The sequence below is a fragment of the Lygodium microphyllum genome, chromosome 23 (assembly GCF_053477565.2).
Source record: "Lygodium microphyllum isolate KBCC chromosome 23, Lygodium_microphyllum_v1.1.10, whole genome shotgun sequence".
NCBI classification, from domain to species: domain Eukaryota; kingdom Viridiplantae; phylum Streptophyta; class Polypodiopsida; order Schizaeales; family Lygodiaceae; genus Lygodium; species Lygodium microphyllum.
The window spans coordinates 73,715,853-73,787,941 of NC_141157.1; the positions used below are offsets into that span (position 1 = coordinate 73,715,853).

Consider the following 72,089-nt stretch of genomic DNA (forward strand, 5'->3'; position numbering starts at 1 on the left):
ACATAGTCATTTCCCCAATCCTGCTTGAGTTTAGCCAGTCTAGAACCATGGTCTTATCGAAAGCATTGTATAGGAATCCCCTATTTTTGACATTCTCAAGACTACAAAACTGACCCTAAACTTCAAGCCAACTACTCAAATTTGTTGATTTCTAAGAATACCCAAAGGCTTTAACCTCCTTTGGTCTGCCATTCGGACTTCAAATGGGGCTGGTAATAGCTCCTCTTGCTTAGTTGCCAAATATGTATGTTCACGAAGTATGTTAACTCCTGAACCTCCATCCAACAGAACATCATCATACTTACTACTTACATACTCAACTTGAATGGTAAGTACTTGATAATCCACCACTTCTTGTTGGGTTGGTATCAGTGCTTGACAATCAAGAACTGTGTGATCCTAAACTACTATACTTTCAAGAACTTCTTGTTGCTTCTGTCTGATCTTCAGGAGTAGCTTCTCCTTAAATCCCGGTATTAGATCCAAAATTTGCTCCAAGATTAAATGCAAAGAACACTTTGCTAAAGCCCGGAATAGCTCTTCTGAGCCTCCTTGTTGTAATTTTTTAGCAACTGTGCTATCAGGAAACTGCTCCTGATTCATCAGGAGACTGATTCTGTTGTTCAGGAACATACTCTTGATATTCAAGAAACTACTCCAGTAGTTTAGGATTCTGCAGACCTGAATCCCCTATATCATCAATTTGATCAGCTTCGCATTTTTCAAAAAGTTGTTGCATCTTTCTCGCGTGCTTTGTTGCCTTTTTCCTTATCTTCTCTTGTTCCTACCAATCAAGCTTCGTACTAGCTTGACTTCTAGTTACTGCTAAAACCATTGGTTCCTCTTGACATTCCTCTATTTCAAGACAATTAGAACAATCACAATGAACATGCATACTTGCAGCATTAATGTTACCTGTCACCTCCTTTGCCTCTTCTTGAACCTTCTCTTGCTGAATTTTCCTACAACTAGCAATTCCTGTACCATTAGGGACTTGCATTTTCTCATCTTGATCAGGTAACTCTATAAGGACAGCGGCAACTGAGGTAGGTGGATGTTCTTGATGAGATGCTCTTGTAGGTCTTCCGTCATTGTCGGACATCGCTATTGTCATTCCTCTCTCAGTCCTATGCCTTGCCCAAAGTTCAAAATTTGGTCCAATAAAGTGTCCTTAACCTCCACAATAGTGGCATGCTCCTGTTTGGGTAGTTTGCTGTTGTGCCTAAAAATTTTCCCAAGGCTGTCTAGCCTGCATTCTTCTAGGTCCTCTGAAGGGTCTATGTGATATGGTGTCATGAATAATCTAATTTACTTCAGCTAGTTGAATAGGTCTAGCTTGCATCATTGGCATCTACTGTGCCATCCTGACATTAGGATTATATTAGCAAGTCCTAGTTTCATGGCCCTTTCTCTGACATATCTCACAATGCTTTTCCTTCTTCTTACTTTCAAAAATACCCAAATCTTTTAGCTTTTGTTTTATCATTTTATCTAACTTGCTATCCTCTAACTTCTTCTTATCTTTATCCTTTGCTTTCTTCTTTTTGGTCTTAGATGATCCTGATTTCTCATTAGAGTCACTGGAATCATCGTCTGAATCTGAGCTATAATCACTATCCTCATCATCACTATTTGTGTCTAAATCTGATTCTGAATCTGCATCAGAATCTGAGTCCGAAGAATCCTCATCTTTATTATTCTTAGATCTAGAGGTACCAAGTCTTTTTTCCACTCTCATAGCTACCCTAATCAATGTATCCAATGTATCATTCTGACCCATCTCAGCATTGGCAATGGGATTCTGAATCTTACCTCTCAAGTCCTTCATAAAGCAGGTGATCTGCATTTCCACTTAAGGTGTATCATCAACATCCAGCCTGTTCAATAGGTTTCTAAATTTTTGGGAATAGTCCTCCACTAACATAGTATTTTGTTTGATCTTCTTGATCTTCCTTAAAATATCTCCTGGAGTTTTGTCCTTACAAAACTTGCCTAAAAATGTTGTTTTTAAAGCATCATATGAATTGAAGGCTACCATACTATAACTGGCAAACCAATCCATAGCCTTTCCCTAGAAGGTGGCAGCAAGCTATTGCTTTTTTACCTGATTCTTCCCGTACATTTGGTTGAATCCACTTGCTGTCCACCTAGTCTCAAACTGGGCCACATGACAATCAGGTTCTTATTCTTTTTTTTCCTAAAAACTTAGAGACTCCAACCTTTGGGTTAACAATCTGATTTAGATTCATTATGTTCGGCTTATGAGGCCTTCACAATTGTGGTAATGGATTAAATTTTAAGGACTTCTTAGATTGAAGGGTTGTACCTCTCAGTAAAACTGATCTCCCAAGCACTATATGTTGCAGTCTTTCGAGTGCCTGCTTAGGAGGAGTTTCTTGATCTTTAGATGGTAATGATGGTTCCTCATCTTCTAAAACATTAGGTGAAACTTCAGGAGTTGGAGGAGTTGGAAAAGATTCTTCAAAACCAGCAAGAGAATTATAAATGGTTGTTATACCCCCAGAGGGACCCACATCTTGACCACCCTAACTATCAGGTACATCCTGCTCTTCATCTAGCTTGCCTAATGCTGTAACAACCTCTGCATCATTAAGAAAAAATTCTTGATATTGTTGCCTTGCTAATGCCTCCCTTAATTCTTGTAATTTGCTCCTAGTAAGAATAGGGTCGGAATGATAAGGGTAATTGCTTGACGTAAATGCTACCCATAAAAGGTGCCTGATACAATCAACATTCTTGTCTCCTAAATCTCTAGGAATTGATTCCAGATCTACACCTAAATCAAGAAATTATTTTCTTGAGACTGGCAGGGATCGCCAAAGTGTTATCGCTTCTTAGAATGCCATAGCAATCAAGACACATTAGTCTACTTGAAAACACCACAATATTGCATAAAACTTCCTGAAAGAATTTGTAGCTATTAATACCATATAACATTCAGGAAATATATCCAAACATGAAGCACATATATTCTGCAACATACAACTGTTGTCCATCAAATATTACACTGTTTACTATAACCCTAGTCATCATTAGTTGAATAACTTGAAAGAGAACAACATTAATACTCAGGGAACAACCAAAGAACAATAGGATCAAAACATCAGCAGCCATCTCAAGGCGATGTCTCCCATTGTATTTCATTCTTGATCATACAACAACTACTCCAATACAACTGCCTGATGTTTTAGACGTGCGCCCTGACTTTCAGGTAAAACATCATATGAAAGATAAAGTCTACTTCATACATGTTGATCCAAAAGACTACATGCACACTAATTCTAAGGTATAAAATAGTGCTAAATATATGGTGGAATTCAAGTCCTAACAGTGATGTTTGTGTCAAATCTGAGTACGCCTGCTATCATTTTTGTGGCAGCTGTGCTTTGGGATTACGCATAGCAACCACGATTATTGTTCCTCTTGCATGATGACCTGAATGCATATGTGTTTGCACTATCCACCTAAGGTAGTTCCACCATTAAGGCCATTCATGGTGGTCCCCATCCAAACAACACCAAACAATACCATAGGCTATTCTGTTCCTCAGTGAGGGCATATCCAAAGCATAGAAGGCTTCTCCAAAATTTCAAAAGCGTCATTCGCATTCCACTCCTCTGACTGGGAGCACACCTGGGGAGAGTACACCTAGCATTTCTTTCTTTCCACCCATTACACCATTAAACTTAGCCAATCCTTTCCTAGATTCACTCAAACCAATAGGTGTTCCATCAATAGTCACAACTCCACCCCTCCCTATGATCCCAATGGCACACCAACCTAGAGTATCCCTCCCAAAGTCCTTTAAATCTTCCAATGAAGATCCATATGCTTTTATCAAAGAGTTTGATGTGGCATACAAAGTCAATTACCCTAGTCAAGTCAATGAAGCCCACAAAGTCACCATATTCAAATCCTCAATGCGGAAGAAGGTTGCAACCTAGCTAGTGGTAGAACATGGCTGGCCATCATGGAATGAAGCCCTAGATGCCTTCCGTATCCAATTCCAACCAGACCAAATGGATGTGCAAAAACTTGAAAGACTCCACCATCTAAAGCAAGGTGACAGATCAGTCCAAACATACACTACCAAGTTCACAATACTCAATAGTCACATTGATCCGAATGCATAGACAAAATATGAAATGTCGAATACCCTATATGTTCAAGGATTCAATAAACCTATTCAGAAAGCATTCGCTTCTAATGATCTCTATGGTAACAGCATTGACTTGTTTTATAAGAAAGATATCAGGCTAGAGTAGTTCTTATCGAAAGAAAAGTCAAGAAAAGGGAAGAAATCCAACAAGTCTGTCGTAAAACATCAAAATGATGATAGCAATAAATCGACTTCTGGTTCTGATCTGGAAGCAAAATCCAGCAATACAGAGTTTGATTCTGAGTAGGAGTACAAAAGAAAGAAACATAAGAGTAAAAAGAAAGAAAAAGTAAAGAAAATGGTGGAAAACACTAAGAAGAATGCATTTAAAAACCTTTGGTACACACGGTGTAACAATCCCAAACATTTGTAGGTTGAATGCGGCCTAAACCAAAGATGGTGCCACATTTGCAACATGGCCATGCACAACATTGAGTACTATTGATACAATGGCATGTACTAGATGGCCCATCTCGAGGGATGGCAAGGGACAGAAGTAGACAACTCCAGAAAATGAACGACTCTCCATGCCAATTTGTTTCCTACCCTAGCCATGGTGTATACCAATTAGGACCGATGATGGCTATAGTGGGTGCAATAGAGGTGGAAGAGGCCAAGGAAATTTCCAACCCTTTGCTAGACATTACTTCTTTTGCATGCAAGATGGACACTAACGAGCTAAGTATCCAGATGTAGAAGCATACAATGCTCAGAAAATACAAGCACAAGGCCTAGCACATATGCCAAAAGCCAATACAATGGAGATCAAAGAATTGTCTGAACCAGAGGTGCTTGTGATTACCCAAGATGGCAAGACCTGTAAGGATACCATGTTGCACTCCACATGCCCTTCATGGGCCAAGTAGGAGAAAGTTCGCCACCAAGTGGTAGGATGGACTATAGGCGACGAATCAACAGCCATGAAACATTTAGTCCTAAGGTGGAGTTTGAAGGTTAAACTCGGCAATTAGCCTGGCAACTCCAAGCAGTCATAGTCTATTCATCCCATCCCACCCATTTAGGGATTACAACAATCTACAACAACTCACTTCCACCTAGCATGGACAAACCCAAGCCCCAACTTAATCATCAATCCTCCAGAGTTTGCAAAGTTCAAAGCGCAGTTGGATTTGGCACAAAGAATAACATACCCACCATAGGAGAAAAACAAACAAGTTGCGTGAGCAGACCTACAACAACCCAGTGGAGAGAAGAACCTGGGTAGTAGCCCTAGAGGTCAAAAAGGGAAGATGCCAAAAGCTCATCTTGGCAAGCAAACAAGTTAGATTTTGGATACCCACTCTAGCAAAGCCCACGAGAAGAATCCGAAGGATCGGCCCCCTGGACAAAGGCAAAGTACAACCCTAGATGTTAATCCTAGAGGTAGTGGAAGCTAGAAGAAGGGGGTTAAACCCACAATAGTAGAAGGGAATATACCAAGCATTTCAATTGTTCTAGACTCATCCGAAGCATCAACTGGAAGGGGACCTATCAATATCAATGTTCCACCATGTGATTTACTATAAACCTAGTCCTATCTTTCAAAGATAATCTCTTGAAGATTATTCAACCTGAATGCCAAGACTAGAAGTAGTGACCATGATGACCCATGCCTTAAAGGAAACAATCCACAAGATTCTAGCAAGCCCCCTGTCTGATCCAACCATTCTGTTGATTCCCGTTCAGTGCAAGGACCAGATCATCCAAAATGTCTTGCTCAATAATGGATCAAGGGTGAATATCATCACATTGGCAACTTGCCAACAATTGGGATTAATGGAATGGGAACCAATCCCTTTCCTAGTGAGGATGGGCAATCAACAAAGAGTATGACATTTGGGCATAATTAGGTCAGTACTTCTAGAAATTGCCACTATCCAATTTTTTATTTCCTTAGTAGTCTTAAATATAGAGCTTGCTGGCAAAGATTATCACCTACTATCGGGAAGGCCTTGGTTATGTCAAGCAAGAGTAAGTTATAACTAGGATAAGGATAAACTGACTATTCGAAGAAATCAACATAAGGTAATCGTCATCTTGATCAATGTTGCCCCATACACTATTGACTAGCTATAGCTGAAACAATCAACATGGTCAAGGGCCTAAGTGACGATGAAGAGCTCGCAGCACTATGGACTTTTCGGACATCCTTCAAAGTCGCCACACTAGCATGACCCTGTACAAACTAGCATTCGGCTTGGAAACCATTACCCCCCTAGAATTTGTAGTACTGAGTTTTTGACTCATGGTGAAAAACTGACTCATTCTAGAGAAGATGGAATCCGTAGCATGTATATTTTGTCTGAGGTCTAAGCTTGATAGAAACACTAAGTTGACTAGCTATCCAAGAAACCACTGTTCAAGAAGGGCCAACTCGTCTTGAACTTTAAGACCTGAATGGAAAAACTTCCCAACAAGCTTAAATTCCGATGGAGTAGTCCTTTTTGGGTCTTTCATGATTCCAACACTAATGCATTCTATTTGACAGATTTACAAGGCAAGCTACTGTTGAAGCCTATCAACAGATTCCAACTACACCATTATCATGTTGATGGCCTCCAATGTCTATTTTTTATCACACCAGATTTGCTTGTTCCCACTTCACCATCGGATTTCGGAATTCTGTATCCATTGGTCGCCCACATCCACATCAAATGGCTCTTAGAAGTCCCCACCTATGCTAATGTGGTGCTAATTTATGGTGCCCACTCATTTGATGATATCCTTGATATGGCAGCATGGTTCCTCAGAAATCTCATTCTCATCATACTCAGTTATGGCCGGTTCTACTGACATGGTGCACATACATTAGCCACATGAATTTCACATTAATTCCAATTTCTTGAATCTAATATTTAATGTGCATGCTCCCCAAGAGTGATCATGGGCATGATGATGAGAAAGGTAGCAATTTTGATGTGAGGGATCACAAGAGGAAGGGGAAGTTGCGTGCTAGTATACTGCTCCCCTTACCCTATGATCATTTGAGGATTGATCAACTAGATCTCTAATCACATTCATGTCATTCAAATCAGGCTTGGGGGGGGGGGGGGTGGGGTTTATTAAAGACTTTGTATTTCTTTGAGTCGTGTTGGTGTTGATACATTGTATCAATCGATGCTTATCCTCTTGCATAAGAGGGATTTTTCCACTCACTTTGGGTATAGGACATGTACCTTAGGGATTACACCTTTCATACTCTTGTATTAATCAAAGTATGCATTCATACACACGTGTCTACTCTCTATCTCTTTGATTCTCTCTTCTTTGTATGTAATTGCTCTACCTTGAATCCCAATGAGCACCCAAATGTCGCAACCAACACTTGAATTTGGAGGTTGCAACAACATTCGCATATATTTTTGCCTTTTCCCCCACAAGGGCAGAGGAGATATTGACCTTGCAAAAAGAGACTCTTGTTTGGAGAGAATATATTTACTTAAAAATTGCCCCCAACACTTTAACTGTGAGGGTCAATTGCAAACTTTCAAATTTTGTTGAACATTAAGTGGTCTTTACACATAGACTGTAAACTCAATTAATGCTTTCCTCTACACACCTTCACATAGCAAATTGTGGTTTGGTTTTCAAACTTTTCATTGTTTGGAGCATTTATAGATGTAAAACACAACTTCTAATTTCATGCTAAAAAATCCACAAACTTTGCCATGTTGTGCAATACACTTGATAGACTATGTACATGTAGTACGCATAGTTATTGCTCGTGACAATCATGAGTCCAAGTTTGCCATGTTGTGCAATACACTTGATAGACTATGCACATGTAGTACGCATAGTTATTGCTCGTGACAATCATGAGTCCAAGTTTTTCTCGTGCATGACCATTTGGTGCTCATTAGATATGGGTAGACGAGGTTGAATAAATCCACCTAAAAACTATCATTGTTTCTCTAATCACAATTTGACATGAGAGAGAGTTAGAGAGACACTAGACATCACATCGTTAACCTCTCCTTAACAATGGATTTTCCATTTGTTAGCGAGAGATTAAGAGTAGAGTAGGGTCATGCATACACTTGCCAGACCTTCTTGATGTCGAATAAGTTGAGTCTACATGGTGTGGCATTCCCTTTTTCCTTCTTACTTACTAAAATTATAATCACCTTTACTTCGAAGGTGAAGTATAGACTCTATGTGTGGCACGACCCTAAGGAGCTTACCTAAAAGGTACTGCCATATAGATTTAGGGCAGGCTATGCTTGAGTCTTAAGACTTGGGCGTGGTCTCGAGTCATGACACACCTTGTGTGGTCACACCTCTTAGACTTGACCCCAAGAGTTGCGAGACTTGGCACAGTCTAGGATCCTAGTCTATTTTTGGAGTGACCTGGGAGCGCTTAGCCCACTTGACTATCACGTGGGGGTCAAGTGGGCTATTCTGCTTGTTGCTTGTACAAGAAAAGCGGAACGATAGTGTGAGCTTGAGGAAGATGGGTTGTTGTTGGTCAATCCTACCTTTGATGCGAAAAAAAAGACTTGTGTGTGTTCGTATTTCTTACAAAGCAACAACAATGCCAAGTCAAGTGAAAGGCCTACGCATGGTGTGCCTCTTACTTTACTGTTCATAGGTGAGCTTTTGAAAGTCACATCTTTGTGATCTAGAGAGGCTTGTAAGCTTCTAGCTTTAGGAATTGTGGAGTGACTAAAACTCTTCTTGCCCATTAAAATATTCATCGCCATTAGTGCCCAGTAGCACATGCTTTTGTGTTTATCTCCACCTATTGACCATTAAAATATTCATCAAAATATTCATCGCCATTAGTGCCCAATAGCACATGCTTTTGTGTTTATCTCCACCTATTGACCTCATATGAACATTTTGAACGTTTCGTGGGGAATGGTATCTCGCTCTCCCTCTCTCGCTTAAAAAAATTTCTGATTCTGATGATCATCGGGAGAGGAAGACAGGTTTTAAAAATACCCATATTTTTATTTATCCGAATTTCGAAAATAGGATATTGACACCGGCAGTTGAAAGATTCATTGGTCATCAGGAGAGACGAAAATACCCGCCTTTTTTTGCTTATGTGAAATGGGACTTTTACGCGGTATGATGGGAATATTCACTGCTCAGTGCTCTCACTCTACCGGCGTATAGAATTGACTGATTCATGAGGAGAGAGGAAAATGGCAATTCGTAAATTCGAAATAAGATTTTACAGCCCTCTCTCTCTCTCTCTCTCTCTCCAATGTTCATCAGAAATTCAGAGGAAATGCTCTCTCTCTCTCTCTCTCTTCAATGTTCATATTTCAGAAGAAATAGTCTCTCTCGAGAGGAGATATGTCTTTCACGAATGCGACAGATGAAATGGTCAACTTCCCCCCCTTCTCTCTCTCTCTCTCTCTCGACTCGGTGCTTCTTCTCCTCCTACACAAGCCTCAGATTAGCCTTTACATGTGTGCACAATTCCAAAGCGCGTCCCCGCTCCGTCACATTTCATTCATTTTGATTCATTGCCCACCTCATATTTCATCGTCCATTCGTTCATTCATTCAGATATACAATCCCTCCCTCCCCTCCCTCCCCAGCGGCACTATGTCCTTGAGCTAATAATTGTCGTACTGTTCCGTCGAAAGCAAAATCTCTAATTTTTGACCAAGACAGCTAACATCAGTATAACATAAGTTGCCCAGAGTAACTCCCTATTTGCACCAGGCTCTGTATCTCCTCTCGGAAGATCTCTCTGTTTTTTGCCTTCTTCCAAGAAGCGCGCGCGCGCGCACACACACACACAACGGGCACATGAGCGGTAGGCTTCCAATTCGATAGCAGGTTGTCGCTCCTATTGTAAATAGGGTGTCGGGCACATGTTGGGTGGCTGCCTATCGGTGGTCAGCTGATTCCCTTGTTGGGTCCTCTCTCTCTCTCTCTCTCTCTCTGTGCCATACTGCATATTGGGCTTGGTGCAAAACTCATTTTGGCTCAGTTGATTCCCTTGTTGGGTCCTATCAAGTACCAGTGAAAAACAGGGGATTGCCGATCGCATCAGTTGATTCCGTTGTTGGGTCCTATCAAGTAACAACCTTCATATTTTGGGCAACTGCAAATGTAAGAATTTGCATTTGGGCTCATTTCCATACAAGTGAACTGTTCGTTTGAGAGGATTTGCTGTTGGGTTCCTTGAGCAACAGGGGCTATTTCTCGGGACCCTGCAAAGCTTGAGTGTCTGTTACAAACAGACGTAGGTACACTCAAAACATCTCATCTATCAATCGGAAGATTAGATTCCGATCACTGTGATCACTATCTGAATAAGGAGGAGAGGCAGAAGACGCCGTACTATCCAGATGATACAGGATGCAGGCAAGCCTGCAGCAATTTCGTATTCCGTGGTCAATATGAGGTTGCTTCTCCTCATTTTAGGTGCTTTCTTCGTCCTCACAGGGGCTCAGCCCTCCCCGAGTGTGTCTTCGCTACCTCCTGCATGCAACAATTTGTTTACAAGCAACGAGGATCGGCAATCATGTGAAAGAGCACTGTACCAGAGCATTCAATTCACTTTGGATGACTACACACAGAGATTTGCTGGCCTGTTCAGATTTTGTGTGCACGATCCGTAAGCACATCTCTTTAGCTCATCATTCACATGAAGTAATCATACACATATTCAGCAGGTGAATCAAAAATCTGCAACTTTCTGCATGAGTGTCTCTTTGACAAGATTAATTTGGACGTTCTCAGGGTCCGGGAAAGAAATGCCGCTTTCGATTTCAGTTCAGATCTCAGCTTCTTGAGTGTATGCGCAATAGATACAAATGGTCAGTTCTCATTTCCTGCTTTGCTTCCAGGGTTCCTTTAACTACAATCTATCAGTGAAACTTCTATGAACGACTTCAGAGGGTGATTCATTAGGTGCCATTGTTAATGCTGGAAATGTGGGTAGTCCATTGATGGTAGTAAGGGTGGGAATGCACAAGTTTCAAGTGACATAGTCTGGAAGTTCATATACTTTTCTCTCTCTGCTTGGTGGATCCACATAAGATCCTGGAAGAAGGGCATAACACTTGGACAAAGAAAGTAGTAGGAAATTGTAGGAGAGGGGAGTTGACGAAACTTCATCTTGTCTGTGGCAAGATGAAATGAGCTAATACACACAACGATGGAAGTCTTAGTTTTGATGAGATGATGCCTGACCGACTGACTGGATCCTCCCTCTTTTGAATGTGGCATGGTTAAAGAACACAGCGCACAAAAGAAGCTTCAGGGAAAGTGCATATTTATCTACATGAAAAACGGAGTGCACATTAAGAGGCCAGAACTGTGATGCATGCAATGTCTGTAGAATGTTAAACTGTTGCAGCATCCGAATCTCATGTGTAATTAAGAAGCTTAGAAAGCATTTGAAGAATATCAGTTGTGATTAATGCTAATGGCAGTATTTCTTTTGAACGACTTGCAGGGGCCATTTTGGACCGTATGTGCAGTGGGGGTGAAATCAAAGCTTATATAGATTCATTGGTAGATCTCATTCACAGTACTCAAACTGGAACAGCAGCTTCACCTTTGTCAAATATCAATTGCAACCAGACCCACTGGAGTCAAGGTTGTGAGCATGGTTGGTCTAGGGCTTTGCAAGTTAGCACCCCCCAGATGAGTGATCTTTATCAGAATACTAGTCTAATACCTGTGCGCAACGACATTGCTGCCCCTTGCTGTGACGGTTTCTTTTGTCCTCGAGGATTATCATGCATGATTCGTAAGTCTCTTGAGAAATAAGCATGTCTTGGATGTCGTGTCAGGTTTTCAAAGTCATATGTGAGCACATTTATTTGCACTACGCCTCTGACAATATTCAGTTAAACTGTTTACATCTGTTGGAATTTGCAGCTTGCCCTTTAGGAGCACAATGTCGAAAAGCTACTCCTCAAGCAGGCCTATGTTCTCCGTATGTGCTCATTTTATTGGTGTAGATTCCAGGTTTAAGTGTTAAGTGATTTCTTTGAAGCTTTTGAAGGCTTGAACCTTATGTGACAACAATTGAGTACATAATTTGGCAAGATTACTTATGTCATTCACTAGGCAAATTATCCAAGAAAGTAGAGGAGAAGTGGCATGCTTGAAGCTATTTTGTGGGATAACATCTAAATAATAGTCAAGGCATCTTTAATACAGACTGAGTAGGGCCTAATCTTTGCATGCCATCAGCATATATTTATGCATACTGATCACACAAACGTCTGTTGTGTTAGGCTGTACAGATTAAGTATTGTTACGTCCTTGGACATCTGGACGGGAGCTAGTAGGATTGGTCACTTTATGACCACTGTGACCATTGCTTCTAGCACCCATCTGGATGTCCAAGGATGTAACGAATATCCCACAGAACATCTATACATGGGGCTAAGATGTGCTGAGCCATACTGCAGCATCTTATTCCTCCTGACTACAAGAAGAGGAAGTAGTGGGAATCTTTCAAGTGGAAGGACAATGAAGAGTGGACTTCTCTTCACTTGCTTTACCAATTTCTACATCATTTATTTTTTCTTATTGATTAACATAAGTGTAATGGTCACATTTGTGCATAGTTTGTTTGATTTCATTTATGCAAATGTGGGGCACAGTGGAGTGTGTGAAGTTGAGAATGACCTTGAGAAGTGCGGAGCGGTGGGGGGAGGGTGGCAGCATTAGTCAGAAGAGTTGTCAAGGGAGGCCCAGAGCCCAGTGGGGAAGGGTCTCATATGATGTCAAAGAGGAGCACACGAAGCTGCAACCAAATAACACAGGTGTCGTATGCAAGCTAGATGCTCACCATCATCTCGAGTGCCCTCTCAACAGAAGCAGACTGGCAAGGGTTTGGAGGTTTGATGGTCAAAGGGGTGATAGTGACTCGGCAGCATAGAATAGCACCACACAATTTTAGGGACAGTTCAACGTTCAGTATCTGAATCCATGATTGTGGCCTCATCATGGTTTCATGGGTCCTAGAGCTACCTCAATTTGAGAGAACACCCTGTGAATTTTTTCTTGGTTGGTCGTCATATGGCTCACAGAATTAAGAATGTGTGTCAGATCATTGATGTAGAGCTTGATCTCTGTCAGGTATGTGGGCTGTGGATTGCTCTTCAATGTCATGCCCACTGCCTAGCCCTTAGTGACGGAAACAAGTAGGAGTTGGCAGTGGCAGCTATGGTAGAGGATCAATAGAACTATAGAACTAGGTGCGTGCCTATAAGGTAGATCTCCTTGTCCACTTTGTCAAGGGTTACATGTGTCTATCTAGAATGAACCCCAGCAAAGCTTTGTTTTGCATTTCCCGCCAGTAGTTTATGAATTGGTGGTTTTCTAGTGTTTAAGGAGCTATTGCTCACCATCATCTCGAGTGCCCTCTCAACAGAAGCAGACTGGCAAGGGTTTGGAGGTTTGATGGTCAAAGGGGTGATAGTGACTCGGCAGCATAGAATAGCACCACACAATTTTAGGGACAGTTCAAGGTTCAGTATCTGAATCCATGATTGTGGGCTCATCATGGTTTCATGGGTCCTAGAGCTACCTCAATTTGAGAGAACACTCTGTGAATTTTTTCTTGGGTGGTCGTCATATGGCTCACAGAATTAAGAATGTGTGTCAGATCATTGATGTAGAGCTTGATCTCTGTCAGGTATGTGGGCTGTGGATTGCTCTTCAATGTCATGCCCACTGCCTAGCCCTTAGTGACGGAAACAAGTAGGAGTTGGCAGTGGCAGCTATGGTAGAGGATCAATAGAACTATAGAACTAGGTGCGTGCCTATAAGGTAGATCTCCTTGTCCGCTTTGTCAAGGGTTACATGTGTCTATCTAGAATGGACCCCAGCAAAGCTTTGTTTTGCATTTCCCGCCAGTAGTTTATGAATTGGTGGTTTTCTAGTGTTTAAGGAGCTATTGCTGTTTCAATCAAAGGCTTTGTTGGGACATTTTGCTGATGGTGTTTTGATTATCTCAATTGCTTTGACAAGTGTTGTCACAGGATGTGGTATCTTGGAGTATCGAGAGGGTATTCTTGCCATGTATTTGTTGGCGTTCACCTTTCACAAATTTCGGAGATAAGAATATTTGTGGTGGTTCTATCTGGGTTATTCTTTCTAGCATTAAGGATGGATGTTCTTTAGGCTTCTCTGCAGGAGTGTACCTATGCTACATTGCTGTTCCAGCCACCCAGACTGCTGCATTTTCAGCTTCTAGCCTCACTTGTGCTGTAGTTCTGCTGTCCACTTTCATTGCTTTGCAGCCAAACATCTTCACATTGCTCTGTTTGGCCTCAACATCCTTCATCCTCTTCAGCACAGCTAGAATTTGGTCTTCTCCAACTGCTGCGATGCTGGTCTACTCATTTCACATCAGATTCTGTATCATTGAGCATCAATCACAAGTGTTTTGCTGCAGTTGGGATCTGGAGGATGACATTCTCCCTTAGCCCGTTCCATGAGAGATGATGGCTGTTGGACAGCCCTCCACTCCTTGAGCATCCACCATATCACACCTCTTATACTTGGTTTGTTAATTGAGATTACATTCAGCATTCTTCTTTCATCTCCTTCTTCATTTGTGTTTCATTTGAATTCATTGTGTTAGTTGTGTTCATACACTGTTTTCTTTGAGAACCCTAGCATATCACGAGTCCTCACATGGTATTAAAGCTTGTATAGCTCATAGAATAAAAATTTGATTTCCTCACACCTCCTTCATTGTAGGGTCATTGAGGACAAGGATTGCTATGCAATTAAGCTCCATTGTCCATTCAGCTTTTTGCTATCTACCTAGAGGAGCAATGCTAGTGTGGCCATTGCCCACTCTTTCGGCTAATATCCTCCTACCCCACCCTAAACCCTACACACACTCAAGTATGCATTGTGTGTTTTGAATGCTTTCACCAACTCATGCAATGATGGCATTTCTAAAGGAAAGCCCATACTTGTTTGTGGTTATTAGAGAAAGTTGGGACATCTTTGCTTCATGTCATTTCTTTTGAACTTGTATTGTCTTTCCTTCATGGAATACCCAAAAGGTTTTTCTCAACGATACATTTTGGATCCACGAGGGGGACTTGCAGGTATGTGGCTTGACAAATCATCTTTGTGACTTAATGATATCTTTTTTTGTTATTGCAGATACAATTACCAGGTAACCCCAGGTATGAACTACACATGTGGTGGGGCAAACCTTTGGGCAGATCTTGACAATTCCAATGGGACCTTTTGTCCAGCAGGTTCTTTTTGTCCTTCTACAAGTGATGTTCATCATTGTGACAAGGGGTAATCTTTCAAGATACTGTGCTGTCACTCTGCATTATTGTCCTCAGTAACCTTCTGCAGATGATCTCTAATGCTGATTCTGTATTCTTAACAGATATTTTTGTAGGCAAGGATCAACAACAGAAAGCAGTAAGCCATTGCTTCAGTTTGAGCTTGTCAAATCTTGGAATCAAATAATTAAAATACCATGGAGGGATGTAGTGAAAATCAAGTTCTTTGGTTTCTGCAGAGTGTTTTCAGTTGACATCATGCGATTCCCAAGCAACAACTCAGCATATCCAGACATATGGCCTCATGATAATTGTACTGCTACACTCAATCCTTCTATTATCTGTTTGTAAATTAGTGGATATATTGCATTTTTTGTGTTGTGCTTTTGCCTAATAATGCTTGTTGGTGACATTCAGAAGTGATTTGTCTTAAAGCCTTACTAGATGGTGGGATGTTTCTAGGGGATCCAATGGCCTACACTTCAAGCAGGAAAATGTTGGGGTTTTGGTGAGAGGTGCACGTATTACTGTGTGGATGAATCTCCCACCAATTCTCCAAGCATTTTTTATCTTGGAGCTGTTTGTAGGAATCCTGCTGAACCTTCTACTAGTGTGTGCTTAATACTTTTTTTCTCATGGCTCATGACACGATTTCTCATGTGCAGGTGGGATTGGCTACCATTTTGCTACTTGTGTATAACTGCTCGGATCAAGTTATGCATATCCGGGAGAAGCGCAAAATGAAGACCCGAGAGAGAGCAGCACGGCAAGTGAGGGAGCACTTTAATGCTCTTGAGCACTGGAGGTTTGCAGTGGATGCAGCAAAGAGGCTTAGTCGTTCCTTCTCTAGACGACAATCAAGGAGGTATGAGGAAATGCAAGTTTTGGCACCTTCCAATGTTCCACGCTCCAATGAGTCCTTTTCAACATTTGGTACCATTCATGAAGACTCCTCATATAATGGAAGAACTGAACCTTTGACTGAGAGAAGAAGCGAACCTTACTACCGTGACCGGCCTGTTGAGGAAGATCTGTATCAGCCCATTGAAGTGCCCCCTGTGCAAATTCAAGGCTTAAATGGCCAGGCGTCTACTACCAGCAAACCTAAATTCCCTAAAACCACTACCCAAATTCTAAGATATGCATATGGCCAAATAGAGCGAGAGAAAGCCATACAAAATAAACGCATGGATTGGAGTGATGTGCTTATTCAAACAAGCCTAAATCAGGGAGGAATTCACAAGCGTATGAAGATAGAAATAACCTTCACAGATCTTTCTCTTTATCTTAAAGGAAGTGGCAAAAAAATTCTTTGCAATGTGACGGGGAAATTATCACCAGGACGTGTGACAGCTGTAATGGGACCATCAGGTGCTGGTAAGACCACATTTTTAAATGCTTTGGCAGGCAAGGCTCATAGCAGTACCACTACTGGTTCAGTCTTAATCAATGGGAGGCCAGACCCTATTAAGTGTTATAGGAAGATTATTGGATTTGTACCACAAGATGATATAGTTCATGGAGATCTGACAGTGGAGGAGAATCTCTGGTTCAGTGCACGGTACAGGTATCCTTCATTCTATCAAACTGGCCTGATCCTACATGTCTGTACTTGTGTCTGCGTATACTTCTGTTTCCATATATGACCTTACTGCATTCCTGTTATGCATGTGTCTTTACTTTGAGACTTTGCTTGTTTGCAATTTATTTGGGATGTTTCTATCAACTATTAATGAACTAATGATTTTTTAAATATCTTCATTGCATTACATGTAGTTCCACAAAATTGTGACGCAGAAGTTTGAGTAGAGACACTTGCCCTTAAACATCTTGACGATCTTCAGTAAAACCTGGTCAAGAAACTTCAGAGATGGAAATCAACTCTCTAGTAATGACCTTGGTATATGACCTAGTATCTGTATCTAATTTAGTCTGCCAAAAAAACACAAGCCAGTTCTGTTTAGGGATAACATGTAGGATCATTGTATGCATGCCATTCTTTATGGATGGATTTAAATACAATGCACAAGGTTGGCTCCTTACTGAAAACAGCATATGCTTAGTACAAAGGGGAAGAAAGTACATGAAGAAGTTAAGCATTTGTTATTTGTCTTGTTGTCCATTACTTGCAGGGATTTTGTTTCAGCAGTTGTTTATTGTACTTTCTTCAAACAAAATCTCTGCAATAAATGTGAATCAGTAATGATAATCCATGTCAGTGCGTCAGATGATTCTACGGTGAAATATTGATCACAGATGTTCAAACACAGTTTTTTAGTCTAGGGATCTTTTTTGAAAGTTTAAAATAGGCATTTCATACATTACAGAACAAGTTTTCTAATCTTATGAATCGCGTTTCCTAACCTTATGAAACATGTTTCCTAGAAACTATGAAGGAAGAGTCACTCCTGAGTTAAGCCACTAGGGGGTTCGTCCGATACTCACAAGGATATTATAGAGCAATGTGAAGCCTAACAAAAAGCTTTCTGTGGCCTTGTCAAAGAGGGCACTTAAGGATCGCCTTTACCTTGCTTGGTTCCATGTGAACAATACCAAGCCAAAGAATACTCCCAAATTTGTAGATTCCTCAATTGTACGTGTATAGCCACTGCCTCATTGGCAATCCATTGCCAATGATCAACTGCTCTTTATACATCTATTGAGAAAAATAGTACCAACATCTAAATTTCCATAATGGGGCTGGCTCATCACATAGTCGAAGGTCTTTGGGGCATTGTATATAACACCATCACCAGAAACTGGCAATGCAAAAAATACAAGCATTAAGTGTCAATGATCTTGCCAATGACTCTGCTCATGAAAGCATGGAAGCAGGTCATTGAGTGCAAAATTTTCTTCAGTTATAGCTTGTTTGAGGTGCAAGAGACTCATAAAATATACATACCAAAATGATGAAGTCACCTAAGGTAGAATGGCTAACTTGGATTGTTTTCCTTTTTCTACCTCTAGTAGATTCTTTACTTGTCTTTCGAGCTGGTCTAGATGCTTGTGACCAGTACAATTAAGAGCTTGGCAAGCGGCTTGGTGTGCATTTCCACTTTCATCCCCTTGCCCACTCTTTGAGTGCCAGCTCTCCTCTTTTATCATCATCTTCATCATTTTCTCTTCATTGGACTGCTCTCCTACTGTTGGAGGCTGCCACACTCATCTGCTGCATGTGTTTCTTGTCTCTCTGCACCATTGCCAGGCTGCTAGTATCATTGTCAACATCTCTTCTTCATCAGCCATCATCATGTTAGATATGCTCAATGCCCCACCCTCATAAAGTGCCACCAATGATCTATGGTGCTCAAAGTTTTAAGGCCCCCATTATAAGGAGAAGCCATGTGTGAGCATGGACATTGGGTGGGTCCTGACTTGTATGTCAGATGAGGTCTATGTGACCGGATAACAAAAAGGTGACCTTTGTGGATCTAGCCTTTGGGTTAGATAGAGTAGTTGTGCTGGTAGCAACTCGAGTCACAATGCATTGAGTTGCGGGGTATAGGAGTTATCAGGGACCCGTATTTTGGGGTTGGGAGCCGCGAAAGCGGCCTTTGGTTGGGGGGTCTCAGGTGGGCTAGTAGCCCATTGATAGGGGTTCAAGAGCAACGCCCTTAGCCCGATGGTAAAGAGAATATTCCATGGAATATTCGTTGGTGGACTGGGGAAGGTCCATAATATAGTTGGATATGCCGAGCTGACTATCTTCTCGGGCTATAAAAGGAAGACAGGCTATCATCAATCTATCTTTTACCTAGTCAGAGTTCTTCCAGCTACCCTAAGCTCTTCGCCTATCATGTGTTTGGATCGCCATCTAAGCGTCATAGTGGAAGTGTACGGGTAGACAGAACCATCTTTGTATTAGTCCGTTTGAAATTAAAGCAGTCTTTGTTTTTCTCATATTTATTGTGTGTTCTCTACTCCTTGCTTAGATTCTGTCCGCTGTGCCGTGCAATTTCTACATGGTATTAGAGCCTAGGAGGCTTTGAGGAGTGAAGAGTATGCGAGAGGCAAGGGCTTTAACAACGAAGAGAAGAAATATCGTCTATTGCATCAAGTAGCAATGCTGGCATATCAAGTGGTGGTATTACTGTACTGACAATTCAAACGTCCATTAACCTTCAACGAAGGCAAGTTAGATGGTACAAACTATACTTTGTGCAAGTTTAAAATCATAACTATCCTTGATTTTTATGAGCTTTTGGAGATGGTGTTGGAGACTGATCCAAAACGACAACCCACCCCCGACCCATCAAATTCGACTATTATAATTCCTTTAAATGCAGATATTCTACGAGCTTGGAAACAAAGGAACGTAGATGCACTATGCGCCTTAGTTACAAGCTGTTATGACAGTGTTTTGACCTTGATTTAGCATATAGCCAAGGTATCAGAGGCTTGGAACATACTGAGGAGTTAGTACAAAGCGCAAAGTCAAACAATGATTCAAAACTTGGAGAATCAACTAGTAGTAGAGAAGTTTGTTGAAGGAGAGATAGCTAAGGCATTCATTACTTGGATCAAGAATTTGCGTGATCAGATAGCTAGTGTTGAGATACAAAAGACTAGTGAGGAGCTAGCTCGGAGGTGTCTTTGGATTTGTGTATCAAAGTTTAATGGATTGTTTGGTAACTGCCCTAAACACTCAGAAGATCCCGAGCTTTGACGTTTGAGGAATTTTGTGCACTACTAATGGAGGAGTTGAGGCTTAAAGCCCGAGAAGGTAGCAGTAGTGGAGATGCTGCATTCTCTGCCAATGCGAAAGGCAAAGGTGGTTCCTCTACGAACAGTGACAAAAAGAAGAGGGTGGTAAGAAAAAGTTTCAAGGAGAGTGTATCTACTGCAAGAAATCCAATTGCAGATTGCCTTGTCAAGAAGGTAGATGAAAAGAATGGCACCGTCAAGACTAAAGGAAAGGAGACAACCAATATAGTTGAAAGCAGAGTTGGAGTTATTCATGGTGACCATTGAGAAAGTGTGTTCCTCGGTGTAAGAAATATCTAACACTAACTCATGGGTATTGGATAGCGGCGTCTCTTGTCATATGATGAAGAAGAAATGTTTATATAGTTCTATGAAGCCTCTACAAGAATTCATCATTGTGACGGTTGGGAATAATGCTAAATTCCCTGATGAGGGCGCAAGTACTATTTCCTTTGTTACTGCAAATGGTGAACTCAAGAATCTTTTAAATGTGTTGTATGTTCTAGAGATGAATAGAAATCTGCTTTTTGTTGCTTCTATAATTGATCCAGGCCATGAGGTGAGATTCACTAAGATAGGTGCAGAAATTGTCGACAATGTTGGCAAAGTTATCTGCAAAGAAGAAAGGAGGAACAACCTGTATGAGCTAAGTGCTCTTACAGCCATGAGGTGAGATTTACTAACATAGGTGCAGAAATTATCGACAGTATTGGAAAAGTTATTGCCAAAGAAGAAAAGAGGAACAATATGTATGAGCTAAGTGCTCTTACAACCACCACTGGTGTGGGCACAAGTAAACTTTGGCATGAAAGATTTGGTCACATTGGTTTTGCAGTGTTGAAGGAGATACATAAGTAAGGTATGGTTGTTCACCTATACGGAGTTACTAAAACAAAGAAACCATGTGAACTTGTATGATGGACAAGCAATAGAGAAATGCATTTCCATAAGAAAGTCAGAATAGAGCAAAGGCTCCTCTAGAGTTGGTGTATGCTGACTTGTGTGGTAAAATGCCTACAAAAGCCTTGGGAGGATCTTCTTATTGTATATTGATTGTCGATGATTGCAGTAGGAAGATGTGGGTGTACTTTCTTCATGATAAGACTCAAGCTTTTGGTAAGTTTAAAGAATGTCTAAAGCTTGTTAAGAATGAAACAAGGCAAAGTGTGAAGAAGTTTAGAACAGATGGTGGTGGTGAGTTCAACTCAAACGAGTTTGAAGACTTTTGCAAGAGCAAAGGGATTAAGCATCAATTGACAATTCCTCATTCACCTCAGCAGAATGGCGTTGTTAAACTCCAAAATCGCATCATTGTGGAAATGGCAAGGTGCATACTTAAGGGCAAGGGATTGCCTAACCAGTTTTGGGTAGAAGCTGTTAATACTATAGTCTACATTCTTAATTGGAATTACACAAAGGCTCTTAAGGAAAAAACTTCTCATGAAGCCTATTGTGGTAAGAAACCATTTGTCTCACATTTTAGAACTTTGGTTGTGAATGTTATGCACATGTTCCAAAGAATAAGAGAAACAAGTTAAATCCAAAAAGCACAAAATATATATTCTTGGGTTATAGTGATGAGCAAAATGCTTACAAATTGTATGACCAAGAGGCAAAGATCATAGTGAGCCGTGATGTGGTGTTCAAGGAGCAACCGCATACTGCGGAGGAGGAGAATATAAGTTCTTGCACTTTATCATCCGGTGAAGAAGTAGTCCACTATGAACCTATCCCAAGAGCTGTCTACTCTCAAGGAGGAGGAAGCATTGTCTTCGGATGATGATGACAAAGTTTACCAACATGCAACAATCACAACACTGGAAAAGCCATTGCCACGATGGGTGAAGCAACTCTATGATCATAGTAATTCTATGCCTATTACAGTTGAAGAAAAAGTAGATAGACCAAGAAGGTCTCTGAGAATAGAGGAGCAAAGAAAAGCTTTTGCTCACATAGTTAATATGGCCTTGATGGTGGCTGATATTATGAGAAAAGTAAAGGAGCTAGCAGACTTGAAATAAGCACTTGCTGATTCAACATGGAGAGTAGCTATGCAAGTTGAGTGTGACGACATAATGAAAAATGATACTTGGGAGTTAGTGGATCGGCCAGAAAAGAGGAAGATTATTGGCACCAAGTGGATTTGGAAGGTAAAGTACAAAGTTGATGGCAGCTTAGAAAAGTATAAATCTAGATTAGTTGCACATGGATTTTCATAGATTGAAGGATTTGATTTTCAAGAATCATTTGCTTCAACTGCTAAAATGACTACTATTTTCACAGTTTTTGCAATGGCTGCTCATAAGAAGTGGCTAGTTTATCAAATGGATATTAAATTAGCATTCTTAAATGGTGACCTCAAAGAGGAGGTGTACGTGGCTTAGCCACAAGGGTTTGAGGCTCCTCATTCTAAGAACAAAGGTTGTAAGCTGAAGAAGGCATTGTATGGGCTGAAACAAGCCCCTAGAACATGGTACCAACGGATAGATAAATTCTTTCTAGGTTTGAAGTTAAAAAGATGTGCCTCAGATGCTAACTTGTATGTTTACAGGAATAGTGAAAAATTTGTAGTGATTATCCTATATGTGGATGACCTTCTTATTACAGGTGAGTGTAAAGATATGATCCATCAGACTTGAAAGGCTTTGAGCTTTGAGTTTGAAATGATAGACTTGGGCTTGTTGTACTATTATTTGGGGATTAAAGTGTGGGATATGTCTAGTAAAATCTTCATCTCTCAAAAGGAATATGCATGGGAGATCTTAAAAGTATTTGGCATGATCGAGTGTAAGGAGATAGCTACACCTATGGAGGTCAATGTGAAGTTATTACAAGTGACTATAAAGATATGATCCATCAGACTTCAAAGGCTTTGAGCTCTGAGTTTGAAATGACAAACTTGGGCTTGTTGCACTATTGTTTGGGGAATGAAGTCTAGAAAGTGCCTGGCAAAATCTTTAACTCTAAAAAAAAATATGTATGGGAGATTTTAAAAGCATTTGGCATGACGGAGTGTAAGGAGGTAGCTACATCTATGGAGGTCAATGTGAAGTTATTCATTGAGGATACACCAGTACTAGTAGATATTGGGAGGTACAGGAGGTTGATTGATAGCCTCATCTACTTGTGTACCACCAGGCCAGATATCAGTTTTGTTGTTGGTGTTTTGAGCAGGTTCTCAAACAAACCAAGAGAAAGTCATTGGAAAGCTGGGATGCAGGTGCTCAGATACTTGAAGGGAACTCTTGACTATGGTATCACATATAGTTCCGGAAGTACTCTTATGGGAAATTATGACTCAGATTGGGTAGGTGATAGTGATTTCAAGAAATCAGTTTCTGGATATTGTCTCTCTTTAGATTTAGGAAATTTCTCTTGGATTAGTAAGAAGCAACCAACTGTAGCATTGTCTTTTACCAAAGTAGAGTACAAGGCAGCTCGCTTTTTTGCATGTGAAGCATTATGGTTAAGGAGGATTCTATGGCATATGTGAGTACAGAATGAAGATTCAACAATGCTAAGATGTGACAATCACAGTCTCATCATCATTGCTAAGAATCTAGTTTTTCATGCACACACCACACGCATTAAGATCCAGTATCACTATGTGCGTGACTTGATTGAGGATAGGATAGTAGAGCTGGTCTACTATCCAATGAAGGAAAATTGAATAGATAACTTTACCAAAGCTCTTACAAAGGATCTCCTTCGAATTCATCTTTAGAGACTCAGCATTGGGCAAAATGTAATTCACTTCGGGTGGATATTGAGGGGGGGTGTTAGATATGCTCAATGCCCCAGCCTCATAAGGTGCCACCAATGATCCATGGTGCTCAAAGTTGTAAGGCCCCCATTATGAGGAGAAGCCATGTGTGAGCACAGACATTGGGTGGGTCCTGACTTGTATGTCAGATGAGGTCTATGCGATCGGATAACAAAAAGATGACCTTTGTGGATCTAGTCTTTAGGTTAGATAGAGTAGTTGTGCTGGTAGCAATTTGAGTCAAAATGCATCGAGTTGCGGGGTGTGGGAGTTATCAGGGATCCCTATTTTGGGGTTTGGGGGTGGCGAAAGCGGCCCCTAGTAGCTGGGGGGTCTTAGGTGGGCTAGCGGCCCCCCTAACGGGGATTCACGAGCAGTACCCCTGGCTCGACGGTAAAGGGAATATTCCCTGGCCGACTAGGGAAGGTTCATAATATGGTTGGACATGCCGACCAGACTACCTTCCCGGGCTATAAAAGGAAGGCCCCTCTAAAGCCATCGTCAATCTATGTTTCACCCAGTCAGAGTTCTTATAGTTACCCTAAGCTCTTTGCCTATCATCTATCTGGATGACCATCTAACGCTTCATAGTGGAAGCACACGGGTGGACAAAGCCATCTTTGTATCAGTTTGTTTGAAATTACAGCAGTCTCTGTGTGTTCTCTACTCCTTGCTCAGATTCTATCTGCTGTGCCGTGTAATTTCTACACATCAGGGCTTGCTGTTGTGTGTATTTTCTGCCGCTTCAGTGCCATATCAGCAGTCACGACTCCCCTCACCTGTAGGGACTGCTCCAGCTTGTCATCTACCTTCCTAGCTGCTGCATTTTGCAGATCAGCCTGCTGCCCTGCTGGTTCAAGAGCTCCCACTGTTGCTTGAACTTTGCACTGCACCTGGACAGCCTCTGTCCACAGTGGACTGCTGTGTTTTGCTATCCTCAGATCTTCCTCAGACCCCTGACATTCTTTGTCATTGAAATTGGTAGTTTGCTGCACTCCGGATCCATTCTTGGAGGATGACACTCTGCAACACTCTCTGTTAGCCTACTCCCATGAGAGAGAGTGGCTTTTGAACAGCCTCCACTCCTTGAGCACTCGCTTGTATTCATAGTTGCCAGGAGTTTTGGAAACAGGGAAATAGAGGTATGTTTTGGAGTTGTGAAATGGAGTTTCAGCCTCAGTTTGAAATGGCAAAATGGGGAAACATGAACCCAAAAATATGAATCTGAGTCAGATAAATATAGAAATACAAATACATATGAACCTGAAACCAACAAAAAAGAAAAAACAACAAAATGGCAACTATGGTTATGTCTCTACCCTCATTCATTCTTCATTCATTTCAGCATTCGTATTCTTCTTCTTCATTTGCGTTCCTGCCTGAATTCGCTATGTGTTAGTTGTGTTCATTCACTCTGTGTTTTCTTTGCAATCCCTAGTGTATCCTCACAAGATCCAAACTAAGGGATTGCCATTCTGGATCTAAAATTAGAATTTATAAACTGCTGCACATAAATGAGAGGAACTAAGTAGTCCTTGTGCATCAACCATTTTACTTGCATTAGAATACAAAGGCAAGCATAATGTAAGCTAGTTGGAGGCTCAACTTTGGAGGTATGTGTAAATTGATTGTGGAGCCTAGGGTTGCCAAGGATGGCATCCACATGCTTCAAAGGGGCTAGATGTGGTTGATACCTCTTGTATCCACCTATAAACAACTCCCCTTGTTGGATCTTCGAAATTTACAAATTTGTAGGGTCCGTCCTCCCTAGAAAGTGTAGCTTGCCTATTGGTCAAAATCTTTCTCTTTTTGGACCAAAGGAGGTGGCCATTTATATTACAATATAAATGACATGGTAGTACAAGGGTTCAACAACCAGCTGAGTTTGAACCCAGAGTAGAAAGGTAACTCAGCAATACTGGAACTACATCACATAGGTACAAGGCCTCCTATGGTGGCTTAGTTTGGATAGGGAGTAGCCAAGGCAAGGAAAGTACAGCTCCATTGGGGGTGCCATACTGTAACATAAAGAATACACTATATTATCCCCAAGTGTGAAGGAACATCTTTTTGAGCTATTGCTAGTGCCACAATTCTCCTTGAAGCCACTCCCAGTGTCCTTGAAGTGATGAATAGTATGATATTAGAGCTCAGAAAGGGTGGTGTATATGGTAGGGCATTTGCCACCGAAGATCCTATGAGAATGGGCCTTGCAGACATGCCATCTTGCAAAGTAGTCTGAACTTCAGTACAAACTTGTAATATGCTAGATTGGGGACATCCAGCAAATAGAATGCTGCAATCTATCATACCCAAGTTCCAAAACATTTACCTTTTTGCCAAGCTGTGGGTGAGGCTACGGGTCAGGATAACTGAAGCGGTTGTGCAGGATGTAGAAGGAGCAGGGGGGTGTTGACAATTTGGGAAGATTGGGATTTTATTTCTTGGGATGATCCTTCTTGTTGTGGCTGTGCTTTCAGTGTTTGGAAGCAGTAAGCTCCTTCAAATGTCACCTTCTCAAGCAAAACACAAAAAACTGCATTCCTAGCTAGAAGTGTGGGGGGCTTTGCTCCTTGTTCAGTGCACGCGTCTTTCTGATTGATTGTCTTCCTTGGACTGAGGCTGGATTTTAAATGGGTTTAGATCTTAATTGGCCTTTTCGTCATTGTTCAAGATGCAGACATCTGCTAAATTTTGTGGCAGAATATGTGAACTGACCACTGAAGGTGAAAATAAGGCAATAGATGAAACACATCATATTGATCTGTAGTACGTCAAACAGATGGAGAATTGCTCTTTGAATCCAGTTTCACTCCAGAGTAATAATACAAGGTCTTTGATGCATTTTTGTAGTGCTCTAAGTACTCTCATTCAATCTCTCTCTACATAGTTGGTGAGTGCAAAATCTTGCAAATTGAGAACCATCAAAACTAGTGTTATTATCAGCGCTTCTCATTAGCAGTTTAGGATGGCCTAAGCAGTGCAGATATGTTGTTGGCACCCAATGTTCAGAAGAGCCACAGAGGTGGAGTCGCCCCAAACTTGAAGGGTTAGAGTGGGTTCCACTAGCCTCTGCTACCAATGGTGGACTTCCTGCTTCTCAAACTTCAGGGAGAAGCTCTTGGGAAGAAAGAATAACATGATGGCAAGAGGAATGGGCAAACAGTGTACACCTGAGTGTGGGAGGCAGACGATAAGGTCCAGAGTCAAGCAGATAATCTGTACACAATGGCTGGTCTTGAAGAGACACACTTCTTTTAGTCTTAATTGCAGACCCATGTGGTGGCGTCTTGCTAAGGTGATGGGCATAGCCATTCATTATCACTTTACTCCAATGAACTATTAGAGGCAACATAAGGCAGAATGGGAGAGTTTTAAGAAATAGGCAATTGAAACCATTGATGCCTGATTCAGTCACTATTTAAGGCACATCTCAGACAGTGCTAATATGTTTTTGGTAAATATGTTTCACTGTTTGGACAGCACACAATCATGTGGGTTCTGGGTCTTCTTCGTTTCAGCCCCGCTCTTTTTTCCAAGGTTCTTGCAAGATTGTGATGTTCATAGCTTTGTGCTCGAGGCTTTCCCAATGATACGTTGTGCTGCTGCCTCCTTCGTAGTGTCACCCCCTTGTAAATTAACTTAGGCAAAACATTCGTATCACAAAAGAAAGAGGGGGGTGGGTGTCTGTGTACACACTCTTTGGTAGTATGACCCCCTTATAAATTAAATCCAAGCAGAACACTGTTTTCAAAAAATAAGAGGTGGGTGTTTTGTGTGTGTGTGTGTGCACGGGAGAACCCGCTTCTTTTTTCAGAGGATTGCAAACAATTGTCTTCTCAATGATATTCATGAGAGCAAACTGAGAGAGAGAGAGAGAGAGAGAGAGAGAGAGCATTGTGTATTTGTTGTTCCCTAGGCTATCAGTGAACATGTCAAAGGTGGAGAAGGTTTTAGTAGTCGAGCGCATCATTGATGCTCTTGGGCTTGGACCTATACGCAATTCAAAAGTGGGGACAGTTGAAAAAAGAGGAATCTCAGGAGGGCAGCGAAAGCGAGTAAATGTTGGGCTTGAAATGGTGATGGAACCATCTCTTCTTATTCTAGACGAGCCAACATCTGGGCTGGATAGTACATCTTCTCAGTTGGTGTTACGAGCTTTGCGAAGGGAAGCATTGGTAGGGGTGAATGTTGGTGTGGTGCTTCATCAGCCAAGGTATTAATTCCGTGAATTTTTTTGAGCATCCATAATATGCAGCATCTTGTGAGACATTGATATTATATGCTTACGGTTCTGGCATGTTTTGATGATTCCTACTCATGTGATGTGAGTTCTTATTATGCTTACATATTTCTGTTTGTTCTTGTATGGCTTTAGCTATGGTTTGTTTCGCATGTTTGATGATGTCATGCTACTAGCAAAAGGTGGAAGAATTGTGTATTTGGGTCCAGTTGATAATGTGGAGGACTATTTTGCAACATTGGGGATTTTTACTCCAGAACGTATAAATCCACCAGATCATTATATGGATGTCCTGGAAGGCATCGTGAAGCCTGAGGGAAACCCACAGTTTGATCCCAAGATTCTTCCTGTCAAATGGATTCAACACATGGGATACACGGTTCCTGAAGACCTGGAGGCCTTAGTCATACAAATGGAAACTCCGAGTTTGGAAGCTGATGTTCGGGAGTCTATGTCATCACTGTCAGCGAGGAGAAAAACATTAACACAGGAGCTTTGGGACGAGTTCAAATCTTTCTGGGAAGTTCGCTGGGATGATATCAAGAGCACCTTCAGCCGTACTCCAGATCTATCACGACGTCAGACTCCAGGGTTTTGGAGGCAATTCAAGCTGATTATTGGCAGGTAAATCAAATGTTTGCTTTAATTATTGAAGTTCTCTTTTCATAGAAGTATGTTGTCTTGAGAATATCTTCATCCTAGTCCAAAACTTGAACATATGTATACAGTTGCTGCTATCAGCATGCTAAATGTATGCATTCAACTTTTGAGTGTACCTCGACGTCATATTCTTTTCACTTTTTCACCTATTTGGTTTGTGGGATGAACTCAAGGATGGTTGAGTCAGGGAACATATAGTTTCGCAATACCTGAAGATTAGGACTTACTGATCATGTCTGAAGAGTGATGGAATCAAATAGGCATATTTTCTCTTTAGAGTGGATGCCACATGTAGTTAGGGATGATGGGCAGACATCATTATTTGAGATGCAATCACATTAATAGGGGAGATATTTTTGCAATGTGTACTTCTATATGGTCCATACTGTTGTTCATCAGTATTCGAGTTTCATGTATGATAATCTCTGTCTTGTTTTTAAACGTGTTAGGCTTGCATTGCAACGCTTCCGGGAAGCAAGATTGCAAACACAGGATTACCTTATCCTGTTATTGTCAGGAGCATGCTTGGGAGTGATCACACCAACTAAAGATTCCAGTTTGGGAGTCAACAATTATACATATGTCATTATAGCTTTATGTAAGCTCTCAGTCATGTTCTAGCTGCGCTTTTGGTGAATTTCTTCCTCTCTGAAGTGTTTCTTTCTTTGAGCACACACATGCCTGCATGTCTGGGCATTTATGCACAGGCTGCTGGATCGTGTGGTGTGGTTGTGTGAATGTGGAGGTTTGTGCTATATTTGATGTCTGGACTCTGTACGTATGCATGTCCCATTTTTACTGGGTAGTTTCAAGGTACTTGTTTGCCTTTTGGATTTTACTAATGAAGTGTGTTTGGTGGTCACAGCCCTTCTTTGTATGATAGCAGCTTTAAGAACATTTTCAAATGACAAGCTCCAATTCTGGCGTGAAAGTGCTTCAAGTATCAACAGGGTAGCCTATTTTCTTGCTAAGGATACTGTGGACCATTTCAATACTATCATCAAGCCGGTGGTTTTCTTGTCGATGTTCTACTTCTTCAACAATCCACGATCTTCTTTTTTGGAGAACTACATTGTCACTTTAGCCTTGGTATACTGTGTTGTTGGGATAGCCTATATTTTTGCAATCACTTCACCAAGTGGAGCGGCTCAACTGGTAGGTCGCCTTATAGCAAAGGAAATGTAAACTTTTGATCAGCCTCATGAAGCAAACTTGTACGCTAAGTCAGAAAAGGCCTCAATGCTGTACTTTTAAGAAAGAGAATGTGCACAAGTGATTATATGTAAACTTGCCAAATTAATGCGCTCAACTGGGGCCACCCAAACAAGCAATTTCAGTGAAAATGTTCTGAAGTCTGACAGGGTGAATGTCTTTTTTGCAGTGGTCTGTCTTCCTTCCAATCATATTTACTCTTATTGCAACAAAAAAAGATGCAACGGGTTTTGTCAATATCATACAGTATTTCACTTATGCTCATTGGGCTCAGGAAGCATACGTAATAGCAAATGCCAGGAAGTAAGTTCCAATACAGCTTGTTTAATTGTCTTGGAATACATCAGTAAAGTTGTTGTTACACTAGCTTTTAACTTATTCAGCTGTAAACTTAGTTTGATCTCATCTTCTAATGATGGGGTCTGTCTTTTAGATGCAAAATTTCCTCATTGTGTCATGGAGTATATGGACTACTTACTGTATGTGAAATGTTTCCATCAAAGTAGACCTGCATTTAGGCAAAATGGCAGGGATATTTTGCTAATAGCTAAGTAGGATTTAATGTATACCATAGTTAAGAAACACTTGCCCCTAGTGAGGACTCAATGAAGCCCTGGGTTCAAATCTTCCCCCTGTTCCTATGGGTAGGGATCCCTATATTTCATGTGTTACTGTGGCTCTTCCTTATTCCAGGAGTGCAGTGCTACACTTGCTAGCTAGGCCACATTCATTGCAGTTGGTTCTTAATATGCTTCCCTTACCCAGGTGTTGCAAAAGAAATAAGTTGATGGGACCTAAAACGGGCCGGCACTGGCTCATGCACTAGCCGGATCTCTATCATGCGCTCAACAACCCCACGGCCTCGCGACCAGGAGCGTTGATGACACATACATTGCCTTCCCAAACATCTTGCGTTTGTATTACGTCGTTTGTAGTCCACTTTTCTCTCACCCACTACTCCTCAGAGGGAGTCCCTTACACATTGCCTAATGGCACGAAGCACAGACATAGGGGGTCCTCCAACGGCTGAGTGCCGCCACCCCTCTGCGACTCTCCTACACCTTGGGGATTGGCCCCTCGGTGCGTCGCTCAACATATAAACATTTCACACAAAATCCACTCAAGGTACCAATTGATTGTATACAGGAATGTACTTTTGTCCTTACTTCTCTTTCCCCTAGACCCCATGACTAGCCTATGGCTTAGGGTGTCCTGTCTCTCACTCAACGTGGGTCAAGGTCCTAATGAAACCAATTGCTGTGCATCCAGGATTTCTGATACCTTTAAATATTTTCATGATTTATGTATATTGTGGATGCTGAGTGCTCAACCAATTATAAAATTAGTATTGTGCACATGTGGAAAACATCCTTTTAATGGTTTTCAGCTACCGTTCTTATGCGGCGTTGCATGAACCTAGCACCGAGGAAACCCTCGTGCTACTAGGCCCTTATTTTATAATTATTTATCGACCTATATGGTATGCAAACAAAAACCAGCAAGCTTTTCATCATTTCACTCAGCATTTAGACACATTTTAACCACTCTATCCTCCCATCGATCAAATGTTGCATTGTTGTATAGATTTATAAGGCATTTTGCCATCATTTTAAGTAAAAAGACACACTAGAACAAGAAGGTGGGGCTGAATTGAGGCAAATCCTCATGCTTCAGTCCCCACAAACATTCACGAATATTGTTCTTATTTTTCATTAATTTTCGGTACCCAAAATGCATTTTTCCCCTATTTTTAGTGGTTTTTCTCTATTTTCCTTGTATTTTTCCTTATTTTTAGCATTATTTAATTACTGAAAATTCAAAATAGGTTATGGGTTGTGGCCCTTAGTTCTTTCTTGCAACAAAAATGAAAATTTAGTTGGTGTTTCTATTTATTTTTTCATTTTTATGCTAAAAAACATCATTTTCCCTTGGTTTTCCATATTTTACGTGTTTTAGTGTATTATTTTGGGCCACAAGATGCGTGTTTTTCTGATTTTCTGATTATGATCAACAAATACTCATGGAAAACAGCAACATAAACAATTTTTAGCCCACATGAACAACATTTTATTAATCAAAAGCCATGAAATCTTAAATTTCCTTTGAAAAAAATTGAATTACCGCTTATTTGCGTGTTTCGGGTTTCATGTCCATGACTGCAAATCTGAAAATCAGCAGCACTTCATGCTCATGGCGATCACACGTCACCATTTCTAGCCCGTGGAGCAATCCGATCGATGCCAGACGAGCCTCCACCATTCTTTCTTCTTCCTTTCTCTTTCCGCATGAATTCCCCCTTAGAGGAGAGAGAGGGAGGAGAGAGAAAGACTGATTTTCTCTCTCTCTCTACAGGCTGCCATTGCCTGCGCGAAGGAGAGCGATTTGAGGCCGAGAGAACAGGGATTTCAGCCCTGGCTTCAGATAGCATAGGTGTATTGTAGTGCCCAAGGCCCTCCCTCTCCACACGTCGCTCTGCGCCCCCCCTTCATGGTTTTTTTTTCAGCCCGCGAAAAAAAAAACGCCACTCCCCCCCTCCATTCGCGTTGAATTTGGGACCCAAAGGGTCGCACCCTTTCATTTCTCTTTTGACCGGCCGGTTTTTGGCCTAACTCTAGTGTCCGGCGTCCGTTTTACAGTCCGAAAATTTCTGTGAGCTCGTCTTGAGGTCCCGCACTGCCTGCCAATTCCTGTAACTCGTACTGGCACACAGAAAAATTACTAAAAATCTGGAAGTGTTATACGAGCGTCCTTAGAGCACTTTGATGCTTAAAATCGTCCTAGATCGAGTTGCCGCCTTTGACATTGAATATTTTTTCCTTGATATTCACAATTTTTAGCTATTTTTAAGGACTTCTCAGCACCAAAATTCCGCTCTCATTGGCGACGACGGGATAGGGCAACTCAGCCCGTCGAATCCATAAACATATCTGCACATAAGCAACCAAAGAAGCATCAAGCTGATACAAAACAAATATGCGATAAAACTCAGCACAACGCTCACTCTACCCCCTGACAGAACCAAGGCATGACATCCACAAGGAGTAAGCCTAGCATCATCTAATAGAAGATCCGAAGCGAGTCACTAACCAACTACTCTAACACAGCCAAACTAAAAAGAATTATCAAAGAGGATGCCCTAAGTGGTGGTCTGAACTACCTACCAACTAAGGACAACACAACTAGGAGCTCCTACTAGGCGAGGACTCCTATAGCCTGATCAAGAAGTATTTTCTTTCAGTACATTTTTTCCTTTTAGGGTTTTTATTTTATTAACATACTTGGGCATGTAAAAAGGAGGGAGCTGAGCGTAGTGACCCAAGGAGAACAGGGCATCGGTCTCAGGACCTGTCTCGGCACCCAAGAACCTACCAAGCCCTTGCAAGGCGACACTTAATCCTTTTCTAACGCTCACTTTTATTTTCGCTCCAACCTTCCTTGTTTTGTTTTTTTTTTTTTTTCCCAGCAAGAAGCCCCTCCTAGAAAGACAAGGTATCGGCCCCGGGTCTGACTCGTCCCCAGGAACCTACCAGGCCTTCGCAAGGCGACGATCAACTGCTTATACATTTTAATTCCTTTTCTTTTCTTTGATAGGGGTTAGAACCCCTTTTTACACACCTTCATATTTATATTAATCTTTTGGGATGTTCAGGGTTTCTTGGCATCATCATTATTATCTTCTGGCTGGCTTCTCTAACTGTCTCACAACTAGCAGGGACTCCTAGAACGGCTGCCTAGCAAGCGAGCAGAACAGGGCCACTAGGACTTTCTTCTAAAACAGGTCTTTCAATACCTGGCAATGCCTTAACAGGAGGTACCGACTACTCAGACCTCCCTCAAACATACTTAGCCTAAACTTGGGACTTCATGCCTTGGTTGCCGGTCCCCAATAAAAATATATCCCCTCTACAAGTACAAATACACATATAACAGGAAAGAAAGGTACTCATAAAGGAGAGGTATCACCTAGATTGGCCACAAGAAGCTTCCATCGCAGCAAAGGCTCCTCCAGGCTCCACCGAATTCCACGAATCACAAAACCTGTCCAGCACGACACTTAAAAAACAAAAACCCGATTAAACGCACCCGCACTAGACAGGGAAATGGCCCTCTTGGCCTAATGAAATCAAACATGACTTTGCCAATAGATTGGTCCTCTTGGCCTAATGAAATCAAACAACACTACGCATAACATCCTCCTGGAAACAACTATGATAGATATCAAAGCATAACATTCCCAGGGATGTAAGCCATCCAGCAAAATGGCCTCCGCAAGTAGAATCATGGCACTCTTCCAAAATGAATGGCACCTCGTCAGGCATCACACATCGGCGATAGATGTCATCAACCCGTTGCCGATATAATGTACCTGCGATCAAGGCAAACTTTAACGCTTGCTGCTTAATTTTTCTTCTCTCAGCTTTAGATAATTCGGATCCCGCCTCTCCCGTCGATAAATAATGCGTTATTGCAGCGTACCAGGAGGGAATAGATGCCGTATCTATTTTAAATAACAACTCCATGTCACTACCTTCAGCCACAGATTCTTTTGGCTTCTCAAAGTCCACAAGACATTCCACGATGCCTTGCAAACTTGGTGGCTTACTCCTGATTTCATAATCAAACTCCTGCAAAGTGATTAACCACTTCGCTAGACGATCGGGCGGCTGTAGCTTATTCATCAATAGTCGAAGCCCCTCCGCCTTCGTATAAAGCACGACTTTCTCATAGAGAATATAATGCTTGAATTTCTTGGTCCCAAAGACCATCGCTAGACACAACTTCTCCATGTAGGTATAATTGATCTCTGAAATGCCCAATTTTCGACTAGCAAAGGCTATCGGATGATACCACTTCTCTTCCTAAATTTGGGCTAAACAGCAGCTGATACTATACATGGTGGCTGCTGAGAATATATAGAACACCTCACCTCTTTTAGGTGCTTTTAAAACGGGAGCTCTTGCTAGCTCCTGTTTTACATCCTCGAATGCTATCTTACAAGGGTCACCCCATACAAACAAACAGCTAAAGGACAATAAATTTGTAAAGCGGCAACGTTCTTTCTGCCAAGGCGTTTATGAATCTACGGTAATAACCAACCGAAGACAGAAAGCTATGAACTTCTTTCGGAGTGCGTGGTGGACCCATAGCAACTATAACTTTGACATTCTCGGGGTCTGTCGCAATTCCTATCGAACTGACCACATGACCCAGCAATAGCCCATAAGGTACTCCAAAAACACACTTCCGTGGGTTTAGGGCGATGCAAAATTGTCTACAACGCTCAAAGCATTTTCTTAAAATGATCAACTGCCTTCCTCTCACGGTGGCTACCCCTAAATCATCAATAAACACCTTCAACTCTTCAGGGGATATGTCACCGAATGTCTAATTTGCTGTTCGTTGCCACGAACCAGGCGCATTGCATAAACCAAAGGCCATCACATGGTACGCAAAAGTACCAAATACAGTAATAAAAGTTGTTTTCAACTTGTCCTCTTCTGCAATTGCCATCTGGTTATATCCTACAAAGCAATCCATAAATGAATATATCTCCCTACCCGCTAATTGATCCAAAATCTGGTCAATAAATGGCAACGGGTAGTAGTCCTTAACTGTCTGCTTATTCAGCTCTCTAAAGTCTACACATAATCGAATTTGATTATTTTTCTTCTTTCTGATCACAACTGGCGAACACCATTCCGTGTGTTACACATGAAAAATCAAACCCGCTTTTCGAAGCTTCTGTAACTCTGCAAACAGCCCGTCCTTTAGTTCGAAAGGCATACGCCTTACTTTCTGTCGTACAGGACGACTGCCCTCTTTCAATGGAATTGTATGAACAACAAGACTAGGAGGAATGCCTCTCAGCTCATCATAACTCCATGCAAAGATATCACGGAATTCCTGAATCAAGGCCATATAGTCCTCTCTTTCTACTGTACTGAGCATAGAACCTAATTTGATTGGCCGCGTATCATCATGCGTACCAAGGTCTAGCTCGATAACATCTGCATCTCTTATACAATCTTGGGCCTCTATCGGCTCGTTCAAAGTGATCTGATAGATGTCTTCCGTGGTGGATCCCTCTTTGGACTCATCACTCAATGATGTCTTACTTGCAGATAAATCTTCTAATGTCTTCAATTTTATAGAGGATAGAGGAGCTCTCTCACTCTGCGGGGACTCAGGATAAGCATCAACCACCACACGTTGGGTACCTCTGTCGAATATTAGTCGACCGGCGGGTATATCTACTTGGCAGTCCACTTGCAAGATCCAAGGTCGTCCAAGTAATACTTGGTAACTTGGACGCCCTGCAAAACGAATCACCCTAAAGTCCAACAGGCATTCTACATTTGCAACAGTGACATGGACCTTAGTAATGCAGCCTTTTGGCTGCCTCAAACTATCGTCTGCCATTCTAAGAATTGTGGAGGTATCTTTCTGGATCGCAAGACCCAACCTTTCCATCAGTTCAGAACTCATAATGTTAACAGATGATCTCGTGTCGACAATGGCATAATCTACTAATATCCCATCGACATAGGCTGCAACCCTTGGGCAATGCTTCTCAGCATGCTCGAACCAGTCATCACCAACTCACGCAATACCCAAAGGTTCTACGATATACCCGGTACGGAGGATCTTTCTAAATTCCTTGCGTACTCCAGGAGAAGGCTTAATCAGCTGCAAAAGATTCACATCCCGCTTGACTTCACAAAGAGAGCTCGTCAAATCGAATTCATGATAGTTCGATAGAGCTCGCTTTTCACCCCAAACCATCCGCTCTTTAGGTCGTTAAACCGGCTTTATTGCCTCTTTTTTAACTTTCATCTTCTTCTTTGGTGATTCCTTATCGGCTTTACTTTCCACGGGCTTCAAAGGTCCCCCTTCCATGGCAGGATCCAAAACTTGCGTTCCTTTGTCGCCTTGTTTAGGGTTTCCGCCGACAGGCTTATCCTTGTCTGCCTCTTTATCCTTTTGACTTCTTGTAAGAACAGCTCGCAGATTAGAGGTTTCAACATCATTAACGCGTACAGCCTCAATCAAACTAACCCCACTACCACTAGGTAGCTCCTCCACTGTAGTCTTTGGTCGTTGAAGTATTTGTTTAGGCCCGTCTTCTCGCTGGGAATCATTTCCTTGCACACGATGATTAACAGGCCCTGGTTGCCGACTACCTTGCTGGAGGGAACTAATCTTACTCCAGCAAATAGCTGCTAAATGTCTGGATTTTCCACAGATGTCGTACTTAACATTTGGGCAATTTCTTGGATAGTGTTGCCCACCACACCATTTGCAGCCAAACCTCGAAGGTGCACCCTCATCTGGGTATCTACTTTCTATCAAATTTTGTTATTTTTTAAGGAAGTTGACATCAACGGCTATTTGTCGATACTGCTCCGTAATCATGTCGGTATAATGCTTCATCATGTCCTTAACCTCGCCAAGAACATTGGAAGCACTCGACTCATAGCCTTGGTCATTACCATGTCGTTCCATCGGCCTAACAATTCGATTAGGCACTGGTTGTTGAGCCACAGGCATGGTATTAGAATTGACTGCCTGGCCTCTACCATTTGGAGCCATTTGACTGCTCGTAGGCATCGACATGCTAGGGGGAGTTGGTAATAAAGACACATTCTGCATCATGTTCCCTCTTCCATTAGGATTAGCCATCGCTATCCCTTGGCCACTACTGCCATTGGCCATCGCCATATTGTTTCCCGATACTAGACCCATATTCGAATTGCCTCGAGAAGCATAGGCTGCTTGTAGTCGGGATTCCACCTCTTGTGTTCGTGTAATGGCAGTATCTATATCCCCCAAGGGGACACTACTTAACTGCAATTGGATGTTAAAGTCCAAACCATGTAGGAAATATTGCAATTGAGCAGCTGCAGGGATAGGAATAGAGGTGTCTAACTTACGGAAAACCTATTTTATTTTCTTCGCATAAGCACGAATATCCTCGTGTGGTTCTTGGCGGGTCACGTTGAGTACATGCAACCAATATTGCCCACCCCTTTCAGGGGCAAACTCCCTTCGAAAAGCTCCATAAAATGAATCAATATTTAATATGGTTCCGGCTTCTAAACCATGATACCATATAGCAGCTCTTCCTTTGAGAGTCATGTTGAAGAACATCATTAAATGTCCTTCTTCTTGGATGCGACAGTTAAACATCAGCTTTTGAAACTCCCTAATGTGGAGTTCCGCATCTTCCTCAACTAGCCCATTAAAAATGGGTAGCGGGTAACCTAGAGCCGGCAAATCCGTCATTCCTGCAGGAATTGCAATAGGCTGCGCCATGACGAGAATTGGATTTGCACTAGGAATAGGGGACAGTGGGTTGCACCTCCCGCACTTGATGTAGACTGGCTTATGGAAGGAAGGGGAGCACTAGAGCTTCCACCTTCTCCTAACTTACTGCTTGTGACATCAAGACCACTAGATCCCTTACTCGCTCGTAAGGATTCACCACCGCTACGCTTAGGGAAATATCTTCTAAAAATTTCAGCACGTCGCCTAGCTCTTTCGTCTCTCTCTTGCTTTTGGATTTCTGCTAGACGATGCTTATCGATAAACAACGGATCAATCTCAGTATCCTTTGGCATAAACTGCTAACTGGTCCCTAGACAACCAGGATTCGAGGGCCGCCACTTCTAAGCGGCTCCCGGCAGACGCACCACTGATGGGACCTAAAACGGGCCGGCACTGGCTCATGCACTAGTCGGACCTTTATCATGCGCTCAACAACCCCACGGCCTCGCGGCCAGGAGCGTTGATGACACAAACATTGCCTTCCCAAACATCTTGCGTTTGTATTACGTCGTTTGTAGTCCACTTTTCTCTCACCCACTACTCCTCAGAGGGAGTCTCTTACACATTGCCTAATGGCACGAAGCATAGACATAGGGGGTCCTCCAACGGCTGAGTGCCGCCACCCCTCTGCGACTCTCCTACACCTTGGGGATTGGCCCCTCGGTGCGTCGCTCAACATATAAACATTTCGCACAAAATCCACTCAAGGTACCAATTGATCGTATACAGGAATATACCTTTGTCCTTACTTCTCTTTCCCCTAGACCCCATGACTAGCCTATGGCTTAGGGTGTCCTGTCTCTCACTCAACGTGGGTCAAGGTTCTAATGAAACCAATTGCTGTGCATCCAGGATTTCTGATACCTTTAAATATTTCCATGATTTATGCATATTGTGGATGCTGAGTGCTCAACCAATTATAAAATCAGTATTGTGCATATGTGAAAAACATCCTTTTAATGGTTTTCAGCTACCGTTCTTATGCGGCGTTACATGAACCTAGCACTGAGGAAACCCTCGTGCTACTAGGTCCTTATTTTATAATTATTCATCGACCTATATGGTATGCAAACAAAAACCAGTAAGCTTTTCATCATTTCACTCAGTATTTAGACACATTTTAACTACTCTACCCTCCCATCGATCAAATGTTACATTGTTGCATAGATTTATAAGGCATTTTGCCATCATTTTAAGTGTAAAAAGCGGAAAAAGACACACTAGAACAAGAAGGTGGGGCTGAACTGAGGCAAATCCTCATGCTTCAGTCCCCACAAACATTCACGAACATTGTTCTTATTTTTCATTAATTTTCGGTACCCAAAATGCATTTTTCCCTTATTTTTAGTGATTTTTTTTTATTTTTCTTGTATTTTTTCTTATTTTTAACATTATTTAATTACTAAAAATTCAAAATAGGTTATGAGCTGTGGCCCTTAGTTCTCTCTTGCAACAAAAATGAAAATTTAGTTGGTATTCCTATTTATTTTTCCATTTTTATGCTCAAAAACATCATTTTTCCTTGGTTTTTCATATTTTACGTGTTTTAGTGTATTATTTTGGGCCACAAGATGCGTGTTTTTCTGATTTTCTGATTATGATCAACAAATACTCATGGAAAACAGCAACATAAACAATTTTTAGCCCACATGAATAACATTTTATTAATCAAAAGCCATGAAATCTCAAATTTCCTTTGAAAAAAATTGAATTACCGCTTATTTGTGTGTTTCGGGTTTCATGTCCATGACTGCAAATCTGAAAATCAGCAGCACTTCATGCTCATGGCGATCACACGTCACCATTTCCAGCTCGTGGAGCGATCCGATCGATGCCAGACAAGCCTCCACCATTCTTTCTTCTTTCTGTCTCTTTCCGCATGAATCCCCCCTTAGAGGAGAGAGAGGGAGGAGAGAGAAAGACTGATTGCAATGAAGGAGAGCGATTTGAGGCCGAGAGAACAGGGATTTCAGCCCTGGCTTCAGATAGCATGGGTGTATTGTAGTGTCCAAGGCCCTCCCTCTCCACACGTCGCTCTGCGCCCCCCGCTTCATGGTTTTTTTTTCAGCCGCGAAAAAAAAAACGCCTCCCCCCCCGCCCCCCCCCCCATTCGCGTTGAATTTGGGGCCCAAAGGGGCCCCCAAAGGGTGGTACCCTTTCATTTCTCTTTTGACCGGCCGGTTTTTGGCCTAACTCTAGGGTCCGACGTCCGTTTTACAGTCCGAAAATTTCTGTGAGCTCGTCTTGAGGTCCCGCACTGCCTGCCAATTCCTGTGACTCGTACTGGCACACAGAAAAATTGCTAAAAATCTGGAAGTGTTATACGAGCGTCCTTAGAGCACTTTGATGCTTAAAATCGTCCTAGATCGAGCTGCCGCCTTTGACATTGAATATTTTTCCCTTGATATTCACAATTTTTAGTTATTTTTAAGCACTTCTCCATTGCTTTCATGGCAAAATGTTGAGCAAACAATGTAGTTTGTATTTTTGTAGGTTGAATAGTAAAACATATAAAGGATCAGAAAGCATTGTTTTGTTGATTATGTTGAGCAGCATTGTTGATCTGTATGGTTATAATCTTACAAAGTTTTGCAACGTGAACTGAACATAGGTATGCTTGTGGGCTGTGCAGGTACTCTGGAGTATGGCTTATAACTAGATGTGTCACACTGTATGCAGCAGGTTATGATCTTAACCACTGGGGTTTAACCCTCAGCATTCTTTTCATTATGGGATTTGTGGCACGATTTGTTGCTATGCTATCCTTGATGCTCTGCAATCGGAAGAGGCAGCAGTAAGACAGGATTTTGGTAGGCCATTTTGTTTCAGGGAAATGTAACATGTTGAGTGTATAGTCAGTGCCCTTTGTATACCACATTCTTTGCAAATGTAAGTAAGGAGATCATAATTCTTTGTTCTTCTAAATCAGTGAGAAGCATAAACTTTCTGCTCAAGTGTGTGCAGCTACAAACTCTAAGCTTCAAGGTGGGTGTTGTATAGGGTTTCATGAAGTCTCCACGATTCTGAAGTATGGTAAACTGTGTACTCAAGTCGTGGAGGAGTTGTATAAGGTATACTTAGCCATAAGGTACTCTCTAGGAGAGCTGTATAAACATCTGTAATAAACTTAGTTCAGAGCTTTTGAAACCTTAGCATTTGTTACAAGGATAAGTCTCGGCAGGTTTGATCGCTGATGTGAAAGGGAGTGTAATCACTAAAAAGAGGTACACAGTACCATTTCAATTGGCAAATACTCATTGGTGTGCCCAATGTTCTGGCTGGTATTCATTGTAATTATTCAGGGCTTGATGGAACAATGCCAAACAAGTGTAATTTCAACAGTAACAAGTTAGTTAAATCACTGGAAGTTTTAGTACTTCATGCTATAATGTACTTTCCTATCTGTGTTCAGTGATACGTAGATGGGCAGGTTTCTTTGATTGCAAAGCTTTTTCAACTATTCCCCTCATAAAGAGCGTATTGACCCTGGCACTTTCAGGCGACTGCTCAAACCATGAATATGAAGGTCGTATGTTTGAAAAACTAATTTAGCAAATGTGAGATTACTGTTGAGAATTTTCTGGTTTATTTAAGTGCAGGGATTCTATCCTCAGATCCTTCTCATAGAATGTGAGCTGGGTTCAGCGCTCAGTTACCGGATAACAGTAACTTTCCTTATCATTTTATGATCACTGTGCAACAAAATTCGGGCATGTTCTCAATATTGATACACAGGAAGTTTTAGATCAATTCTCACTGTAATTCCCACATTGTGAATTAAGACAGCATCATGAGCTTCTTTGAGGGAGGCACTGCATACCTAGCTAGGTACGGTTGGGGAGCAGGATGTCACAAGCCCAGGGTGGCGACCCCCTGCTCCCCAACTGCACCTAGCTAGGTATGCAGTTGCCTCCACCCTGGGCCAGCAACGCCCTGCCCCCCAACCACACCTAGATATGCAGTCCCTCCCCCACAGAAGCTCATGATGTTGAACACTATAGGGAAAAATGAGAGAAAACAGCCGCTTCTCCCACATGGGAGAATGCCAAACTTCTTGTGATATGGAGCAAGGAACAATGAAATATGTAGACCACATTGTGAATGTCAAATCAGAAGGATCAAAAGTACTTGTTGCCTTTTTGGGCAAGCTTTGAATGTGGGAGTATATGCTGCCCTAATTTATATGGCTGATGAATGAGCAACTCCTAAAATGCTTTGTGTTTGAGGAGGGCAGTTCTACCGACCAAAGGAGCTAATGAAGTCCAGTTATGTAGCCATGACCTGTTATTATGGCATCAAGTGTGTTAACTTTTGGAAGACCAATGAATCATTCTTTGGAAGAAATTCTGTGCTTACTCATGTGAGGAGCAACACAGGAAGCTTTTAATGAATTCCTACTATAATTCCGACATTATGAAATGCAACAACATCATGAGCTTCTGCTCAGGAGGCACCACATACCTTGTTAGGTGCAATTGGGAATAAGGGGCTGCCGGTCCCCACCCGAGAGAGGAGCAACACAGGAAGCTTTTAATGAATTCCTGCCATAATTCCTACATTATGAAGCTTTTAATGAATTCCTGCTATAATTCCGACATTATGAAATGCAACATCATGAGCTTCTGCTCAGGAGGCACCACATACCTTGCGAGGTGCAATTGGGGATAAGGGGCTGCCGGTCTCCCCACCTGAGAGAGGAGCAACACAGGAAGCTTTTAATGAATTCCTGCCATAATTCCGACATTATGAAGCTTCTAATGAATTCCTGCCATAATTCCGACATTATGAAATGCAACATCATGAGCTTCTGCTCAGGAGGCACCACATACCTTGCTAGGTGCAATTGGGGATAAGGGGCTGCCGGTCTCCCCACCTGAGAGAAGAGCAACACAGGAAGCTTTAAATGAATTCCTGCTATAATCCCGCCATTATGAAATGCAACAACATCAAATGCAACAACATCATGAGCTTCTGCTCAGGAGGCACCACATGCCTTGCGAGGTGCAATTGGGGATAAGGGGCTGCCGGTTCCCACCTGAGAGAGGCTCATGATGTTGAACACTAGGGGGGGGGGGGGGGAAACAAGGGAAAAGAGTCCCTTCCCCACATGGGGAAGTGTCTAAAACTTCTCGTGGAAGGCATTCCTCAACAGAAGGCGCAATAGTGGGTTCGGCATGATAGGAGCATCAGGCCAATCACAAAACGCATTAAGTAATAATAAGCATTGATGATGGGTTGAATGCCCACAACATTTTGAATGAAGAATGCATCCATTTCAAGTAATACTCCTTAAGTATTACACACTATTCAATGTGCTTAAAATCAAACAAGTTTGTATGGAACGTTGTGATATGCTTAAGGCCTTTCGACTTATCCACTTGGGATTCTCACTTAAATTCACCTTTGTTCTTGGAAAAGCAGAATCTCCCAATAAACCAGGGGTCTTAGAAGTTGAAGTATTGTGCCAAGATCTTTATGTTGATGCATGAAAGTATCCTAAAACCATGCTTCTTTACTAAATGCTTTCCCAATAAACAAAGGCACTTGCTTCTAGATGTAAGAAAATTTAGACAAATTCCCACTATAAGTGGCACATTGTTAATTATGAAACATCATGAGCTCTGCCTAGGGAGAACACTTAGCTAGTTGCGGTTGGGGGTACAAGTTTCTTGGCTTGGGGTGGGGGTGGGAAGCCCCTTGCCCCCCCAACTGCACCTACCAATGCTCAGCCTAAGTAGAAGTGCATGTTGTTGAACACAAAGGAAAAAGAAGGGAAAAGGTCCCATTTTTCCAGATGGGAAATTAACTTCTTGTGAGATTGAGATACAAAGTTGCTTTGTGAATAAAAATTTGATTTTCTTCAAAGATGGAAAAATTCATTTACATGAAATTGGATTGCCACTCAATTCAAACTTTGGAAAGGATAGTATGCAGAAATTGGTATATGAAATGGTTGTTAAAAATGAATATGTTACAGTAAAGATTGCAAGCTTTGGTTTGCAAATTGAGAATATTTCCAAGAAGGATTTCAAATGTGAGATTATGTTTGATAAGAAATTAAAACCTTGGTCACATGCAATGCATATTGCAGAGAAAGTGAAGTTTCTTCGAGATGAGTTGAACCAGGCATGAGATTGTATTTGATAAATGATAGGAGGGTATGCTCTTGTTGATTCTTTCTATGTTTATGCATATCTTGCCAAAGCCTAAAATATTGAGGCTATTGTAGAGAACAAGACGAAGCGGAGTAATGTGATTCTAGGGACATCAAAGAGGGCAACAAAGGGGAGTGGTGTGCTTGAGTTTTATTAGTCTTCACCTCTAGTCAAGAGAACTCTATGGAATATGTATCAAAAGGAAAGAAGCAAAATCATGGCAAATCGAAAGGCACGTAGCCAAGTTACAAATTACAAATTGATCTTGAGATAGTTACTGATTTAAGGAAGGTTCTGGAAGAGCAAATTTTACATAACAAAGAGGAATTAACCTTGATGAAATTTTGGCATTGTCAAGTGAGAATTTCATGAGATTATTGTCATTATAAAGGGAAAGAGACAATTTATTGGAGATATGGCTAATGCTATTGTATAGGGAGATGAGGACCCAATTTTACAAGGTATAAAAGTAATGTAGGAAGAAGATGATGATGTTGAAAATACAGTTGTTTGTAGCTATACCTCAAGAGGAACAAGTCAAATACATTTCAATGAAAATGAGACAACATGAGTATTCCTAGAAGTCACTTTACATGGAATCATTAGGCTAAAGAAACCATTAGACTCTAGTTAAGGTGGGAGATCTTGGGGTGCCTTGAATTGCCTCGATTGATCATGGGTCAAAAATTAATGTTATAGTGAGGAGTCTTTATGAAAATGGTAGATGGCTAGCTGATATGGAGCATGGATAAAGGGTATAGGCTATGAATAATTTACTAGGGACTTGTATGCATCATGTCCTAATGTCAAAGTTATTATTGGGGATGTCTAGGATGAACATCACTTTTTTATACAGATTCTTCTTCACATCCTATGTTTCTTGGGTAGTCGTAAACTATAGCAATTTGCATGAAAACAAAAGTTTTGGACAATGGCTTTGCATATGCTAGAATCAAAAGCCACGATGGAAAGTGAGCAATGCAAATTTTGATTGTATGTGTCAATCATTTGAAAAATGGTGATAGTCTTAAGAGACTATCCTTTACCTTCCAATGGTAAAGAATTTAGGGATTCTTATGAGACACTGGATTTTCACCAGTACTATTGTGAAGTGAGACTATGATGGTGGAAAATGGAAATGGCTTTCATCTCATATAGTAGGGAGATGTGTTTTTTCTATAGATTTTGTGGCATTTTTAGCAAATGGTATGCTATGTCTCTAGAAGTTTAAAAGCATACATAGGCTTGCAAAGCAGTATATTCGCAAAACATAGAAAGATATGAAGACACATGGATTTCTTGAAGCTAAGGAATATATTTTAGGTATGCATGATTAGATGCCCTATGTTGATACCATGAATGAGGTTTCAACAATGCTGAATTGAATGAGCTTTCAAACTATGTTGAATTCTGCATTGAATATTGGGAATAGCATGGTCAAACTATGCTCTTTGGATATGTCATGTGACTGAAGATTTTGCAAAACAATAATATCTGTGTTTGAATGAAATGGTTGAAATAAAATGTAAAACTATGGAGGTTATGTTACATTACCATTGTCTTCTAATAGTGAGGAAAAGATTGAACTAGCTTCTTGGTAGCCAAATTTGAGAGACTAAAAAAAGATTGGGTATTGATTTATAGCAAGATCCCTCAAGGATTTGAAGATTGGTTGCGAGGATTTTCTTACACATGCAGAGAGAGTGCTTTATAGATATTTTGTCAAAGCATGTTAGAGGATTTTCCTTTCACATGTATGAAATTGGATGTGTCAATCTAGGTGTGGTAGCATTGATGGTTATTTTTACTATCCCTCATGTAGCTTGGAATTTGACGCTAATTCCAGTGCCTAAAGCTCATCACTTACCAAAGCTGATAGACTTGCTAAATGAGAAGATTAGAATGGGAGTTTGGGAGCCATCCTTAGTCCCATATTTAAAAAAAAAGGTTTACAATGCCAAATAAGAATGAAATATTGAGATTTATTCATAATATGTAGTCAATAAAGAAAGTGACTATTGGAAATATAGGGGTTGGTCCAATTGTGGGCGAATTTGTAGAAGCCTTTGCAAGAAGGGCTATTTATTCCTTGGGTGATCTATATTCTGGTTATGATCTATTTCAATTTTCTTTAGAAAGAACAAATCTTATTATAATGAAAGCACCATTGGGTTTAGTAGGGATCTGCACCTTGCCACAAGGAGCAACGAATTTGGTTGCTCATATGATGAATGCCATGAATAAGGTTTTGCATGATTATATACTGCAAGTGACTATGCCTTTTCTCGATGACCTGCCGATACAAGGGTGCACGATAGAGGCCAACGAAGAATCATTTTATGAAAGGGATATAGGAGATTTATTGTAGATAATATTTCCATTTGTGAAAAGATTCTGACTAGATTAGAAGAGATGAATTTAACACTGTCAGGACAAAAGTCCACCTTTGGGGTAAATGAAGTCTTGATTGTGGGTCACATATGGGGTCATATGGAAAATGAGCATCTCCAATAAAGGTGGATGCTATTGAGAAAATGGATGAGGTTTGAAGATTCTTGGGAGCATGCGTGTTCTATCTTACATGGATTCCACACTTTGCACATATTGCAGGTGTCCTCTATTAGTTGTTGAGAAAGGGTTTCAATGGGATAGAATGTGTGCAAAGATAATGAGGAAGCTAAAAAATCTATTGCAAATAGCATCTACATTGAGAAAGGATAATTATACAAACGGAAGACCTATCATTATTATAGTTGGCATACGTCTTATAGGAATTGGTTGGGCTAGGATAGGATAATGAGAAAGGAAATATATATGTTGTAAGATTTGGAGCTAAAGTATTGAATCAATATCAAAGATTATCCACAAATCAAAAGAGAGTTGTGGGAAGTGTGACAACATTGAAGTGAGGTAAATGATATTTTATTGAAGCTCCAGTTATTGTAGAGATGGATTTCTTATTGCTTCTTGGTATGATCACTAGTTGTTCCACTCCAGACATCGTTATGCTCCATTGGACTACGTATAGTAAGTCCTAAAAGATGATCCAATTGTTTGACTAATATATACTTTCAAGAGCGAGATATGAGGATGAAGAAGATATGGTTGCAAATGATGAAGAATCTGAAAGGGTAAGACAACACTTGACCATGTATCTTATGTCTCTTCAATTGAGACTCATTCACAGGAGTTGTATGAGGATGAGTGGTTGCAAATTGGACAATACTAGAGCACTTTGAGAAGAAAGGAAGGGTGGACTAATTGAGTATAAGAGGATTTGACGGAAAGCATATGGATATTTCTTAAAGAAAGAATATCTATGGAAACATCCTAACCATAAAAAAAGATGCCCCACTACGAGTAGTATACAGTGGATATACTCAGTTATAGATTATGAAGGAATTTCATGAGAGCTTATGGGTTGGTGATAGAGGAGTTTGGTCCACATTTGATAATTTAACAAAGACATATTGGTGGAAAGGTATCTATAGGAATTTCTTGCAGTTTGTGAAGACATACTACTTGTCAAATGTACTCTTTTGTAAGATATCGTGATGGTTTACATATGATATACCCACTAGTGGGTCTATGCATTATATGTGGATAGTGGACTTAATGACCATGCTTATTGGTTTATGGAAGATGAGATACATTGTACTTGAACAAGAACATCTCACAAACTGGGTGGAAGGCTAAGCCTTAAGAGCAAAGGCTACTAGTGTTGTATGTAGGTTTTTACTAGAAGATGCAATATGTTGATATAGATGTGTGGGAAAAGTAACTATAGATAGAGGGGAGCTAGATGTAGGTGAAGCTAGAGAATTGTTCTCTAGGATGGAAATTAAGCTTTCTCTCACTTGAGTATATAATTCTAAAGGAAATGGGAAGAGAGAAAGAGGACACCTGTCGATTATTAAGGCCCTAGCAATAGCATACACAAAGAAGATATGGGAATAGCCAATGGTACTTCCTTATGCTTTATGAGCTAATCAGACTACTCATAGTGCTACTACAGGTTATATGTTTGCAAAGTTGATGTATGGACAAATTCTTATCATGCTAATAGAGGAAGTTTTAGCTACATAGAATGTATTACCTTGGGAAGAAGGAATGAGTATAGAAGAGTCCCTTGTCATAGGGATTCAACAATTGGAGAGAAGACGTAGGGGTATAGAGCTTGCATAATGAGGTTGAAAGAAGCTAGAATAAAGAATAAAGTCAAGTTTGATAAAAAGCATAGCATTTGTCCAGAAGGAGATTGGATGCTTGAATATGATAGTAACCTTGATAATTAGCATAGCACTCTTAGTAGAAAGTTTACAAAAAGTTGGTTTGGTCCATAAACTATGAAGCATGTACATGACAATGCTACCTACTCGCTTTGTGAGCTTGATGGTTTGGAGCTAAAGGGTACTGTAGTTGGGAAGAGGATCAAGCTATTCCAAGAAGGTAAGCAAGTACCTATGAAGGAGAAGAACCGAAGAGTGACCATGTTCATGACAACCTTGAAGATGGAGAAGACAATGAAGATGAAGAGCTCGGTATGCAAAAGATTAAAAGAGATGGCACATACTAGAGGAGGTGCATGTTTAGAGGGGGTGGATGTCATCACGTGGCTTTGAATATAGATATTAAAATAAAAACATAAGTTAATTGAAAGATTGAATAGGTGGTAGATTACATTGTCCATCTTACATGCACATGCTATGAGTGGAAGAGACTAGAGGACATGCTATGTGAGCCTATGTGCACATGGAGTTCTAGGCTAGGAGCGAAGTACGAAAAAATGTAATATTATTCTATCAATTAGGAGAAAAGGTAAACAAGAGAATAATGGAGGAGAAGGATCAGGGATACATAGGATTGTTTGGACTACATGCTACTTGCTTTTTGTTGGCCATCTATATGTCATATTGGGTATACTTTAGGTTGACCACAACATGATATGAACATTGTTTCTTTGGGACTAAATAGGAAATTTTTTTGGAGAGTTTTGGGATGATTTTTTTGTCTGAAAATAGGCAATTTCATGACTAATTTATAGCAACCCACAATTATCATAAATCTCTTCTCTATGATGGAGCATGATCATGATGCTTTTTGGTTGAAATTTGAAGGTTTTTGAGGCCTACTTTTAGGTTGAATATGGGCACACATCAAGGGTGCTTTGAACATGACTATGGATCATCTAAAAAGGTTGAAAATATTGAATTATAGGGTGAATTATAATAATGCATTGCTCTCCTATTTCTTACTACTGTTATGTATGTTTTGTTGCCCTAAAACAAGAGACGTAGTGGTTTATTTTGAAGCTTTCTTAAACAATTGATGTCAGGCATTGGAAGGCTGATGTTTGGGACTGAAATAAGAGCTTTTCACTAATATAATACATAGAAAAATAGGGTAGCACTATTGTCACACACTTTCATCTCAGATCTATATACTTGTTTGGTTTTGAATCAAGTGATCTAGAGGATTGAATTGATGCTTTCATGGGTCTCTATTGTTGTGAATGCAAAGTTTGATACATGAATGTGAAAGAAGGTTTCTTAAAAAATCCAAAATAGAGTTTGTTCTATCTATCTAGGCTGATTATACATTCGGCTATTATCAACGATCAAACTTGTTTTTGAACCATAGATGCTATGTATACTATCCAAATCTAAGCACAATGGGTTGGATGTATGAATGGCTAAATATAGGTAGATTTTCACTAGGTATAAAACTCACGAATTGATGTTTATGCAGTTATATGATTTATATTTGGTTTGGAAGTAGAAACTTATGCATTATAAGGCATCCACAAATATGATTTTAGTATCCAAGTCTCCCTCTCTTTGGATCTTGAAACCCTTTTCTTTCTCTTCATCTCCCATCCTTGGACACTTCTCTCCCTACCTTAAACTCTTCTTACCTAAGTCATTGTGATATTTTATTATACAAAAAACTACATCTATAACATATTCTCATTTTTTGGAAGAAACCTCACAAACACCATAACTAAGAATGATTGAGGCTGGATCAATATCACAGGATGATTGAGGTCAGATCAACACCACAAATGAAGATAGTGATGCCTAAATCATCATCAAGATCAAAGAGTTGTAGAAGAGAGGCATATCACCTACATATTGAGCTTGATCATGATTAATAGCCATTATGTTAGATAAATAAACCTTATCTCATGTCTTCTACATTCAAAGAAATCTGTAGGTCATAAGGAAACAATAATATAGATCTATAGACCAATGAGAAATTATATCCAAAATATTACAAAACTTTATACTTCCATTTAGGGATATAACATCCTTAGCTAGCCTTGTTGGAGATAGTCATAATGGCCTTTTAGGATATACACAACATTTGGATGTGATTAGCAATGTAGATAAGTTAGAAAGAGATTTGTTAGAGAGGAAGAATGTCTCTTTGATGTAAACATTAAAGAAATGCAAGCATAAACTATTATAGAACAAGGATATTATTTTAGAGATGATGAAGTAGAGAGATCAATTGAGGCTCAAATAAATAGTATTAGGGGTATCCAAACACTATATGAAACTTCAGAATATTCAAGATATGAAGTTACAAAGTGATGGCATTATGAAGAGAATATACGTAATGAAGTAAGCTCACTCTTTGTTTTTTTTTTCTCTATCTCAAAAAGTATATTATGATAACTAAACACTTTGATATTGAATACATATTTATCTTGCAACCTAATGAAGAAAGAGGTTTAAGATGAGGGCATCAACTGCACATATAAAAAATGCTTCTCGATTAGGAGTCCATCAAAGCAATCCTAAAGGATCAGAAGCATTAAAATCTTACAAAATAAGAGATTGATGCCTTCATGAAAGGGAACCAAGTCAATCCAAGCAAGATGTAGGCCTTCTTGGATGAGGCAAGTATATCCAATAGAGGATATACAACTTTTTACAAATCTCTTTAATAAAAGATAAAGGAATCTAGGATACATAGATCAATATTGCTAAATCTGTTATCACTCAAAAGAATAAAAAAGCAAGTGAATGAGCAAGTTTCACAGGTCCTAGGAGTTCCATTTCATATCGAAGATAGATACTATGAAGTAACGTGAGAGGTGATCTATAACAAACACAATAATTACAACTTGGAGACCTTGCAAGCATACTTTGTTCAATTATTTGGAGTGACTCCATATGAATAAAATGATATCCTCAAGTTTGTGCTCAAGCTCAATGAGTGCCAAATTATTTAGGATAGAAAGCTAGAATGCATCATCATCCTAATGAATAATGCAATTGATCTAACAATTTCCATGGTATCCTCAAATTTTTGCTCAAACTCAATCATTGCCAAATTATGAAGGATAGAAAGCTAGAATGGGTCACTATCATCCTAATGAATAAGGCATTTGATCCAAAAATTTCAAAGAAAATTCCAAAATGGTTTAATGTTTAATTTGAGAACTCTAAGTTCCTTTGAGGTAAGCAATACATTTCTATTGGGAGTTCACTTATGCTAATAGTTTTGTTGTGTCAAACCAAGAGTATTACATATCTATAATAAGTGTGTATTCCAAGTTATGTTTGAGAATTTTGAAATTTCTATGATATTCCAAGGAATTCGAGATGACATCTCTTAGAAATATCTCTTGATGGACCACCAGAATTCATGCCATTGAAGGCCATCATCTGAATTCTCCAGGCAAAACTGGATGAATGCATAGCTGACATAAACATTACTCGAAAGATCAAGAATCGCTTCCAAGATTCTTTATTCTGTCATAATTCAAAACATACATTAATAAAGAGAAGAAAACATGTCCTAGGCTATGCTTAGAAAAAATATTTTTCTTAAGCTTACGTCGTAATCTATACTAACGTGCGCTCTGATACCAACTGTGAGGTGTTCGCTAGTCTCAATCCACGACACACCTTTTAGTAGTCCATCAGTAGGTCTGAGTCTACTTCGCAACGGGAGAGTTCCGACCGAACCCACTAGGATTGATATGAAGTTTTGGGTTCCTAAATTCGGATGGGTCTCCTAGCAGCTAGCTAGCGTTAGTAATTTCGAGTCCCACTTTTAGAGGATTACTCGATCTGAAGCAGACTTGCCATTGCACTTGGTTCAAAGAGAATGGGAGTGCAGTATGTCAACCCTCTTGTCCATAAGGCAAAATCCCATTCTGGTCCCATAAAACAATGCAAGTCGGTTCTACCTAATGACTAGTTGGTCAATTTACTGCCTTCCTATTTCTATTGCCGATTTAGAAAAGCTCCCAGCTAACTGGGACCACCCTACCATTGGACAGACCCGTTGGGGGTTACGCCCACCAGCTTTCCTTTGATGATGGAACATATACATTACCTACAATACATTTATTGGAACATATACAACCAGCTTCCTTAATTAGTCCATTAAGTCACAGGTTCCTTCGCATAATTTATCTCACCAACGTATACAATTTGAACAGTAAAGCAAACTTCTTTATTATATTGGAAGCTTATTACAATTTCCATCTTTTCGTCCTAGCGGAAGATACACAGAATTCCATAAGGATATTCTGTCCACCAAGATTCCACCCTCATAACTAGTATTTAGGGTTCTAGGATCCCATCCTGGGTCACGAAGGGGCTTGTCAGATTCTTGGAACAATGCACTAGTTACAGCCAGAGCCCCCTCTGGCACCTACAATTCCTACTGTCTAAGACTATCCCTACTGACAAACCTTTCACTTACGGAGCCGGTCCAAGCCTCTCGTAGCGATAATCATGACCCCCTTGGAGTAGGGTCTCGCCGCTAGCTTGGGGGTAGCCTAGCGTGATCCTTCCTTTTATTCTGTTTGAGAATAATTTCAATCAGAGATCTAGACTCTAACAAACACAAACATTCCTTTCAAATATATATCAAATGATGAAATGACAATGACCTCAACATGTAATTCACAACTTCACATAGCCAAGGTAGACCTTATCCTAAGGTAACCTTACATTCTAATGAGGATTCTCCTCCCCATAAAGAAGTGTTGAGTACATCTCTTATAACGTGTTAAGCAAGGCATGGATTTCCTTTTTGGGTTCACTTATCCACCATAAGCAAAATTCCTTAAAGAAATATATTGTGTGAGAGATGACCTGTAAGACTCTTAAATAGACAATCAGTTCCTATAACCGTCTCTAGTTAACTCTTAACCTTATCGCATTTGACCATAACTATATTGAATGCACATAAAGACATATGTACAATAACCTTTGGCAATTAATTCTAACATGATTCTATGACTTAGAATCTCAATTAATCTAGCTGCAAATCATAGTGATTAATTGTTTATGCTTGTACTAATATGTTTTCTAGACGAGTTATCAATTTGTGTAAGTGAAGAATATGGAAGCTAATATCTTATGTAATTATCTTATATAGCAAAATAATAATCTAGTAATGAATAACATAGTTTGGCATCATGATGACATTAGGAACATTGTCTTTACTCGCGCTTGCATTAATCACACCCGATGTTCCATTGGTAGTGGCAAATCCCACAACCTTCTATACTCTCGTATCATCGGCAATACCTGTTGCTTGACTGGTTGTGTTGGTCCCCATGATTTTTCCATTTCGTCGCTTTGGAGCCATCATCCACGAGTGGTTTGAGAGATAGGGAAGGTGGAATATATTTGAGATGAGAGAGCATAAGAGAATATGGCTTAGTTAAAGATTGAGACAAGGGATTTGAGCTTCCTCTCTTCCTCTCTTCCTCTCTTCCTCTCTCTTCCTCTCTCTCTCTCTCTCTCTCTCTCTCTCTCTCTCTCTCTCTAGCTTCTTCTCGCAGCCTCTTGAAAGAGTATCCTTCTTTCTCTCTTTCTCTACCTCTCTCTCGCAACCTCTCGGGGTCTCCTTATGTCTCCCTAAGTACCCCCCATGCCTCTTATTTATAGTGAATTGGAGAAGAAGGGTTGTGGCTGAGAAGAGGAGCTCTTTGTGGAGGGGGATCTTGGAAAGATCAGTGATCTGATGCTCAGATAATAAATCTGATGGTTCCATTGGCTCCGAAAGAGGGGTAAAACCTCCAAGACGCTTGGTTAGAAAGCACTCCGTTCACTCGTTCTTCTTTTCTCTGTTAGAAGCGCTGTCTATTGCTTGTAGACTGCGATCGCGGAGTGCACGATTTCGCTAGTCACTTTTCTTTATTTTTCTTTTTATAAAATCTTCAAACTAACTAACACATCACTTGTCTTTTCTTTTAAATGATATCCAGTTCTAGAAATCTCCATATCACTCTTTAAAAAAAATTTAAAAGATAATATCTAAAATATCTAAAATATTCTAGTCTTATCTAAAAGTCCAATATTCTTAGACCATCCTTACTACGCACATTAACATTAGTGATTAATATAGCTCATCTCTCTTGTTCATGTTATAACTTCCATGAAGGGTGGTTACGGCCCTTGTTAATTCATAAGAAATATTGAGTTACAACTCTCGATTTTATTTATTTATTTATTTTTAATGTTAGTTAGTTATTAGTGCTAGTTAATTTTTTTCACTTTAGTTAGTAACCTTACTAACTTATTAATTGACTAACTAACTTTTGAACTAACCAACTAACTTTTATTGCCTGGGAATATTACATTGATGGAGCTCACCTTGTGTAGTATTTTGTTAGTCTATTGTCGCTTCATCCATCAACTTTAGATCCTTTGCTATGGCTATCCAAGAATAGCATCCTTCAATTGGATCCTTCTTTAACAACCTTCTTATTAGGAGTGATAATATTATCCTATTCATGTTCATCAGTTAGTATGTTGTGGAAGAGAAGCCAAAGTGGTGCCAATCTTTCGAGGTGGCTTGGATTTCTCTTCACCTGTAAAGAGGTTCTTCTATGACCTTGGAACCAAAAAGTCATCGGTTCAGTCCATGGTTTCCTTGACAAGATTTGCTATGGTTGGAGGCATTGATCCAATTATTTTCTCTGGCCGTGACAATCATACAAGCAAATATCATGCTTTGCACAAGCATCTTAAGCAACTTTGTACAAGAACCATTAGATATTGATCACAATATCTCCATCAACATATGTAAACCCTTTGCTCAATTGTGTTGGAAATCAAAGTGAGACCAGAAAGCTGTGTGCACGAGAGGGAGAGAGAGCTCAAGTATAAGAATGAAATTTTGCTTAATGCTCAAGGTACAATTGGTATACACTCTCTACACTTGAGAGTGACCTCCAAGCTCTTTATATAGCCTCACTATGGGCTAAGGTTAGGGTTTCCTTTTCCCTTTAGTTCATTCACACCTCACCTTCCCTCATGCACCATTGCTTCTTCTAATACCCCCCCTCAATGCCAAGGAGGCATTGGGTTACATAGCATGTAAATGATTCCCCCCCTCAATGAATCAGTGGGATGGCTTTATAAAATAGGCTATATGGATGTTTATGGAAAGATGATACAACAAATACTAGAAAAGTTGATCAATAGGTTCTTTAGAGACATAGATGGCCTCCAATTCTTTGGTACTTCAGGAGAGTTTGAACATTTACTAGTGATATGCTTTGTTTGTTTACATTTTTTGCACTTCATATTGTTGGGATATTTTTCTAGTAGTGGCTTACAATATGTCATTTTTATTGCAAAAGGAACATCTAATAGTCATAGTATGGAAGATTAAGAGTCGGTTTGTTGAAGTGGATGTAGAGTTGGTGCTACCTTCCTTTTGTTTTCATTTCTCCTCATCCAAACAAGATAGAATGACACCTTCAAGTGTAGGATTTGATTCATTTGTTAGGCTAGTCACAAGAGTTGAGAAGAATTTCCTTACAACTTTCAAGAATATTGCAATTGCATCTTCTTCAACAAAGCGGAACTTTAATTGAAGCTAATTGAGCCATCAGACCCTTCATGTGGGAAATGAACTTTCCCAGGCCTTCTCCTTTTATTCCAAGTTGAAGAACTCCATTTTGAGTAAGATTTTGGAAATCTTTCCTCTTACACCATATAGTTTCTCAAGCTCATCCCACTTCTCCTTTGCAATTGTGCAAGCTGGACAATATGGTGAATTAAGGATTCATCCAAGTGCAACATTATTATGGCTTGGGCTCTTTCCTCATCTTCAACATCCATAGGGTTGGATGGATCAATGGCTTTGTTCTCTTTGATGAAGTGACAATAAATCCTCTCTATCATTTTATATTTTACTAACACCTACCATGGGTGGAAGTTTCTCCCATCAAACTTGCGGATTTGAGGCTTTACATCAACATAGGCCATGATAGGAATGTCTTATCAATTGCACAAGGCAATGCCAGTGTCTAATCCTTTACAAGGCTAACAATAAGAGAAAAATTAATTAAAATGATTTTTTAATACAAGGAAATAGCAAGTTGAAAACAACTAATGTGTACTCGGACAAATAGATTAGATGAAGAGAATGAAATGGTCTATGTGTTTATACCTTACACATAGCCTTACAATGATCAACAATGAGATTATGAAATTCAAGCATTTAGGAGATATACTTAAGATGAACCACTTTATCTCCTAAATACATAAAACATCTTCCACAACCGAGTTAAACTAGAATTATGACAGAAGTGGAGCAATAGTGCTTATGAACATCATCTCAGTTTTATGCCTTGATGTGAAATGTCAAACTTACTAATGCCCATTAATTGTGTCTAGCCTAGAGGGAGCTTCCAATTATGCAACAACCTCAAGAAAAGATTAGTCAGTGATTAGAATCACTATTAGTTACTTCCAGGGTGATTAAAGTTGGGTGGAAACTCTTGAAGCTTTCTAGCCATGGTTGCCAACTAGATCCATAGTTAGGGTTTCACTATTTATAGCTAGTAGAGAGGGAATTTTCCAAAACCCTTTGAGGTCGAGATAGCCCACTTGGAGGCCTAAAAAATCCTCATGGTGTCCATCATGATTGCACCTTCCTTAGCACACAACAAAATGATGGAATCCATGCTACCAAAATTGCACCAATTTTTGCATTTTCATTAATGCCAGCCTTCTGGTTGCTCAATGTTAGGGTCTGAGGCACTAACATGCTACAACGTGAGCTAAACAAAAAGTATCTAGAAGAACTCTTGGGCTAAAATGGCTTCCTTTTCCCACACCATGTCCTCCATTGAATGTTGGTCCAAATTGGCTATGGAGGTCAAGAGGCATGGTTGAGAGATGGGCTTCTCATGTGCAGTTAGGTTAAGAGGGAATTGAATGGGGCCTGTTGGATCAAATATGGCTTTAATAACATGTTGGAAATCAAAGTGAGAGCGTAAAGCTATGTGCACAAGAGGGAGAGAGAGCTCAAACACAATAAGGAAATTTTGCTTAGTAAGTTGCTCAAGGTACAACTGGTACACCCTCTCTACACTTGAGAGTGACCTCCAAGCTATTTATATAGCCTCATTGTGGGCTAGGGTTAGGGTTTCCCTTGCCCTTCAGTTCATTCCTACCTCACCTTCCCTTATGCACCCTTGCTTACTCAGGGTTCCCATGCTACACTTCTAACAAATTGTTGTAATCTGTAGTGAGATATATTGATCACAACATGCTTATCAACATCTCGAAACCCTTTTTGCTCAACTATTGCAAGCTTTTTTACATACCAACATCATCAAGTTCACAATACCAATAGCATCCATTTCACAATATCGAGGAACAATTAATATCCTATGAAGTGAGCAATCTTTGTAGCCATAGAAATTAGGAAATACAAAAGGAAGCACAAACGCTTATTGAAGAGCTCACACAACTTCAACTTGGCTCCTAACAAATGCAAATATCTCTATTCCAACATTGATATGAAGGAGGAGCCTCTTGGCTATGAAGCACTTCTTGTTTGTGAATATCTTCATACCAAAATAGAGGTTGATGTGCACTCAATTTCATCTTCTTGAAAATTGAGGTACAAACTCCATTTCATTCTATCTGCTAAAGGTGAAGGTCCAAAATAGCGCCATTGAATGAGCTCAACCTCAAGGCCATCAAATAGCCTTTTGCCTTGCTGATATTGTCATAATGTCTAATGAAACTTCATGACAATGGTAATGAGTCTCTAGGAAATGGAGTGGAGAAGCTCATTGAAGAGTTAACCTCAAAAGGCTAGGTTTTGGAAGAAAGAAAGGGATCTTTGTTGGTTGCCTCCATGAAAATTGTTTGGCAGCTTGAGAGATAGGAAAGAGAACCCTTAACTTTTAATAGTAGTGAAAACTTATAGCTTTGCTAACCCCAATTAGCCTTCTTTCTCCAAAATGCCTATTGGTCCATGACTTGCTACTTTGGCTATCAACCACCATATTTGGCTTTGCTTCAAAGATATTCAAACTTGTCTTTTTCCAATTGTAGGTGTCTTGCAAGTCATTGCTAGTCATAGTACATGTCTTGTACCTATAGAACTTATCTAGAATAGGTTTTTATGATGAAAATTGAGATTGAATATTAAGAAAAAGAAGAGAAAATGGATCAAATACCAATGCTCTAATACCACTTGTTATGAAGGGAATAGAGAGGAGAGAGAAAGAGGAGAAAGAAGACCGTGGGAAAGACAGAAGAAGAGTACAAAGGTGAGAGAAATTCTAGATGAGGAGAGAGAAAGACAAAAAGGAAGGAGAGAGATGGCTGGTAGCCATGAAAGGACAAGAAGAAGCTTGAGAAGTGAAGGAAAACATTTTATTATTGTTAAAAAAAAGATGATTTACATATGACCTTTAACACCTTTTATATGCTCCTAATCTCTTTACATTCAAGGCCAAGGTGAGGGTGAGCAAATGGAACCTCTAAAAGGCGTTCTTGAAATGCAAGCATTTGGTTGGAATTTTGAGAGACCCTTAACATTGAGCACTCCGTCTTGCTACTTTAAATGAGGTTCTTACTTATGTTCTTAATAGTTTGACCATGGAAGAAATTCAAATAGCATGTGATACAATCGGGATTAGTCGACAAGGCTATGAGGCCATATATAGCATGATAGAAAATGAATTGGGTTGTAGCAAAATAACACACATGATTTTGCCTCATCCATTTTGGCCTAGAGATATAAGACAAGTGCAAAATATATCCATTCTTGATGCAATAGGAGAATATTTTATTATCATTGACAAAATGGAAGTGAATTAAACTAAAGCTAGAAATATAGCTTCTTATGAATATGATAACTTCAATAATATTATTATTGACCTAGTTAAGTTGGAATGTGCCATGGCTCCTTTCGACAATATGTAATGCTCGGAAGGTATTGACTTGTCTTGATATGACATTGAGGATTGTTTCTACTAAGTTCGTGCAAACTATAATTGCCAAGCTTTTTAAAAACCTTGGAGTTTGTTTTATCAAGCTTGACGAATGCTAAACTGTAAAGGGATGCAAGTTTGAGATGGTGGGTCTTACACTGATGAGTTATGCCATGGCCTAGGCAAAATATAGCATGATTATCCAACCATTTAGTGTGCAAATTGAAAAAGAAATTTGGTGGCTAGTAGTAGCAATAGTTGAAGTGCCCAAGGAGATTCATAATGTTCTCTCTTGGATCTTCCAACATACTTTATATTTAGATATAATTTCCATGCAAATAGGTAGCAAGAAGCTCTATGTGGAAGGATTCTGAGAACTCAATATACATTGGCACTTGGGGGACGATCTCAGGACACTGAATTATATGTTCACTAAGGCATCAATGTTATTGCCTTGTCCATTTTGCATCAAAACAAACAATTCTTTTGAGGCCATGGATAAATTTGCATGGAATGGAGGATTACTTGCATGCAATAGAAAGATGCCACTAAATAGATCACACCTTGACGATGAGAATTAGAAAGACATATTTTCAATTAACATTGAGAATGTCCATTTTTGCACTTTGCATTGCCTCGTGTATATATTTGACAAGCTATAAAGTTACATGTCAATTATGTATACACAATGAAGCCTCCCTCCAGATGTAAAACAACTATAATTGACAAAGTCGAGGAGCTATTAAATTCATTAGGTATACATAGGGGCAAGATTATGATTAAAAAGAACTAGAAAATGTTAAGCCTAACATAGAAAATATCAATGAGTGGGATGAAAGCAAAGAGATTCTTGAGCAATATGATCGGCAAGCCATGAATGTTAAAGTGGGAGATGTGGAAAGATTTGTGCAAATACAATACATGGAAAAAGACCATTCTCTTAAGAATGCTCGGCATTCTTGTGATAAACTAGTATGTGTAATTCTAAAAACCATCAATAGATTGTTCCACTCAAGTTGAATTTCATAAAGTAGTCAATGATTTTAGAAAGCTAGTTATCAATTATGGGAAGAAACCAACATCACCCACTACATGATATGCCTTCAACTTTACTACTTACATATTTTTCTATATTTTTATAATTTGACACTCTAAAGCTAATATCAATGATTAATACCTTTGAAATATATATTATATGCTTATGGATTATTATTTTTGCAAAATTATGTGTCTTTGAAAATGTGGAGCATCGAAGCTATAGAGATTCAAGAAGTCTCATTATTGGGCTTGTAGTGCATATTTCAAGAACACTTGCCATGGAGGTGGTCATGTCAAGAAAAGCTATCTTATAGAAATGTCCAATTGGTTTTATAGATGGACCTTCAACCACTCCATCACACTAGAGAACACTAAGGCTACCTCATTATCCAAATCTCTCGGGCAAGAGATATAAGTGCCTAACAAAGAAAGGTGGCAAAATACATGTGCACCAAATACATATGGAGCATGACGCATGATAATGTGAAGAGAAGGGTTAAAATGTGCACATATATAAAACCGTGTGTGAACCCCCTTAAATCCTAATACTAGGTTTCATATAAATAGTGCTCTTTTAATTCATTTCTTAATTCATATTTCTATTGTTGTCTTTTTTTTCCTCTTCTAATCCACATTATGGCTCATAGTAGGTCAATGCTAAGGGTAAGTATTCACTTGTTCACTAGGGCAAGGCAAATAAATCCCCAACTTTAGTCATCTCATCATTGAGATGACTCCAACAACAATGCAGCCTTGTTATCTTATAGTCCTCTCTCTCTCTCTCTCTCTCTCTCTCTCTCTCTCTCTCTCTCTCTCTCTCTCTCTCTCTCTCTCTCTCTCTCTCTCTCTCTCTCTCTCTCTCTCTCTCTCTCTCTCTCTCTCTCTCTCTCTCTCTCTCTCTCAAGGATCAAGGACTCTCCCTAAATTATTCTTAGAGACCTTGAAAAGAGCTTGTGAGCAAGAAGACCATTCTAAAGACAAAGAAGCAAGCGAAGATATCGAGGGTAACAACCACCAGCTAGAGAAGAATGAGGGTAACACTTCTATGGATGAAGAAGGTGACACTAATGGTGACAAGGGAAACATTGACGATGACATCAATAGTTCTTAGAGCAAGATTGATAGGCATGAGCCTAGTGCAAATGCAATTGTTTGAGGGGCATGCAATAGGTGGCAAGGACACCATGTGACACCCTAAGATACTAACCAAGTGACCTAGAGAACTTTCTCCTTCTCCTCTAGTATCCCTCCTCCCCACTCGAGAACCAGCCCTAGCCAAGAAACCCACACATGAGTTTCAACCTTATCCCCAACAAGCACAGAGACAACAACCACAAGGAGGTTCAGCTGGACAAGTCCCAGGGCAAAGATTGAAGAGGAGAAAGAACTATCACTTGGCAGCCCTCATGGAGATTTGCAAGTACCAATTGAAGAGCATAGACTTGCTAATTAGGAAAGTGCCATTTGGATGATTAGTGAAGAAAATCCTTTACTCTTACCAAGTTTGATTTCACATGCAAGGACTTACAATGGAGGATATCCAAGAAGCCACATAAGTTTACCTTGTCACCCTTTTTGAGAATGTGTATTTATGGAAAATTCATGCTAAAGGGTGCAGAGAGACATGCAATTAACTAGAAGGATAAGAGGGTAGAGAGATTAGTGAATACCAAGGGTAAAACATACTCGACCCTAATTCATACCCTAATTCATACCCTAATTCATGGGGAGGGTAATTTGGTAGTCGTCTAAGGACTTGATCCTAGTCATAACCATCTATCCTACTAACGAGTGTGTAGATTCAAGGGACTAGGTGTTCCCTAGGTCTACCTTGCAAGCGAAGTGTCTCGCCTCATCCCATGTGGATTGACGAGTAGGTTTCAAATTGATACAACTATAGTCTCTAGTAGCAATCTAGAATTGAGCTAAGATAGTCACTATCGTGTGAGCCATCAAAGACTTGAGGTGGGCAAGCACCACACTTGGTCAACCCCTTTGCCCACCATAAGGCATAGTCTCACACTAGCCTCCTAAAATAGTGCTTAGTCAGTTCTAAGACTTGACCCTAGGAATAGTCACAATTGGTGGCCCTTTATTTAGGGAAAGCTACTTGACTAATTGGGTGGTCCACCCAACCATAGGATAGTTTTGTCAAGAAGACCATCCTCCTACTTCCATTTAATAACGTGGCATAAGAGTCTAATCATTCTAAAAATAAAATTACTACTTTATTTTTAAATATAATTTACTTTATTTATGTAAGTTTCTTTTAACTTTTTATGGTACATATATAATTTAAATTATATTTTTGAATATTAAATTATAAATATTTAATAATTTTGAATATATTTTTTATTATATTTTAGATTAAAAAGTTAATGATAATTCAAAAGTTAATAGATATATATGATAAGTTATAATTCTAATTTTTGAGAATTTTTATGATTAAAAATTCAAACAATGTGAATTACTTAGGAATTTTGAAAAATAAATTGTATACTTGGACCATGTCCATGATCATATTCTTGATGTTTTGGTTTCAACATTCTTGCGACATCAATGTGCTTGCGTGGGGCCATGGTAGTTGAGAAGGGGTGTTAGAAAGAAGGGATTCATTGGTAGAGTGTCAATCCACGAATGGGCATTATCTCCTCATTGTTGAAAATGACCTCGTATCATGTTAATCTCACTCTTGTACTCTCATGTTAGCTCTCACTCTCACTCTCTTAAGAGTAGCCTCCTCTCGGCTATGAGTTGAAGAGAGGGCCCTCCTTTAAACATGTAGAGGGGAGGAAGGGGGAGTCTTATCTTTATTTGTTTGATTAGCAAGATGTGCTCTGTTTTGTTTATTACCTAAGGAGAAGCTTTTGTTTTATGTTGAGGTTTAGAAGGAAAGAAAAATCTATTAGGATAAGGTCTTTTCTTCTTTTTTCTCCCGAAAAAAGAGATCGCAAAAGGGGGGGGGGGTGGGGGTTTTCAAACCTAGGGTTTATTTACAAATTTTTTTTCATTCACATGGCGATTGTTGACCAAGGGAAAGATAAACCACAATACATGCCCTATTTAGGAGTTTTCCCCCTTAAGGCTTATTAATAAGGTTTTTAAAAATTATCATTATCATTTTCATTTTTTGTTATATTTCTCTTATATTTACACACACACACAAGCTAAAAAATTGTACTAAAGTTTAACATGAAATCCATAAAATTTTGAGAGTATTTAAGTAAATAAAATTTTTATAAAATCTCGTGAAAATTAATCTAATTTTTTATACATAAAAAAAATAAAAATAATAAGATTAATTATTAATAATTCAAAATAAATATTTTAAAATTATGATAATTTTAAATTTCAAATACCTAAAATTAATTAAAAATTTGATAATAAATATTTATTATTTAAGAAAAATAAAAATGAATCTAGATAAATTTGTAATAAATAAAAGTAATTCATTTTAAATTAAAGAAAATCATTGTATTAAAATATTTTAAGGTAATAAAATATAAAATAAATTAATTTAACTTCTATGGGGTATATAAACATATATAAACATGATAACTCATTAACAAGCAAGGAAGAAGATGACAATAGAGGTGGTCAGCATAGTTGATTGAAAAAAAATTGTGTATGTTACATTCTCTTTCCTTTGGAGAAATGAAGATGTCCTCATCATGAGAGAAACTCGAGGTCCCCTATTCGGAGAATGGAACTCTATCTAGATCACGTGTTCTTTTGAGAAAACTTTCCATTGGGTAAGGTATTGTCATAAGGTGCGATTCCTTAAAGGCTTTTCCCTAATTTCCAGAGTTCTCTTTGGTTGGATCTCAAGGATCCTTGAGTCGATACTATAATCTCTTCATCATCAAGGATATGCTCAGGATTGGGAACATAAGATTCTAGCATGCTTACATGGAATACATTATCAATCTTTAAATCAAGAAGTAGGGCTAGGTTATACGCATGTATCCAAAGGCATTTTATGATTTTGTATGGCTCACAATATCTGGGACCTGAGCTTCTTGAATTTCCCAAGAGATAATGAACTTTTCTTGGATTGGACCCTTAGAAAGCCAATGTCACCTTCCTTAAAGATTCAATTTGTCCTCTTTGGGTCCATGTAGGCCTTCTACTACAATCTTGGGCTACCTTTATATCTTGATAGATTACCTTGACTTGTTCCTACATATTGTCTAGTATCCTTTTGGAGGCTTCAACCTTTATGGTAGGGACAAATAAATTTAAAGGGGATAAGTGATTTTGCTCATATAATGCTTAGAATGGTGTCATCTTGATGCTTTGTTGGAATGAAGCATTATAAGTGTACTCTAGCAATGGAAGGTATTTAATCCACCACTTTGGTTCCCTACTACATGAGGCTCTTTAGATATCCTCTAAGACTTGATTGACTCTTTCAATTTTCCCATTACTTTATGTGGGTGATAGGCCATATTGAAACATGGCTAGGTTCTAATGGCCTGAAAGAGACTAGTACACAATTATAGATAAAATAACTCAATGAAAACAAAAGAAAACCAACTATTTTACTTCTTTATTTATGTATAATACTTTGTTTGACTCAAAAATCATATGATATAAAAATCAACCATGGTACTGTGTTGAAAAGAGATAGCTTCAAATCTAGGTGGCTCACAATGGATATCTAGAGCGCTATATACTTGGTGAGGAGATAAAAAATTTCCTCCATCTGATAACTAAAATAATGGGATCTATATGCAAACACAACACAATTAGGTTGTATAATTTGAATAATCCTACAATATAGTCACTGGGCTTAGGATATCTCCTTTCCCTCATGAAACTCAATAGGCTTTGGAGGACTTGGGTAGAAAGTAAAAGGTCAGACTATGTTGAGTCTCTTGGCCCAATGGATCCTCCATAACTTATACTCAAGGTTGTTTATGTGGCAACACATATGCGGTATTCGGTAGACGTCAAATACAAATCCATATATTGTGTCTATTGTTGCACGTGAAAGAACTAGTATTGTGGAGGTGTAAAAATCCAATCCATTAGTATGAAACACATGCTCTCTCAAGGGTAAGCTATACTGTGAACCAACCTGGTATACCAAGGGGAACATAAAATAAAAGTCCTAACAAGTGTAAGAGAGTGCTCTAACTTATTTTTCCTTATAAATTTTAGTGATTTACATTGCTCATAAATTACTTAAGACCATTCCCTTATCAAGTATAAGCCATAAAATTTCTCAAATTTCATAAGTTATTGATCCTTTTGTTTACAAGATGTTAACCAGGCTAAACTTGTATTTTGCTAGTAGACAGAGAGTGGTTTTGCTAGGCTCTACTACATTTTTTTCAAGAGGATTCTTATATATATCCATGGTGGCTAAGAGAGAATAACCAAGGTGACTTGATATTTTTAGGTTAGGGATGAAGAAATTATGAGATTGTAATCCAATGTGATTAGGGCTCATGACTCTAGCGAGTCAAGAATACACATATTGATTTTGATTAATCAATTGCCTATTTACAAGAATAAGGGTTTTTTAGTCTCTTTGGTTTCAAAGAACTAAAAAGCTTCAACCAAGTTGAATTCTTTAAGGATTCGAGCTCTTAAAATATTATTTTCATTGGCATCCACTAGTAAAGCCCATTATGAAATTTTCAACTTTTCTCTTGAATTTCTTGCCAATCGGAGTCTTGAGAGTAATCAATGCAATATCATGCCTAATTTGAAAATTGATGGATCCACAAGTCATATTATATAAAGCTAGAAATACCTTGTGACCCCTAGAAGTTGGTCAGAAAGTTCCTAAAGAAGAATACATTTTAGTTTTAGTTCATTGATTACATTGCTAAATAACTTAAAAATCCTCATTTACAATATTAATATAGTGATGCAACATAGTTTAATGCTTAATAGCACATAAAACATACCCCAATCCTAATTTACTTATAGAGGGTAGTTTTTGGTAGTTGTCTAAGGAGCGATCCTAGTCACCACCATTTGTGCTACTTTGAGCATGTAGACTTAGGTGACTAGGCATTTCCCTAGGTCTACCTCATATTCAAAGTATGTGGTTTCATCCCATGAGGATCAATATGCAAGTTCCTAAAGACACAACTATGCTCTCTAGTAGCAAACTTGAAATGAATAGATTTCATGAATCACCTAAGATCAAGGTAGGTAAGCACTACACTTAGTTCAATGAGAGTAAAAAATGAGGGGGAGTTGAGCATTAATCCCTTTGCCCATAAGGTATAGTCTCACATAGAATCCCTAAAATGGTCCTTATTGATTCTAGTATTGACTCAAAGGAGGGTCTCGCTTATCAGTCATTATTCTAAATTTGGGAAAAGTCCCCTTGCTAATCAAGTCTACCCAACCATAGGATGATTTCGTTGAAAAATTTTCCATCTGCTTTCCATTGAGGCGTAATTTAGTGTTCTAAATAAGGCATGCTACCACACTATTATAATATGTAAAAATAACTTCTTGAATTAATGTTTGCACTTGGTTCCTTACTATGCCCTTAATTTATGAACACTAAGCAATTCATTTGAAAACAACTATTCTTGATTTTTATTATCATATATATAATTGCTTCAAGAGCAAACCAACCCAAAACCAGGTTATCACCCTTGCCTTGTTCTTTCCAAACCTTCCAACACTAAATCATGTTAGGCTCTCATAGATTTTCAACTCTATCTTAGTTTATTTTGACTATTTGTTAATTAATAAAGAATAATAAGTTATACTTCAACCATATTAATAGTTGGAACATTGGCATCATGGTGGCTGCTTGAGGGTCCCACAACATTAATGGTTGGTGAGGGGCCATGGTAGATGAGAAGGATAAGGAAAATAAGGTTTTTGGGAGGGGGGATGACATGTGAATAGTAAGCCTCTAGCTCCTTCGTGCAAGGTTTTCTTAACTCTAACTCGTGATTATTGTGCCCTCACTTACTCACAAGAGTTGACTCGTCATCGTCGTGTATTGAAAATGAAAAGGTGGAAAGGGGGAGGATAGATGGTTTGAAGTGTAGCGCATTATTCGTGTAGGGCAATGATCATTTTGTGGCTACCTTATTAAGCCTTAAAAAGGCTTACAAAGTCTTTTTTCATTAAAAATAAATTTTATTTATTTATTATTATTTCTCTTTTTGTATGTATACATAGTTACATGATTTTTCTTCAACATTTACAAAACTTAAAAAAAAAGTAAAAAAGTTAAGATAATACTGACATTGCTCTATAAAAATACAATTATAAAAAAAACTCAAAAAGTGTCTATAAACTGATTTGATTGTCAATCATTAATATAAAATTCATTTAAATTGATAATAGTTTTTAAAAATCTTAATTAATTTGTTAAAAATGTATTTCTATCTTAAAAAGAATTAGTTGACTTAGTTTAATTACTTTTTGGCAAAATAGATGGCAAATAAGGCTGTATTGAGTATATTCTTTTGTGGAATTTCGAGGATGTTACATTGTTTCTATCCTTCTCTCTCTTATTCAAAAACTCTTGTCACTAACAATCTCTCTCTCTCTCTCTCTCTCTCTATACTTTTTTCACCAATCAACATCCCTTCTTGCTAACACAATAAATAATCAACAAATATGCAAGCTTTAATAATGTGTTTTCACTTTTTAACCAATATTTTGGTGAGGTTGCTAGAGCCATGTACAAATAGGAATTCTAAGTTATTGTGGATAATCTCATATGATCCTCACTTTCACAAAAAATGCTAACAAACTCCTATGCTAGAGCTAAACAATTTAGTGGATGTAGTTAATTTCATGGTGAATGATGAAAGCATGCAAAGAAGAGGATAACTATGGAGAAAAAATCCACTCACATGGAGGTTATAATTCTCCTTCTAAATGGAGGTTCTTACATCCTTAATGAGGGAAGGGATAAGAATTGAAAGTGAAGGAATTATTGAGAAAAGTCATATGAAGATCCCCTAACAAATGATTGGGTTTCCGTCAGAAGACTTAATGGGAAATAAAATTCACAATTTAGAGTTTTTTATGATTTTGAAGGTTGTCAAAATTCAATCATTTTCTACCAACGAACCTCCTTTCATAACAAACAATCAACAAAAATTACATGTGCACATTTACACATACACCCAATGTCAATTTAGCTATATATAAATACTACAACAAGTCAATTGATCATTAAAAGACCATCTCTTGAAATTTGTATAAAGGGATCACAATTATTTTGAAAGTATGAAAATCATTAGTAGAAGATGAAAATGCAAATGCAGAGAGAGAGAGAGAGAGAGAGAGAGAGAGAGAGAGAGAGAGAGAGAGAGAGAGAGAGAGAGAGAGAGAGAGAGAGAGAGAGAGAGGTTGTGATGGTAGTGGCGATGGTAGAAGTGGTGGTGTTGCAAGTGCTTAGGTGGTGATGGTTGTTGCACCAAAGGGTGGACTACCCTCATACACACCTCCCCTTGAAAGAACTCGACATCCTCATCAAGCCAACAAAAACCATACTTAGAGCCCAAGGGGTGGTGATATGAGACTCAAAATTTGGGGGTCTAAACACGCCTCACTATCAAGACGACCAATGTCTACCCGCTAGACCTAATCTACTTCAAAAAGTTAGGGGGTCTTTGTCAACTCACTATCAAGCCGACCAAGGTCTACTCACTAGGTGCCATGCCCACAGACTCAATTACAAATGTGGAACATGGTCTTCTTCGACTAAAAGGAAGGTAATCACCCACTGACTCAATTTAGATATGTGGAGTGAAGCAAATAGGATGACTAGGAAGACAACTAATACTATGCACTTCAGTTCGTCCATCTGCTAACCAGATTTACAATCACAGAATGGAGAAAAAACGAGTTAAAATAAGTTGTGCTCACTTGCAATAACAGATGGTCCTGGTATTATGAGTGCGAAGAAAATGCCAGTCGACTAGGGGAAAGAGGTAGGTAACTCAACTAGGAGCATGCCACGCCATGAAAATAAGGGGCCATGAAGTGGCACCTGAAGAAGGATGGCCCCGATTGGCATGATCTGTCAATCCACAAACCAAGTAAGAAAGGTGGCCCCAATTGGCCTGATCTGTCAATCCAAGTACCAAGTAGGAAAGATGGCCCCAATTGGCCTACTCTGTCAATCCGAGAATATGGTAAGAGAGAGCATATAACCATGATGGAATGGCTACATCTCTCTATCTGCGTGAGGTAGCATTTGACCACCGAAGGGTGACCGCATACCTCAACTTGCGTGAGGTGTGCTTTGAAGATGCACCTCCCCTTGAAAAAAGTTGGGCCTTGTATGCCCAAAACTTTTGAGTATACCGCCATCTTGCAAAGGTGGCACTTCTCCTTGCACGTAAAGCGTGATTGGAAAGGGGAATGGCCGTTCTTTTATACTCATGGCTATGTGAGTTTTTCGTTGCTCATCTAGCAGCTTGAACAATGGCCTTTTGTTTATACTCTTGGTGCAAGGAGTTCTTCATCCTTTGGATTTGCATCCTTTTGATCTTTGATGGGGATATAGGATAAGTTGTCTTTCATTTATCCTCATGGCACAAGGATCTCACTAGATATCCTTCATATGCATAAAAATTGCTCGTTTGTTTATTCTCCCGTGGCAAGGAGTCTTCTATAGTATCTATAAAAACATTGGCTATTTCTTTATCCTCCTGGCACAAGGAGTCTTCAAAAGTATCAACGTGAAAATTAGCTGTTTGTTTATCCTCTTGGCTAAAGGAGTATTTGCAAAGATTATCGTGGAAAATGGCCGTTTGTGTATCCTCCTGGCTCAAGGAGACTTCATAAGGATCATGGTGGAAAATGGCCATTCATTTATCCTCCTGGCTCAAGGAGTCTTCAAAAGTAACATCGTGATGAGTAGCCGTTTTTTTATCCTCCCAACTCAAGAAGCCTTCAAAGATAACATCATGAGGGATAGCCGTTCGTTTATCCTCCTGGCTCAAGGAGTCTTCATAGGTATCACCTGATGGTTGTCCATTTGTTTATCCTCCCAACACAAGGAGTCTTCATAGGCCATTTGTTTATCCTCCGGCACAAGGAGTCTTCATGATGGTATGTAGCCATTCGTTTATCCTCCTGGCTCCAGAAGTCTTCACACAAATCACCCACTTGGTCAAAATCATCATCAAACATGGCCCTCTCCTCTTCAAACTGATCCTCTCCATTCCACCACATCTCCTCACCTAGTCGTCGATCATCATCCCACACTCTCGGCTCATTTGACCATGGAGCATCCACAACTGAAGCTGGATCTTCGATTTTTGTCTCCTCATCTTCTGACGCACCCATGGCCTCCGATAGCTTAACCATAACACTGGCCATGTGAGTTCAAACTCGACTCCGTGCCATACTCAGGGTCACCAACCCGCAAGCTCGCACCTGGCTCCGTTCGGCCCCTTTTCTCCTTCTTCCTCTGGACTTCAACCCATCTCAGCATAACCTTTTCCATGGCAATCTTCTTCGAGACGGACCAGACCGAAATCCTATCTCCATCATCTTCATCTTCAGGGAAAAAATTGTGGGGCCAAAGCCCGCATCTACATTTCACACTCATTCCTCTCCATCTTGCCTCTGCTTCTTCATCGCCACCTGACTCCTCCGAGTCGTCTTCATCATCAGTTGACTTCGTAGAGTCATGTTCATCATAACCTTACTCCTCAGAGTTGTCTTCATCATCATTTCCTGACTTCGAAGAGTTGTCGCTATAGTCACTATAAAAATCATCGCTTGAGCTCGAGCTCGGCTCCGAGCAACATGGCTTGTCTTCATCATGAGTTGTGGCCATTCGTTTATCCTCCCGGTTCCAGGAGTCTTCATCATGGTATGTGGCCATTCGTTTATCCTCCTGGCTCCAGGAGTCTTCAACATGGTAGGTGGCCATTTGTTTATCCTCCCGGCTCTAGGAGTCTTCACAAGTAAAATGGCCATGCGAGTTCGCACTAAACTCCATGCCATAGGGGGGGTCAACTCTATGTGGGACTGGGCCTCAACTGCCTCGTCCACAATGTTGCACTCTTCAAGGATCATGCCTTCTAGTGGAATAAGTGCATTACGCGGAATGAAAATAGGGGGTCGTTAAAAAAAACTCACTTCAAAATCTCCCTCCTGGCCCCTCTCCACAATAGGTATTTCCTTATACATAACGGGTTCTTCATGAACTTTGAGAAGGCTATATTACCTTTGTTGTTCTGGGAAACCTTTGAAAATATAATTGTTTCGGTTTATCCTACCTTAGTGAGCTATTCTATCCGAAGGTATGATATCAGTGAAAGGTACAGTCTAAGTGGAAGCCCATAAGCGGAAGCAAGAGCTTTGGCAAATGAGAGAGAGAGAGAGAGAGAGAGA

The 72,089-nt window shown here is 39.7% G+C and overlaps 1 protein-coding gene and 1 long non-coding RNA gene across 3 annotated transcripts; one reads left to right on the plus strand and one right to left on the minus strand.

The window, feature by feature from the left end:
* Positions 1 to 9,587: 9,587 nt before the first annotated feature.
* LOC148016335 (ABC transporter G family member 28-like) lies at positions 9,588 to 41,680 on the plus strand. 2 transcript variants are annotated; one of them, XM_087664672.1, is made up of 15 exons: positions 9,588 to 10,757; positions 10,883 to 10,959; positions 11,601 to 11,897; positions 12,029 to 12,086; positions 15,287 to 15,430; positions 15,525 to 15,559; positions 15,660 to 15,733; positions 16,086 to 16,987; positions 27,810 to 28,106; positions 28,269 to 28,757; positions 29,243 to 29,391; positions 29,659 to 29,948; positions 30,175 to 30,308; positions 40,963 to 41,140; positions 41,331 to 41,680. In XM_087664672.1, exons 1-14 carry the CDS (start codon positions 10,489 to 10,491, stop codon positions 41,126 to 41,128), a joined length of 3,381 nt encoding a protein of 1,126 aa, XP_087520798.1. In that variant the 5' UTR covers positions 9,588 to 10,488; the 3' UTR covers positions 41,129 to 41,140; positions 41,331 to 41,680. The 2 variants fall into 2 exon arrangements, with proteins under 2 accessions (XP_087520798.1, XP_087520797.1); XM_087664671.1 differs by having other exon boundaries at positions 9,589 to 10,757; positions 40,963 to 41,680.
* Positions 41,681 to 41,929: 249 nt separating this feature from the next.
* LOC148016336 (uncharacterized) lies at positions 41,930 to 43,332 on the minus strand. The gene is made up of 4 exons (XR_015688163.1): positions 43,160 to 43,332; positions 42,975 to 43,056; positions 42,792 to 42,883; positions 41,930 to 42,611 (listed from the first exon to the last, which is right to left on the minus strand). It is a non-coding gene; the product is annotated as an uncharacterized LOC148016336 (long non-coding RNA).
* Positions 43,333 to 72,089: the final 28,757 nt, after the last annotated feature.

Bases quoted from the DNA above. Each gene is read 5' to 3' on its own strand.
- LOC148016335 (XM_087664672.1), top strand. From the start codon at position 10,489: ATGATACAGGATGCAGGCAAGCCTGCAGCAATTTCGTATTCCGTGGTC. The intron at 12,087-15,286 runs GTATGTGCTCAT...TTGTTATTGCAG, and splicing joins CAAGCAGGCCTATGTTCTCC to ATACAATTACCAGGTAACCC. The intron at 29,392-29,658 runs GTAAGCTCTCAG...TGGTGGTCACAG, and splicing joins ATATGTCATTATAGCTTTAT to CCCTTCTTTGTATGATAGCA.